A 72,089-nucleotide genomic window follows, 5' to 3' on the forward strand; every position below is an offset into this window, starting at 1 on the left:
ATTGGGTTAATGTCATCATTTTTATCCTCGTCACACATGGGTGATGTAACTCTGGACACCTGGGCGCTAGAGCTCTGACGTGACGGAGCTGGCCTCTGTCTGCACTCGTTCGTTTGACTATAAACTTCTGCTATCGTCTCGACCTGTGTGCCTGTCTCTGTTCCATCCTCCAATTCACTATCATAATCATTGCCGCGACGTTGCTCAAAGATCGCGTCCAAATCACCTTCCTCATCGGTGACCCTGTAGTCCTGTCCTGCTAAAAACGTGCCCATCTCATCTCCGCACCTATCCCCGTCAGTAAACTGCCCCTTATCCATTATGCAATTCTCTTTTGGTTTAACTTCGCTCGATAATAGTCGTGCCTTACTTCTCGTGATTATTCATAAAAAAACAAATTTATCTAAAATTCACAATAAAAATCATCTACTCCCAATATTTTTTCACATAGACATAAAATATCAACAACGCCGTTCCAACGCTAAAACTACAAACACAATTTGATGTGGTACAGAAACCGCACACAAATCCGACAAAGTGCGATGTGGTATGGACACCACATCCACGAAACACAAAAAACAATGAACAATAAAAATATATACACTGAAAACAAAAACTGTAATCATGCGCCGCTACTTAAAACTAAATGCGGAACTACCAGAAAAAACAAGTTGAGTATTAATCATTAAAAAAAAGTAGAGAAAAAAAATTGAATGTTCCTACTAAGAATCCTGTTTGCCTATCAGAGATTCACAGGAAAGATCCTGGCAGGGTCGCCATATTATGCGAGGTGCCGGGGCTAGCAGTGTATTTATCACTAAATTCTACTAGAATCCACATATGTAAATCATGCTCTAAGCCCCCCCTATTCTAACTCCGACTTTTGCTGTTGCACAAGGATAAAAAAATACGCAAACTGACTCTAATCAACCCTGCCAGTGGAGTAGAAGAGAGTTTGGCACCTGCAATAATTTAATTTGATAAATAAGTTAAATAAACAAAGGTTTCATTAGCATAGTGAGGAGTGATAGGGTTGCTCTATCGATTAACAGAATGAAAGTTCTGTCCAAAATAACAATATGATTTATTAAGACTAAACACAAATTAATAAACAAAAACACATGAATTCTAATTTATGATACATTAAATTGGCTCGAATTGGAGACTCATACAAACACTGTAAAGGTGAAGTTGTCCCTAAACTAGATCGTGAGGTTTAAGACGAAGTGGTATGTGGAGCCAATTCCTTGCCACTCAAATCTCAAGAGAGACACACCGCTAACCCAACAGTAATTGCTGCTACTCAAGACAGAACAAAGTTAGAAAAAGATGAACAAGCGCGCTCTGCTGCGCTCTGATTATCACCTAGGAAAATCCCTATCTGCCGGTGCTGCGGACATACGTTACCAAAACTGTCTTCTTGACTGCCAGAACACGATCTGGCGTACCGGAGCCGTTGGCTGGTTGCTTCTATGTCCTCGACCGAAAGGCGACTGCCGACTCTCTCAGAGCACCCGTACAGGCCGAACACACAACATTCCCGCCCCCACGACAGTGGCCGTGGTTACGTTCCAATCAGCAACTCGAAAACCGGCGGAAATTCCACTCCATTGCCGGAGCACTACCATTCCACCAATGGAGATTCTTGGCGCCAATTTCTGTGCTGATTTTGCTACGTCACGGAGCTATACCCTGAGCAAGCCAATCACAGTTACTATTTTGCAGAAAGCGCGGGAATTTTCCCGCCACAGCTGCCTGGGTACATAAGTCATTCCCACACCTCGCTGGTAGCCCGCCAGAAAGTGTTTTCGCTAAGCTTCTGCGAAGCAACGGAACCTCCAGCCCAGCCGCCACTTCCGGCCCCAAACGGGCGCGTCTCCTGACAATGTCGGCGTCTGGAAAGCATTCACTCGACCCCCCACACCTGTTGGCCTACCCTTTCAAAGTCAGAAGAGCCCGCCTGTCACTGGACCACCCGGGTGACGAGAGACGCTGCATGGGAAGTCCGCGTGTGAAGGAATAGCAACCCTCCACCGCATGCAACTAGAGAGGAGAATCGTAAGTTAGAAATATGAGAGGGGGCTCATGCCACCTCTCAAAATGTGTATATACCGTATTGTAAAGTTACTCTGGCTTAAACCATGTAAACTGTGTATGTATTGCATTGTACAGATAGTTATTTTTTATCTTATGGCACGACTAGAGATGATGACTGTGTGTCCTATGGTGAGGGATGTATAGATTGAGCAGTTTGATCACGACGAGGGTATGAGTAAGAACCTTTTAGTGGAAAATTATGTTCGCCATAAATACTGAAGTACTGTCGTCAAGAGGAGAGATTACGTGTACATAGATTGGCGTCAGACTCTAGCAGGAATAGTAATATTTAATTGTAGTTAGAGTCGCAAATATGATTTTGGCTTGCAATATTCTTGTGAGTCTGGTATGTATTTGATAATGGGGAGACAATTTTGCGGGTTCAACTGTGAATGCAATGTAGCGTTCTGTGCAATATAACGGCTGAAAGCACCAGAAAGAATAGGTGGATCGTGCTTCGATACCGGCTGCATAAGTAACTGGGCGTGTAAATTCGATAAGAGCAAATCAGTATGCTCCATCGTTTGTGCTGTATTATAAGGGTCTGTACATAGCGGAGGGAACGTTTGCGTATGTTGACGTCTGGAGGGGAAAGACGTTAGGAGTGCTGGGGTGAGTGCATTAGATGTTATTTTCGTAAGGAGGTTCTGTTAGAGTAGGAATTTCCGTGCATACAAGCTGGGACATGTAGAACGCTAGCGTTAACTATTTCTGGGAGGATATACAATTCCGGAGAGGTCGAGTTGGTTACTATTTTGTTAAAAAAAAAGCATGGTGAGGTAAGAATAAGATTGGGAATGTTGTTACATGATGAGCTGCGCGCCTACGTTTCACCGGGAGGTGCGTCGTGAGTAATGCTGTGGCGGGCAAACACTGCTGGACATGTCACGTATGTTCCGTTAGATGGAATCTTGCTGCGATTTTGTGCCATCCGCGGTAAAGACAATGCTAGCCTGAGACGTCTCGAGTATGGAGCTGCTGGAGTTCTGTGACGAGAGTATAAGGGGAGCTGCACAGATGCAACTTTCGCCTGCGTTCGGGGGCAGCTCGCTTCTGCGCTCACGCCCGATGATGTCAGCATGTGTGTTTAGGTGAACACGTATTTGGATAGCAATTTCTCAGAAATGAAGTATGAATGAGATGCCGCCGCTTTCGGCATATATATTAGATCTCTAAATCAAATGGTTCAAATGGTTCTGAGTACTATGGGACTTAACATCTGAGGTCATCAGTCCCCTAGACTTAGAACAATCTAAACCTAACGAACCTAAGGACGTCACACACATTCATGCCCGAGCCAGGATTCGAACCTGCGACTATAGCAGCAGCGCGGTTCCGGACTGAAGTGCCTAGAACCGCTTGGCCACAGCATCTGGCGATCTCTATACAGGGTGTTACAAAAAGATACGGCCAAACATTCAGTAAACATTCCTCACACACAAATAAAGAAAAGATGTTATGTGGACATGTGTCCGGAAACGCTTAATTTCCATGTTAGAGCTCATTTTTGTTTCGTCTGTATGTACTGTACTTCCTCGATTCACCGCCAGTTGGCCCCATTGAAGGAAGGTAATGTTGACTTCGGTGCTTGTGTTGACATGCGACTCTTTGCTCTACAGTACTAGGATCAAGTACATCAGTACGTAGCATCAACAGGTTAGTGTTCATCACGAACGTGGTTTTGCAGTCAGTGCAATTGATCGGCGTCTTAGGGAACACGAAACATTCCAGCCTATGACTCGCGACTGGGGAAGACCTAGAACGACGAGGACACCTACAATGGACGAGGCAATTCTTCGTGCAGTTGACGATAACCCTAATGTCAGCGTCACAGAAGTTGCTGCTGTACAAGGTAACGTTGACCACGTCACTGTATGGAGAGTGCTACGGGAGAACCAGTTTTTTCCGTAGCATGTACAGCGTGTGCAGGCATTATCAGTAGCTGATTGACCTCTACGGGTACACTTCTGCGAATGGTTCATCCAACAATGTGTCAATCCTCATTTCAGTCCAAATGTTCTCTTTACGGATGAGGCTTCATTCCAACGTGATCAAAATGTAAATTTTCACAATCAACATGTGGGCTGACGAGAATCCGCACGCAATTGTGCAATCACGTCATCAACACAGATTTTCTGTGAACGTTTGGCCAGGCATTGTTGCTGATGTCTTGATTGGGCCCCATGTTCTTCCACCTACGCTCAATGGAGCACGTTATCATGATTTCATACGGGATACTCTACCTGTGCTGTTAGAACATGTGCCTTTACAAGTACGATACAACATGTGGTTCATGCTCGAAGGAGCTCCTGCACATTTCAGTCTAAGTGTTCGTACGCTTCTCAACAACAGATTCGGTGACCGATGGATTGGTAGAGGCGGACCAATTCCATGGCCTACTCGCTCTCCTGACCTTCACCCTCTTGACTTTCATTTATGGGGGCATTTGAAAGCTCTTGTCTACGCAACCCCGGTACCAAATGTAGAGACTCTTCGTGCTCGTATTGTGGACGGCTGTGATACAATAAGCCATTCTCCAGGGCTGCATCAGCGCATCAGGGATTCCATGCAACGGAGGGTGGATGCATGTATCCTCGCTGACGGAGGACATTTTGAACATTTCCTGTAACAAAGTGTTTGAAGTCACGCTGGTAAGTTCTATTGCTGTGTGTTTCCATTCCATGATTAACGTGATTTGAAGAGTAGTAATAAAATGAGCTCTAACATGGAAAGTAAGCGTTTGCGGACACATGTCCACGTAACATATTTTCTTTCTTTGTGTGTGAGGAATGTTTCCTGAAAGTTTGGCCGTACCTTTTTGTAACACCCTGTATAAAATGTTCGAAAGTAAATTGAATGGACGCCTTCCTTATTCTCCCCAGCAACGTGGCGTAGCCTGAGTAATTTTAGCATAATTCTCGGCCCTACAGACCACAATCTGAGATTAGGACATAGAAGGGATGTCAGTACGATCTGATGGCAGTAATATGTACTATGTCAGTTCTACATCTACATCCATACTCCGCAAGCTACCTGACGGTGTGTGGCGGAGGGTACCCTGAGTTCCTCTATCGGTTCTCCCGCTTATTCCAGTCTCGTATTGTTCGTGGAAAGAAGGATTGTCTGTATGCTTCTGTTTGGGCTCTAATCTCTCTGATTTTATCCTCATGGTTACTTCGCGAGATATATGTAGGAGGGAGCAATATACTGCTGGACTCTTCGGTGAAGGTACGTTCTCGAAACTTTAACAAAAGCCCGTACCGAGCTACTGAGTGTCTCTCCTGCAGAGTCTTCCACTGGAGTTTATCTATCATCTCCGTAACGCTTTCGCGATTACTAAATGATCCTGTAACGAAGCGCGCTGCTCTCCGTTGGATCTTCTCTATCTCTTCTATCAACCCTATCTGGTACGGATCCCACACCGCTGAGCAGTATTCAAACAGTGGGCGAACAAGCGTACTGTAACCTACTTCATTTGTTTTCGAATTGCATTTCCTTAGGATTCTTCCAATGAATCTCAGTCTGGCATCTGCTTTACCGACGATCAACTTTATATGATCATTCCATTTTAAATCACTCCTAATGCGTACTCCCAGATAATTTATGGAATTAACTGCTTCCAGTCGCTGACCTGCTATTTTGTAGCTAAATGATAAGGGATCTTTCTTTCCATGCATTCGCAGCACATTACACTTGTCTACATTGAGATTCAATTGTCATTCCCTGCAGCATGCGTCACTTCGCTGCAGATCCTCCTTCGTGGTTGACACATGGTCTGCAAAATAAAGACTTTTGTTCAGGTCTGTTTTCCCGTCATTTCGCCCCACCATCTTGGATGAAGTCATTGCACTGTGCACGTTAGAACACGTTAGTACAGGTTATTGCACACTAGTGCAGGATAGTACACGTTAGCCCTTCAACATGGGTTAGTAAGGAGGCGTGGTGCTGTGTTGAGGATCGTGGTGGAGACTTTAACTATTTGATTCCACCCAGGTGGGTGTGACACTGGTGAAAATTGATTCCAAGTCCTAGGTTCAATGAAGTCGTATCACGTGACTAATGCAGCAATCAATAGGTGTGGAGAATTCTAGGGGTGGGAGGTGGGGGTGCTATGTCATGAATGAACACTGCACTGATAGTGGGAACATGTTGAGCTTCTCATTTAATAATTCAATGTTGAAACTTTAAATTGAATTATTGAACATGATTAATATTGAAATGGAATTAAGTACTTAGGTAATTGATTGGTTAGAAGTGCGATGTGGGTGTTAGTTTAGGTAGCATCTTTACAGAAGACTATATACGTATGGAGGTACAGCCGAGGGTGTTTGACGTAAGCGGTCTGATACCCACGGGACGGTGGCGTGGCGCGAGAGAGAGCGGACGATCTTGTGTCATCAACCGACGTCACGGTAGCGTCCTCTGGTGGCCACGATATGAACTAAGCCAGTTGGGCTCTGGAGCTCGTGGTGAACACACTGTAATTGGCCATCGAGAATACCGGTACTTGCGTCATCACCCCACGTCGCGGTGGCGTCCTCTGTTGGCACCGATATGAACTAAGCCACTTGGGCTCTGGAGCTCGTGGTGGATACATCGGGTGCACCCATCTTGAATGACTGTACTTGCGTCATCACCTGACGTCAGGAGAGCGCCCTTTGGTGGCACCGATATGAACTAAGCCAGTACGAGTCCAGTCCCAGTGGAGAACACACCTGCTATAAGTTCGTTAAATAATAAAGATGAGTCCTTTTTCCCGCCATTTTCTTTGCTTAGTAGAGATAACCGGTGTGTGACTCATTATTGTGTTGGAATTTGAACTTCGCGTCATTTTTCTGGGCGAGGGGGGACTGGAACTTTCCTGCCAAAATTCAAACTTCCCGCCAAAATCCGCAATATTGAATGACGTCATCGCCGCCATCTTTGATAATGGTACTTTGGGGCTGTAACCACCTAGCTCCAATTCTACTGTTTTCCGCATGGCGGTGTCACAATCGTGGTTTATGTGCACAACACCCTCTGACACCTGTAATGTTTGGTTCCGATTTGCAGTAAAGGCACGGACGCTGACACTAACACTGTAAAGAGCCGAACGGCTTTATGCTGAGTTCCACATTCTATCACCTGCATCGTTGATGTCTAGTGACATACTGTACTATTGACATCACATGTGGTATCATTTGTCAGAGGCACTTATCAGTGTACTGGATCTCATGCTATTGCGCAGCTATTCCAGCCCACAACGTTAATTTCCTCATTATTATCTATACCTTTCTACTGATTTGTATTACTGTAGCACAACAGGCGTCACAAGGCTGAGTGCATCCCGGTCGAGTCCTCCAAGGAAAAACCCCTGCCAGTACAGGGAATCGAACCTTTGTCCTACACACGGGATTCAGTCGAGCTGATCGCTCAGCAATGGAGGCTGATAGGTTATTGACCTACATAGGAAATTAACTGGTCCAATTATGGTACGCTGGGGAACATCTACAGTTAGTACATTCCACTTAGATCAAGTTTCAGTTACTGCTTGAAATTGTGGTTTTTTTCTATGTTCATTTATTTTTTTCTGTGTACTGCTTCTCAGATGAGAATAAAAGCAAATTTATGCCTTCCCAGAAATTAATAATGATTTTTAAGAAATTATCCCGGTACTAAAACTGTAGTAAATTTCAAATTTTTCATCCACAAGAAACAGTCATCATACATTTTGAACAAATTACTGGAAGGTCTCCATTTCCCTAAGTACTTTAATGGTCTTTAGATAACCCTTTTTGCACTAAGGGCAACGGTGCAAAAAGAAAAAAGGCTCTTGCTTCGTTACCCGGCCACTGGTGTACATAACGACGATCGAGGCACTGATTGTATTTTATTACCAGTGTCGAATCGCCGTTAATAACGCCGTCATTACCATGCAGCCATATAGGTTCTGATTCAGTTTCGAATCGTCGTAAAGCTGCGTTTGTGTTTATCGTCCGCACTAATCCGCGCCTCCGAGGTCGGCTCGCTTGTTAGCAACGCGCCTTCCTTCTAATTGGCTGTATTCAATTTACGAAGAGTGCATAAGGTATTAGGCCCCGTCCACGCTGAATAGCTAGTGCGGGGCCGCTTGATGGTACCACGTGGTGAGGCTGCGGCCTCGGCGGAGGCACGTCGGCGACAAATCATCCTGGTTGATTAATCGACGTCGGCCCTTTACAATGGACAGCCCTGTACACTGAGTACCTCATCCACACTCCTCACTTTCTTTTTCCATTGAATTTAACTCTAGCATCTGAGGATTAGAGTCCAATCTAAATTAGGGAGAGTGTAAGATTCAACGCGACTCGGGAAGGAATCACCTGCACAGTCTGTCATTAACGTTTGGTCCCTTCTCTGTTTCTATTGGTATGTGTCTTTTTTCACGTAGACATTTAACTTACAAAAGAAGTATCAATAAATGAAAAGTAGATCATTTTAACAAAAGTGTACTGAGGTGATGAAAGTCAGAGGGTACCTCCTAATACCATGTCGGTCCCCATTTTTCCCGGAGTAGTGTAGCAACTCGATATGTCGTGGACTCACGTTGCTGGAAGTCCCCTGCAGAAATACTGACCCACGCTGAATCTACAGCAGACCATAATTCCGAAAGTGTTGGCGGTGGAGAATTTTGTGCGAACTGACCCCTCGATGATGTCCTATAAATGTTCTATGGGATTCATCTCGGGCGATCTGGGTGGCCAGATTATTCGCTCGAATCGTCCAGAAAGTTCTAAAAACCAATCGTGAACAATTCTGGCCGGGTGACACTGTCATCCACAAAAATTCCATCGTTGTTTGCGAACACGAAGTCCGTGAATGGCTGCAAATGGTCTCATTTGGTTCAGCTAGACCATGGGACACAGTCCATTCCATGTAAACATAGTCCACATTATTATTGAGTCACTACCAGCTTGCACGATGCCTTGTTGATTACGTGAGTCCATGACTTCGTGGGAACTGCGCCACAATCGAACCCTACCATCACCTCTTACAAACTTTTATTGGGACTCATCTCACAAGGTCAAGATTTTCCAGCCGTCTAGGATCCAACCGATATGGTCGCGAGCCCAGGAAAGGGGCTGTAGGGGCTGTCGTGATGTAAGCAAAGGCAGTCACGTCTGTGGTCTGGTGCCACTGCCCATTAACGGCAGATTTCGCCGCACTGTTCTAAGGGATACGTTCGTCGTACGTCCCGCATTGATTTCTGCGGTTATTTCACGCATTGTTATTTATCTGTTAGCACTGACAATTCTACGCAAGCGCCGCTGCTTAATGGATCACCTGCGTACATCTCCGTTAATGCACTGGCCTTTTATACCTTGCCCGCGAAAGGCAAAGGTCCCGAGTTCGAGTCTCGGTCGGGCACAAAGTTTTAATCTGCCAGGAAGTTTCATATCAGCGCACACTCCGCTGCAGAGTGAAAATGTCATTCTGGAAACATCCCCCAGGCTGTGGCTAAGCCATGTCTCCGCTATATCCTTTCTTTCAGGAGTGCTAGTTCTGCAAGGTTCCCAGAAGAGCTTCTGTAAAGTTTGGAAGGTAGGAGACGAGATACTGGCAGAAGTAAAGGTGTGAGTACCGGGCGTGAGTCGTGCTTCGGTAGCTCAGATGGTAGAGCACTTGCCCGCGAAAGGCAAAGGTCCCGAGTTCGAGTCTCGGTCGGGCACACAGTTTTAATCTGCCAGGAAGTTTCATATCAGCGCACACTCCGCTGCAGAGTGAAAATCTCATTCTGGAAACATCCCCCAGGCTGTGGCTAAGCCATGTCTCCGCTATATCCTTTCTTTCAGGAGTGCTAGTTCTGCAAGGTTCGCAGGAGAGCTTCTGTAAAGTTTGGAAGGTAGGAGACGAGATACTGGCAGAAGTAAAGGTGTGAGTACCAGGCGTGAGGCGTGCTTCGGTAGCTCAGATGGTAGAGCACTTGCCCGCGAAAGGCAAAGGTCCCGAGTTCGATCTCGGTCGGGCACACAGTTTTAATCTGCCAGGAAGTTTCATATCAGCGCACACTCCGCTGCAGAGTGAAATTATCATTCGGGAATGTATGAAGTACTTAAGGAACATGGCTCAAGAGGGATTGCCGGAAGTAGTTTGGGTGCGGACGCGAATACTCTGCTTTCTGCCTCACGTCCTTTCTACATTTTTCTGGTGCAAATGCGCCCACACAACAAAATTCATGTACAGCTTGATTAAGTGTTAAGAGCTTCCACTGCTTCTATTAGATCTACTTCCATTCAGTAGTTACACTACTGGCCATTAAAACTGCTACACCACGAAGATGACGTACTATAGACGCGAAATTTATCCGACAGGAAGAAGATGCTGTGATATGCAAATCATTAGCTTATCAGAGCATTCATACAAGGTTGGCGCCGGTGGCGACACCAACAACGTGCTGACATGAGGGAAGTTTCCAACCGATTTCTCATGCAAATACAGCAGTTGACCGGCGTTGCCTCGTGAGACGTTGTTGTGATGTCTCGAGTAAGGAGGAGAAATGCGTACCATCACGTTTCCGACTTTGATAAAGGTCGGATTGTAGCCTATCGCGGTTGCGGTTTATCGTATCGCGACACTGCTGCTCGCGTTGGTCGAGATCCAATGACTGTTAGCAGAATATGGAATCGGTGGGTTCAGGAGGGTAATACGGAACGCCGTGTTGGATCCCAACGGCTTCGTATCACTAGCAGTCGAGATGACAGGCATCTTATCCGCATGGCTGTAATGGATCGTGCAGCCACGTCTCGATCCCTGAGTCAACAGATGGGGACGATTGCAAGCCAACAACCATCTGCACGAACAGTTCGACGACGTTTGCAGCAGTATGGACTATCAGCTCGGAGACCATGGCTGCGGTTACCCTTTACGCTGCATCACAGACAGGAGCACCTGCGATGGTGTTCTCAACGACGAACCTGGGTGCACGAATGGTAAAACGTCATTTTTTCGGATGAATCCAGGTTCTGTTTACAGCATCATGATGGTCACATCCGTGTTTGGCGACATCGTGGTGAACGCACATTAGAAGCATGTATTCGTCATCGCCATACTGACGTATCACCCGGCGTGATGGTATGGGGTGTCATTGGTTACATGTCTAGGTCACCTTTTGTTCGCTTTCACGGCACTTTGAACAGTGGACGTTACATTTCAGATGTATTACGACCCGTGGCTCTACCCTTCATTCGATCCCTGCGAAATCCTAAATTTCAGCAGGATAATGCACGACCGCATGTTGCAGATCCTGTACGGGCCTTTCTGGATACAGAAAATGTTCGACTGCTGCCCTGGCCAGCAGATTCTCCAGATCTCTCACCAATTGAAAACGTCTGGTCAACGGTGGCCGAGCAACTGGCTCGTCACAATACGCCAGTCACTACTCTTCATGAACTGTGGTATCGTGTTGAAGCTGCATGGGCAGCTGTACCTGTACACGCCATCCAAGCTCTGTTTGACTCAATGCCCAGGTGTATCAAGTCCGTTATCACGGCCAGAGGTGGTTGTTCTGGTTACTGTTTTCTCAGGATCTACGCACCCAAATTGCGAGAAAATTTAATCACATGTCAGTTGTAGTATAATATATTTGTCCAACGAATACTCGTTTATCATCTGCATTTCTTCTTGGTGTAGCAATTTTAATGGCCAGTAGTGTAGTTGTCCTAGATGACACTATTCTTCATGATCAAATTAGGAAAGCAACTAACAAAATAAACTTGCTCAAGATGATCTCACAAGAATTCTTCCTTGTACGAAGCCTTATAAGACCCATAAACAACTCGTCTGAAATCACGCTAACCGCCCTTGTTTGAATCAGTAAGTACCAGTTCTTCCTACGTGACCTCCGAGTGGCGACAACGCTGTAACGAACATCCAACCGACAATGCTCACCTGGTTCAAGATGCCGCAAAGGAGTCTGAGGGATTCTAACTACCTCGTGAAAGCTGGTGGAGGCTGAACATCACGGGGGCGGTTCAAAAGACGTGTGGTTACAGCTTGAAGAAATGCAAATTTCGTTCATCTGTTAACGCGTCTGTAGGATGAAGGAGCAAAATGTAGGACACGTTGTTATGTATTACCTATTTCAGGCATTTGACGGTGGTCTGAGAATTCGGAGCTTGGGGCTCTCGCTGGAATAAGCCGTGCCTCACAGGTACAGGCACACTAATAAGTCTAGCAGTGTGGCACAGCGTGTTGTAGAGTGGTCTACGACAGACAGAGGTAAAATATATGGGTGAAGTTGTGTGTCGTTTCCTTACGTTTCAGCTGCAGTTTACATAATTCCCAATGGTTTCTTCTGCACCGCAGTTTATGCATACAGGTCACACAAGGCCGAAATGATTTTAAATTGCGCTCAATTTGGAGTCTCTTTAAAGTCTTTGCAATAATCTCCATACTGTTAATTGCTTTCATCTTTCTTCTTTTCCCACAGCAGTTTAAAATTAATCGGTCGAACTGGTGGCCTTCACGTACTTTTTCTGATGGGTAAAAATTTCCATGGTCTTTTGATATTCATATATTTATCACTGGGTTCCATCCTTCAGAAGCGCTGTTACAGGTATGGCGTTCCTTTGCAGTCCCACATATCTCCATACGCTGGTCATCAAGCTCGTGGTCCAGAAATAATCGTGTACCTGATGATTTTGATTTTCAGACGCGCTCTCAATAGACAGCGAGCCACCATCAAATATTTCCAGGGGAGGATTTGCTAGAGCTGACTTGTGCAGCAACCATATCAAGATGGATTTTTGAAAAAGTCGAACCGTTCATGGTTTGATCTAAATAAAACTTGTTAAACCATACTTGTGGCCGATTGCTCTTTCAGTCGTAAAGCTGAACACATCCTTATGCAAAAATGTGTTTCTTCGTTTTCCTCATAGATAGGAACAAGGCTGCAACACAGAACTTGTTTCCGCAAACATTGATTGAAATGAAAATTGCAACTCAAAATCACTGTTTCAGAATAAACTTCTATCTCATTGAACTAGCACTTTGGTTGTAATGGTTAAATAAGAAGATCATATGTATCTCGCTTTTTGCTCGGCAGCAAAACACAGACTGCTGGGAAGGAATTTGTTTCCTCCCAAGAAGTTGTAGTATCGGAGCGTTGTTCAAAAAACTGTTCATACTATTTGTTCGAACATTTGAACATTCCATCCAGCTTGGTACGCATGATTTTTCCCTTTTCGCTGTACTCATAAACAAAAAGTCGCTGCCCTAATTCAAAATTAATTTATTTTCTTGAAAGAATGTTCTTCCAGAATTGATCGAATCCCCCATTCACTTTTCCTAATACGATGCAGTTACTGTTTCCCTCTTCTATGTGACGGTAAGGATGTTACTAAGCCAAAGCCGCGAATAGCCTTACTTCTTCAACGTAAAATGATGAAATTGTGCCATCGGTTTCTTTTGCACGCTTTTCGCCCCTGCAAAATGTTCTTGCACTTCATATGCTGCTTCATCTGGAATAGGAACATGACTACCTTCGCCTAAAACTGTGTCTTTTTAGTGGGTAGTCTTCCTTAGCATTTATTCTTTATTAGGTGACAAACCTCATTGCCCGGGTATTCATTTTGTGAGTTTTCTATTAGAAACCGGGTCGGAGCTGAATTATTGTTTTAGCGGAGATGTGGAAAAAATAGTTCAAATGGCTCTGAGCACTATGGATTTAACATCTGAGGTCATCAGGCCACTAGAACTTAGAACTACTTAAATCTAACTAACCTAAGGACATCACACACATCCATGCCAGAGGTAGGACTCGAACCTGCGACCGTAGCGGTCGCTCGGTTCCAGACTGAAGCGCCTAGAACCGCTCGGCCGCACCGGTCGGCCGAAATGTGGAACAGAAAGAAGTTATTTCGCAGTTATGGCGCTTGCAGATACGAGAAACGCCATACTACATACTTATGTGCGATAACATCCGCATCGGAAATGAAGATGTGCTTAAGCGTTTCAGCGGCTTTGTGGTACGCTCTATAATATTCGCCGACACAAACATTTTCGACGCTGGGGTGGAGCCGCCAAATATGTGAGCGTGAAGTCTCTTGACGTGGGAGCGGAGTGGTGAAGGGCGCGGCCGAGTCGGCTTAGGAGACAGGAGGGGGCGCGCGGCGCCGTGCACCTGCCAGCGGCAGTAAAACACGGCGCCCGTCCCTCTCCCCTCGCCACTCGGGCCAGAGTAAAAAACGGGACGGCGCGAGGGGGAGAACAGAAAAGCCGGCCGTAAAACCAGGCACAGCGCTCCGCTCCACAGCGCATGCGCGCGCGCGCCGTCAAAGAAACAATTATGATGCACACCGAATGGTAAGGCTCTCCCTCCCTCTCTCTCTCTCTCTCTCTCTCTCTCTCTCTCTGCGTGGCCTTGGGGAGACTGGATTCTTCCCGAAAAGCGGAAAGGAGTACCCGAAGAGATGTCGGCGAGGTGCGGTGGTGGAGTATAGGTCGCGACAGGCTCGGAGCGAGGGTGCAGGAGGAGATTGGGGGACAACAACAGGACGGCGGCAGCCTCTCCGCTCTAGCAAAAAAATGGTTAGTTTCGTGTGAAATTACATTTTCTGCACAAAGGGTACAATTAAGCGGGAGCATCCCTGTGCCGTCGCGGCCGGATCGCGGGCCGCGCTAATGCTGTTAGGACGGCTGCCACGGCGGGCGGTCCCCCGGTTCAATCTTTGTCGGGTGTCTCGATCTTCCGCCCTCGCGACGCCGCTCCGTGCGGCCACTGAGCCGGCAGAACATCCGCAGTGCCGCCTTCAAAGGACCCGCGCCTCCCTGCGGGTGTTCACTCGCGTGGCGCGCCGCCCTGCGACGCCCTTTCGCGTTTTCTGCCTCCTCCCACCTGCTTTCTTTTTATTCTCAGGGTGCCCCCTCCTCCTCCTAGTGCCCGGCTTTACGCTCGTTTTCTTTTCCACTTCCCTGGCACAGAAGCGGCGTCTCGGCCCGCTTTGGCGATTCGATTCGATTTCCTGGTCGGCTGAGTGTCGCGCGACACGAGATGCGGTCCCGACCTCCCTCACTTCGCTCGTCGTGTCCTTTCGAGCGGCTCTTGACGTACGCCGCGTTCTTTCCTCCACAAGTGTTCAGTGAACGGCCGTTATTGAGCGAAAGGGTTTTTTAGCCGTTGGTGGGAGCCAAACCCGAGCTAATGCTCTCAGCATTAGCAAAAAGAAGGTCACAACAGGCGAATGTAAGTACCAGACCGATTAAAGCTGTGTACCCGATCGGCACTTGTATCAAGGCCCTTCTCTCTCGTGGGCAACGCTTTTATCAAGTGAGCAATCCGGGCCCTATACGCAACCCGGATTAAGGTTTGAGTCCTCAAAATGTTTGAAATGGTTCTGAGCACTATGGGACTTAACATCTGAGATCATCAGTGCCCTAGAACTTAGAACTACTTAAACTGCTGTGTCTAGACAAGACAGTCTAGACACAAGGGAGGTAGCCGAAAGGGCACGCGTCAACTCAAGCCGTCTTGCATTAAGTCTGAAACAGGATACGTGATGAAAGCTATAAAGAAAAGAACGGAGCTTCTCGTATACTTAACTTTTATTCACTTCTGCGGTACATCGCTCTTGATAATACAAGTGAGACTCTCTCCAGATATGGTTAATGGCGCCTTGCTAGGTCGTAGCCATGGACTGAGCTGAAGGCTATTCTAACTGTCTCTCGGCAATTGAGAGAAAGGCTTCGTACGTGTAGTCGCTAGCAATGTCGTCCGTACAACTGGGGCGAGTGCTAGTCCGTCTCTCTAGACCTGCCGTGTGGTGGCGCTCGGTCTACGATCACACAGTGGCGACACGCGGGTCCGACATGTACTAATGGACCGCGGCCGATTTAAGCTACCACCTAGCAAGTGTGGTGTCTGGCGGTGACACCACATAAACCTAACTAACTAAAGGCCATCACACACATCCACGCCCGAGGCAGGACTCGAACCTGCGACCGTAGCGGTCGCGCGGTTCCTGACTGAAGCGCCTAGAACCGCTCGGCCGGCGTTTGAGTCCTCTTTTCTGCATACTTGCTATACTATCACAATGGGAAAAACTGGGTGAACGTTACGCCTCACAGTCGCTTAGCCACGGACATGTATTTGCAGGAAACTATATTAATTTTCCTTTTTTTATACTGCAAGCCATTCTGTTACAAAATTTCTTGTCCACTTCAAATTTGACCTTATATATGCAGTACTTTACAAGGAATTCTAATTCAAAAGTATGACAGCATAAGAGTACAGAATTTGCTGAGAGCTATTTGTATCCTTACTATACCCATAATCAAATGAAATTGAATGTAACTGTGTATTTTTAAGCGGCATTGAAAACCTGTCCGAGGTATGACGATGTTAAAACACTTCAGAATTTGAGTTGAGATCGAAAGTACCAAGATACAAAGAAACAAACTCTTCAAGACGGAAGCAAGATACATCCGTCATGAAATTGGAAATTTGTGGTAAGGACTATAGGACCAAACTGCTGATGTCATTGGTCCCTAGGCTTACGCACTACTTAATCTAACTTAAACAAACTTATGCTAAGGACAACACACACACACCCATGCCCGTGGGGGGACTCGTATCTCCGACGGGGGGAGCCGATCGAACCGCGACAAGACGCCTAAGACCGCACGGCTACCCCGCGCGGCCGTCCGTCATGGGAGTTAACAGTATAGTTGTCTATCAGGTCAAATTTTAGGCCATGTGCAGCAGCTGTACAAAAAGAACGCTTCACTGACGTGGACTACAGAATTAATAATTTAATGAAGGAACTTAGACAAAAAGTAAAATTTTTTCCAGGATATATTTTTATTTATTGATTCATTTGTTTAACCTGACAGGAACAGGGCCATGTTTTTCCCTTGTGCGTATAACCAGGTATTTTATACGTATTTCAGACCACATTCATTACGATAAGCATCCTGTAAGTTACACCTAAGGCAGAATTCAACAACTAGAAATCACCGCCGGCCAGGGTGGCCGAGCTGGCACGGTAGCTTAGCATGTTCGGTCAGAGAGCCGGTTGGCATCTGTAATAAAAAAACTGAGTGGAAGGATCAACAAACGGATGTCATGTGACGTCCGCAGGGGCGCTAGAGACTGGAACCGCGCGAATGCTACGGTTGCAGGTTCGAATCCTGCCTCGGGCATGGATGTTTGTGATGTCCTTAGGTTGGTTGGGTTTAAGTAGTTCTAAGTTCTAGCGGACTGATGACCTCAGAAGTTAAGTCCCATAGTGCTCAGAGCCTTTTTTTCTTTTCTTTTTTTAGAAATTACCATAGTGCATAAAAATTCCCTCCTTATATTCGTTCTTGTGAAGTATAATAATAAAGACAAATTACAGGCAGGTAGATTTAAACTATGAATGATGTCAGCAGTGGATGCGGAAGAGGCGGAAGAAGAGTAACGTGATAAAACGAAATTAATGTAGTAGGGGAAAAGAAAATGACGTGACTGAGTGGGAAACGAAAAGTAAAAGAGACGTAACTGGCGAAAGAAGGGAGTATTTGCTTTACTGTTTGAAAGAAGGTAAAACTGGCCATGTACGTTAATTTTTGGGAACATATTATGACGTTGACAGAAAGAAGAGCGTTAGCTACTTCTTAAAGGCAACAAGGATTAAACTGTGCCGAAAATGCAGGATAGCTCGTTCCTGAGGCGGACGACAACAAGAAAGAGGGAGTAAGCGGATATTTTCGTTTTATGAATGGACGCAGTTAGTAGGCTAGATAAGCAGACCTTGTTTTTCGAGTAAAGTGAGATGACAGGTATGAAATCTCTGATGGGAGGTAGTGGGTGCATGCGCATGACTCTCCGATGAAGCAGACGTAGCGTGTGGAAAGTATACGATTGCTATTTTTAATTTATGGCACTGAGATGTGGACTCTAAAACGAAAAAAATAATTCAAAAACTGTGAGTTGCTAAGCCAGCAATGGACAGATATATGCGCCTTGAGAGTGAGTAGGAGAGGCAAGAAGACAAAACCATTGGGCCACGTAATAGAGTGGAGTGGAATTTGTAACTGTGCCTGTAATGAGAATGTAACGCAAGTCAGCAGCATATACAGGATGATAAAGAAAAAGTTTTCTATAGTTTGAGAGGTGGTAGCACGGACCACAACAAGAAAAAATAATGCAGTAAATACGCGCACTAAGGTACGTAACTTAAGAATGAAACACCTCTTCTAGCGCAAGCTCTTTGCTGTTTCACGCGACCTACAGAATACAGTAAACAAATGAGTACACAAATGGGTATACATTAACTCTATTACTGTGAAACAGTAGTGCTTATAATAAAATGTGCTTGGAATTATGTACAGGGGCTCCACGATTGTTTCCATTTCAAGTACCATAACAGAAGATCGTGTCTGTCATTTGCCGTGGGGAATTATGGGCTTGCAGTATGCTGGTAAACGCAAAGATAAAAATACAATGTAAAAGCATTTCACAAACTTATCAAAACACAAATTGTTTCGAGCAGAAATAATGTATGTACTGATCATACAAGGTAGTCTTTCACGGCCGGTATTAACTTCACTTAATACTTCCGGGTTGATAGACCGTGGTCGATATGTAAAGATTTACCGTAACCAGAATGAGATTTACACTCTGCAGCGGAGTGTGCGCTGATATGAAACTTCCTGGCAAGTTAAAACTGTGTGCGCCGACCGAGACTTGAACTTGGGACCTTTGCCTTTCGCAAGCAAGTGCTCTACCAAGTGAGCTACCGAAGCAAGACTCACGCCCGGCCCTCACAGCTTCACTTCTGCCAGTATCTCGTCTCCTACCTTCCAAACTTTACAGAAGCTCTCCTGCGTACCATGCAGAACTAGCACTCCTGAAAGAAAGGATATTGCGGAGACATGGCTTAGCCACAGCCTGGGGGATGTTTCCAGAATGAGATTTTCACTCTGCAGCGGAGTGTGCGCTGATATGAAACTTCCTGGCAGGTTAAAACTGTGTGCGCCGACCGAGACTCGAACTCGGGACCTTTGCCTTTCGCGGGCAAGTGCTCTACCAAGTGAGCTACCGAAGCACGACTCACGCCCGGCCCTCACAGCTTCACTTCGGCCAGTATCTCGTCTCCTACCTTCCAAACTTTACAGAAGCTCTCCTGCGAACCATGCAGAACTAGCACTCCTGAAAGAAAGGATATTGCGGAGACATGGCTTAGCCACAGCCTGGGGGATGTTTCCAGAATGAGATTTTCACTCTGCAGCGGAGTGTGTGCTGATATGAAACTTCCTGGCAGATTAAAACTGTGTGCGCCGACCGAGACTCGAACTCGAGACCTTTGCCTTTCGCGGGCAAGTGCTCTACCAAGTGAGCTACCGAAGCACGACTCACGCCCGGCCCTCACAGCTTCACTTCGGCCAGTATCTCGTCTCCTACCTTCCAAACTTTACAGAAGCTCTCCTGCGAACCATGCAGAACTAGCACTCCTGAAAGAAAGGATATTGCGGAGACATGGCTTAGCCACAGCCTGGGGGATGTTTCCAGAATGAGATTTTCACTCTGCAGCGGAGTGTGTGCTGATATGAAACTTCCTGGCAGATTAAAACTGTGTGCGCCGACCGAGACTCGAACTCGGGACCTTTGCCTTTCGCGAGCAAGTGCTCTACCAAGTGAGCTACCGAAGCACGACTCACGCCCGGCCCTCACAGCTTCACTTCGGCCAGTATCTCGTCTCCTACCTTCCAAACTTTACAGAAGCTCTCCTGCGAACCATGCAGAACTAGCACTCCTGAAAAAAAGGATATTGCGGAGACATGGCTTAGCCACAGCCTGGGGGATGTTTCCAGAATGAGATTTTCACTCTGCAGTGGAGTGTGTGCTGATATGAAACTTCCTGGCAGATTAAAACTGTGTGCGCCGACCGAGACTCGAACTCGGGACCTTTGCCTTTCGCGGGCAAGTGCTCTACCAACTGAGCTACCGAAGCACGACTCACGCCCGGCCCTCACAGCTTCACTTCGGCCAGTATCTCATCTCCTACCTTCCAAACTTTACAGAAGCTCTCCTTCGAACCATGCAGAACTAGCACTCCTGAAAGAAAGGATATTGCGGAGACATGGCTTAGCCACAGCCTGGGGGATGTTTCCAGAATGAGATTTTCACTCTGCAGCGGAGTGTGTGCTGATATGAAACTTCCTGGCAGATTAAAACTGTGTGCGCCGACCGAGACTCGAACTCGGGACCTTTGCCTTTCGCGGGCAAGTGCTCTACCAAGTGAGCTACCGAAGCACGACTCACGCCCGGCCCTCACAGCTTCACTTCGGCCAGTATCTCGTCTCCTACCTTCCAAACATTACAGAAGTTCTCCTGCGAACCATGCAGAACTAACACTCCAGAAAGAAAGGATATTGCGGAGACATGGCTTAGCCACAGCCTGGGGGATGTTTCCAGAATGAGATTTTCACTCTGCAGCGGAGTGTGCGCTGATCTGAAACTTCCTGGCAGTTTAAAACTGTGTGCGCCGACCGAGACTCGAACTCGGGACCTTTGCCTTTCGCGGGCAAGTGCTCTACCAAGTGAGCTACCGAAGCACGACTCACGCCCGGCCCTCCCAGCTTCACTTCGGCCAGTATCTCGTCTCCTACCTTCCAAACTTTACAGAAGCTCTCCTGCGAACCATGCAGAACTAGCACTCCTGAAAGAAAGGATATTGCGGAGACATGGCTTAGCCACAGCCTGGGGGATGTTTCCAGAATGAGATTTTCACTCTGCAGCGTAGTGTGTGCTGATATGAAACTTCCTGGCAGATTAAAACTGAGTGCGCCGACCAAGACTCGAATTCGGGACCTTTGCCTTTCGCGGGCAAGTGCTCTACCAAATGAGTTACCGAAGCACGACTCACGCCCGGCCCTCACAGCTTCACTTCGGCCAGTATCTCGTCTCCTACCTTCCAAACTTTACAGAAGCTCTCCTGCGCACCATGCAGAACTAGCACTCCTGAAAGAAAGGATATTGCGGAGACATGGCTTAGCCACAACCTGAGGGATGTTTCCAGAATGAGATTTTCACTCTGCAGCGGAGTGTGCGCTGATATGAAACTTCCTGGCAGGTTAAAACTGTGTGCGCCGACCGAAACTCGAACTCGGGACCTTTGCCTTTCGCGGGCAAGTGCTCTACCAACTGAGCTACCGAAGCACGACTCACGCCCGGCCCTCACAGCTTCACTTCGGCCAGTATCTCGTCTCCTACCTTACAAACTTTACAGAAGCTCTCCTGCGAACCATGCAGAACTAGCACTCCTGAAAGAAAGGATATTGCGGAGACATGGCTTAGCCACAGCCTGGGGGATGTTTCCAGAATGAGATTTTCACTCTGCAGCGGAGTGTGTGCTGATATGTACCTTCCTGGCAGATTAAAACTGTGTGCGCCGACCGAGACTCGAACTCGGGACCGTTGCCGTTCGCGGGCAAGTGCTCTACCAAGTGAGCTACCGAAGCACGACTCACGCCCGGCCCTCACAGCTTCACTTCGGCCAGTATCTCGTCTCCTACCTTCCAAACTTTACAGAAGCTCTCCTGCGAACCATGCGGAACTAGCACTCCTGAAAGAAAGGATATTGCGGAGAAATGGCTTAGCCACAGCCTGGGGGATGTTTCCAGAATGAGATTTTCACTCTGCAGCGGAGTGTGCGCTTATATGAAACTTCCTGGCAGATTAAAACTGTGTGCGCCGACCGAGACTCGAACTCGGGACCTTTGCCTTTCGCGGGCAAGTGCTCTACCAAGTGAACTACCGAAGCACGACTCACGCCCGGCCCTCACAGCTTCACTTCGGCCAGTATCTCGTCTCCTACCTTCCAAACTTTACAGAAGCTCTCCTGCGAACCATGCAGAACTAGCACTCCTGAAAGAAAGGATATTGCGGAGACATGGCTTAGCCACAGCCTGGGGGATGTTTCCAGAATGAGATTTTCACTCTGCAGCGTAGTGTGTGCTGATATGAACTTCCTGGCAGATTAGAAACTGTGTGCGCCGACCGAGACTCGAACTCTGGACCTTTGCCTTTCGCGGGCAAGTGCTCTACCAAGTGAGCTACCGAAGCACGACTCACACCCGGCCCTCACAGCTTCACTTCGGCCAGTATCTCGTCTCCTACCTTACAAACTTTACAGAAGCTCTCCTGCGAACCATGCAGAACTAGCACTCCTGAAAGAAAGGATATTGCGGAGACATGGCTTAGCCACAGCCTGGGGGATGTTTCCAGAATGAGATTTTCACTCTGCAGCGGAGTGTGTGCTGATATGAACCTTCCTGGCAGATTAAAACTGTGTGCGCCGACCGAGACTCGAACTCGGGACCATTGCCGTTCGCGGGCAAGTGCTCTACCAACTGAGCTACCGAAGCACGACTCACGCCCGGCCCTCACAGCTTCACTTCGGCCAGTATCTCGTCTCCTACCTTCCAAACTTTACAGAAGCTCTCCTGCGAACCATGCGGAACTAGCACTCCTGAAAGAAAGGATATTGCGGAGAAATGGCTTAGCCACAGCCTGGGGGATGTTTCCAGAATGAGATTTTCACTCTGCAGCGGAGTGTGCGCTTATATGAAACTTCCTGGCAGATTAAAACTGTGTGCGCCGACCGAGACTCGAACTCGGGACCTTTGCCTTTCGCGGGCAAGTGCTCTACCAAGTGAGCTACCGAAGCACGACTCACGCCCGGCCCTCACAGCTTCACTTCGGCCAGTATCTCGTCTCCTACCTTCCAAACTTTACAGAAGCTCTCCTGCGAACCATGCAGAACTAGCACTCCTGAAAAAAAGGATATTGCGGAGACATGGCTTAGCCACAGCCTGGGGGATGTTTCCAGAATGAGATTTTCACTCTGCAGCGTAGTGTGTGCTGATATGAACTTCCTGGCAGATTAAAACTGTGTGCGCCGACCGAGACTCGAACTCGAGACCTTTGCCTTTCGCGGGCAAGTGCTCTACCAACTGAGCTACCGAAGCACGACTCACGCCCGGCCCTCACAGCTTCACTTCGGCCAGTATCTCGTCTCCTACCTTCCAAACTTTACAGAAGCTCTCCTGCGAACCATGCAGAACTAGCACTCCTGAAAAAAAGGATATTGCGGAGACATGGCTTAGCCACAGCCTGGGGGATGTTTCCAGAATGAGATTTTCACTCTGCAGTGGAGTGTGTGCTGATATGAAACTTCCTGGCAGATTAAAACTGTGTGCGCCGACCGAGACTCGAGCTCGGGACCTTTGCCTTTCGCGGGCAAGTGCTCTACCAAGTGAGCTACCGAAGCACGAATCACGCCCGGCCCTCACAGCTTCACTTCGGCCAGTATCTCGTATCCTACCTTCCAAACTTTACAGAAGCTCTCCTGCGAACCATGCGGAACTAGCACTCCTGAAAGAAAGGATATTGCGGAGACATAGCTTAGCCACAGCCTGGGGGATGTTTCCAGAATGAGATTTTCACTCTGCAGCGGAGTGTGCGCTGATATGAAACTTCCTGGCGGGTTAAAACTGTGTGCGCCGACCGAGACTCGAACTCGGGACCTTTGCCTTTCGCGGGCAAGTGCTCTACCCAGTGAGCTACCGAAGCACGACTCACGCCCGGCCCTCACAGCTTCACTTCGGCCAGTATCTCGTCTCCTACCTTCCAAACTTTACAGAAGCTCTCCTGCGAACCATGCAGAACTAGCACTCCAGAAAGAAAGGATATTGCGGAGACATGGCTTAGCCACAGCCTGGGGGATGTTTTCAGAATGAGATTTTCACTCTGCAGCGGAGTGTGTGCTGATATGAAACTTCCTGGCAGATTAAAACTGTGTGCGCCGACCGAGACTCGAACTCGGGACCTTTGCCTTTCGCGGGCAAGTGCTCTACCAACTGAGCTACCGAAGCACGACTCACGCCCGGCCCTCACAGCTTCACTTCGGCCAGTATCTCATCTCCTACCTTCCAAACTTTACAGAAGCTCTCCTTCGAACCATGCAGAACTAGCACTCCTGAAAGAAAGGATATTGCGGAGACATGGCTTAGCCACAGCCTGGGGGATGTTTCCAGAATGAGATTTTCACTCTGCAGCGGAGTGTGTGCTGATATGAAACTTCCTGGCAGATTAAAACTGTGTGCGCCGACCGAGACTCGAACTCGGGACCTTTGCCTTTCGCGGGCAAGTGCTCTACCAAGTGAGCTACCGAAGCACGACTCACGCCCGGCCCTCACAGCTTCACTTCGGCCAGTATCTCGTCTCCTACCTTCCAAACTTTACAGAAGTTCTCCTGCGAACCATGCAGAACTAACACTCCAGAAAGAAAGGATATTGCGGAGACATGGCTTAGCCACAGCCTGGGGGATGTTTCCAGAATGAGATTTTCACTCTGCAGCGTAGTGTGCGCTGATCTGAAACTTCCTGGCAGTTTAAAACTGTGTGCGCCGACCGAGACTCGAACTCGGGACCTTTGCCTTTCGCGGGCAAGTGCTCTACCAAGTGAGCTACCGAAGCACGACTCACGCCCGGCCCTCCCAGCTTCACTTCGGCCAGTATCTCGTCTCCTACCTTCCAAACTTTACAGAAGCTCTCCTGCGAACCATGCAGAACTAGCACTCCTGAAAGAAAGGATATTGCGGAGACATGGCTTAGCCACAGCCTGGGGGATGTTTCCAGAATGAGATTTTCACTCTGCAGCGTAGTGTGTGCTGATATGAAACTTCCTGGCAGATTAAAACTGAGTGCGCCGACCAAGACTCGAATTCGGGACCTTTGCCTTTCGCGGGCAAGTGCTCTACCAAATGAGTTACCGAAGCACGACTCACGCCCGGCCCTCACAGCTTCACTTCGGCCAGTATCTCGTCTCCTACCTTCCAAACTTTACAGAAGCTCTCCTGCGCACCATGCAGAACTAGCACTCCTGAAAGAAAGGATATTGCGGAGACATGGCTTAGCCACAACCTGAGGGATGTTTCCAGAATGAGATTTTCACTCTGCAGCGGAGTGTGCGCTGATATGAAACTTCCTGGCAGGTTAAAACTGTGTGCGCCGACCGAAACTCGAACTCGGGACTTTTGCCTTTCGCGGCCAAGTGCTCTACCAAGTGAGCTACCGAAGCACGACTCACGCCCGGCCCTCACAGCTTCACTTCGGCCAGTATCTCGTCTCCTACCTTACAAACTTTACAGAAGCTCTCCTGCGAACCATGCAGAACTAGCACTCCTGAAAGAAAGGATATTGCGGAGACATGGCTTAGCCACAGCCTGGGGGATGTTTCCAGAATGAGATTTTCACTCTGCAGCGTAGTGTGTGCTGATATGAACTTCCTGGCAGATTAAAACTGTGTGCGCCGACCGAGACTCGAACTCTGGACCTTTGCCTTTCGCGGGCAAGTGCTCTACCAAGTGAGCTACCGAAGCACGACTCACACCCGGCCCTCACAGCTTCACTTCGGCCAGTATCTCGTCTCCTACCTTCCAAACTTTACAGAAGCTCTCCTGCGAACCATGCAGAACTAGCACTCCTGAAAGAAAGGATATTGCGGAGACATGGCTTAGCCACAGCCTGGGGGATGTTTCCAGAATGAGATTTTCACTCTGCAGCGGAGTGTGTGCTGATATGAACCTTCCTGGCAGATTAAAACTGTGTGCGCCGACCGAGACTCGAACTCGGGACCATTGCCGTTCGCGGGCAAGTGCTCTACCAACTGAGCTACCGAAGCACGACTCACGCCCGGCCCTCACAGCTTCACTTCGGCCAGTATCTCGTCTCCTACCTTCCAAACTTTACAGAAGCTCTCCTGCGAACCATGCAGAACTAGCACTCCTGAAAGAAAGGATATTGCGGAGACATGGCTTAGCCACAGCCTGGGGGATGTTTCCAGAATGAGATTTTCACTCTGCAGCGGAGTGTGTGCTGATATGAAACTTCCTGGCAGATTAAAACTGTGTGCGCCGACCGAGACTCGAACTCGGGACCTTTGCCTTTCGCGAGCAAGTGCTCTACCAAGTGAGCTACCGAAGCACGACTCACGCCCGGCCCTCACAGCTTCACTTCGGCCAGTATCTCGTCTCCTACCTTCCAAACTTTACAGAAGCTCTCCTGCGAACCATGCAGAACTAGCACTCCTGAAAAAAAGGATATTGCGGAGACATAGCTTAGCCACAGCCTGGGGGATGTTTCCAGAATGAGATTTTCACTCTGCAGTGGAGTGTGTGCTGATATGATACTTCCTGGCAGATTAAAACTGTGTGCGCCGACCGAGACTCGAACTCGGGACCTTTGCCTTTCGCGGGCAAGTGCTCTACCAACTGAGCTACCGAAGCACGACTCACGCCCGGCCCTCACAGCTTCACTTCGGCCAGTATCTCATCTCCTACCTTCCAAACTTTACAGAAGCTCTCCTTCGAACCATGCAGAACTAGCACTCCTGAAAGAAAGGATATTGCGGAGACATGGCTTAGCCACAGCCTGGGGGATGTTTCCAGAATGAGATTTTCACTCTGCAGCGGAGTGTGTGCTGATATGAAACTTCCTGGCAGATTAAAACTGTGTGCGCCGACCGAGACTCGAACTCGGGACCTTTGCCTTTCGCGGGCAAGTGCTCTACCAAGTGAGCTACCGAAGCACGACTCACGCCCGGCCCTCACAGCTTCACTTCGGCCAGTATCTCGTCTCCTACCTTCCAAACATTACAGAAGTTCTCCTGCGAACCATGCAGAACTAACACTCCAGAAAGAAAGGATATTGCGGAGACATGGCTTAGCCACAGCCTGGGGGATGTTTCCAGAATGAGATTTTCACTCTGCAGCGGAGTGTGCGCTGATCTGAAACTTCCTGGCAGTTTAAAACTGTGTGCGCCGACCGAGACTCGAACTCGGGACCTTTGCCTTTCGCGGGCAAGTGCTCTACCAAGTGAGCTACCGAAGCACGACTCACGCCCGGCCCTCCCAGCTTCACTTCGGCCAGTATCTCGTCTCCTACCTTCCAAACTTTACAGAAGCTCTCCTGCGAACCATGCAGAACTAGCACTCCTGAAAGAAAGGATATTGCGGAGACATGGCTTAGCCACAGCCTGGGGGATGTTTCCAGAATGAGATTTTCACTCTGCAGCGTAGTGTGTGCTGATATGAAACTTCCTGGCAGATTAAAACTGAGTGCGCCGACCAAGACTCGAATTCGGGACCTTTGCCTTTCGCGGGCAAGTGCTCTACCAAATGAGTTACCGAAGCACGACTCACGCCCGGCCCTCACAGCTTCACTTCGGCCAGTATCTCGTCTCCTACCTTCCAAACTTTACAGAAGCTCTCCTGCGCACCATGCAGAACTAGCACTCCTGAAAGAAAGGATATTGCGGAGACATGGCTTAGCCACAACCTGAGGGATGTTTCCAGAATGAGATTTTCACTCTGCAGCGGAGTGTGCGCTGATATGAAACTTCCTGGCAGGTTAAAACTGTGTGCGCCGACCGAAACTCGAACTCGGGACCTTTGCCTTTCGCGGGCAAGTGCTCTACCAACTGAGCTACCGAAGCACGACTCACGCCCGGCCCTCACAGCTTCACTTCGGCCAGTATCTCGTCTCCTACCTTACAAACTTTACAGAAGCTCTCCTGCGAACCATGCAGAACTAGCACTCCTGAAAGAAAGGATATTGCGGAGACATGGCTTAGCCACAGCCTGGGGGATGTTTCCAGAATGAGATTTTCACTCTGCAGCGGAGTGTGTGCTGATATGAACCTTCCTGGCAGATTAAAACTGTGTGCGCCGACCGAGACTCGAACTCGGGACCGTTGCCGTTCGCGGGCAAGTGCTCTACCAAGTGAGCTACCGAAGCACGACTCACGCCCGGCCCTCACAGCTTCACTTCGGCCAGTATCTCGTCTCCTACCTTCCAAACTTTACAGAAGCTCTCCTGCGAACCATGCGGAACTAGCACTCCTGAAAGAAAGGATATTGCGGAGAAATGGCTTAGCCACAGCCTGGGGGATGTTTCCAGAATGAGATTTTCACTCTGCAGCGGAGTGTGCGCTTATATGAAACTTCCTGGCAGATTAAAACTGTGTGCGCCGACCGAGACTCGAACTCGGGACCTTTGCCTTTCGCGGGCAAGTGCTCTACCAAGTGAACTACCGAAGCACGACTCACGCCCGGCCCTCACAGCTTCACTTCGGCCAGTATCTCGTCTCCTACCTTCCAAACTTTACAGAAGCTCTCCTGCGAACCATGCAGAACTAGCACTCCTGAAAGAAAGGATATTGCGGAGACATGGCTTAGCCACAGCCTGGGGGATGTTTCCAGAATGAGATTTTCACTCTGCAGCGTAGTGTGTGCTGATATGAACTTCCTGGCAGATTAAAACTGTGTGCGCCGACCGAGACTCGAACTCTGGACCTTTGCCTTTCGCGGGCAAGTGCTCTACCAAGTGAGCTACCGAAGCACGACTCACACCCGGCCCTCACAGCTTCACTTCGGCCAGTATCTCGTCTCCTACCTTACAAACTTTACAGAAGCTCTCCTGCGAACCATGCAGAACTAGCACTCCTGAAAGAAAGGATATTGCGGAGACATGGCTTAGCCACAGCCTGGGGGATGTTTCCAGAATGAGATTTTCACTCTGCAGCGGAGTGTGTGCTGATATGAACCTTCCTGGCAGATTAAAACTGTGTGCGCCGACCGAGACTCGAACTCGGGACCATTGCCGTTCGCGGGCAAGTGCTCTACCAACTGAGCTACCGAAGCACGACTCACGCCCGGCCCTCACAGCTTCACTTCGGCCAGTATCTCGTCTCCTACCTTCCAAACTTTACAGAAGCTCTCCTGCGAACCATGCGGAACTAGCACTCCTGAAAGAAAGGATATTGCGGAGAAATGGCTTAGCCACAGCCTGGGGGATGTTTCCAGAATGAGATTTTCACTCTGCAGCGGAGTGTGCGCTTATATGAAACTTCCTGGCAGATTAAAACTGTGTGCGCCGACCGAGACTCGAACTCGGGACCTTTGCCTTTCGCGGGCAAGTGCTCTACCAAGTGAGCTACCGAAGCACGACTCACGCCCGGCCCTCACAGCTTCACTTCGGCCAGTATCTCGTCTCCTACCTTCCAAACTTTACAGAAGCTCTCCTGCGAACCATGCAGAACTAGCACTCCTGAAAAAAAGGATATTGCGGAGACATGGCTTAGCCACAGCCTGGGGGATGTTTCCAGAATGAGATTTTCACTCTGCAGCGTAGTGTGTGCTGATATGAACTTCCTGGCAGATTAAAACTGTGTGCGCCGACCGAGACTCGAACTCGAGACCTTTGCCTTTCGCGGGCAAGTGCTCTACCAAGTGAGCTACCGAAGCACGACTCACGCCCGGCCCTCACAGCTTCACTTCGGCCAGTATCTCGTCTCCTACCTTCCAAACTTTACAGAAGCTCTCCTGCGAACCATGCAGAACTAGCACTCCTGAAAGAAAGGATATTGCGGAGACATGGCTAAGCCACAGCCTGGGGGATGTTTCCAGAATGAGATTTTCACTCTGCAGCGGAGTGTGTGCTGATATGAAACTTCCTGGCAGATTAAAACTGTGTGCGCCGACCGAGACTCGAACTCGGGACCTTTGCCTTTCGCGAGCAAGTGCTCTACCAAGTGAGCTACCGAAGCACGACTCACGCCCGGCCCTCACAGCTTCACTTCGGCCAGTATCTCGTCTCCTACCTTCCAAACTTTACAGAAGCTCTCCTGCGAACCATGCAGAACTAGCACTCCTGAAAAAAAGGATATTGCGGAGACATGGCTTAGCCACAGCCTGGGGGATGTTTCCAGAATGAGATTTTCACTCTGCAGTGGAGTGTGTGCTGATATGAAACTTCCTGGCAGATTAAAACTGTGTGCGCCGACCGAGACTCGAGCTCGGGACCTTTGCCTTTCGCGGGCAAGTGCTCTACCAAGTGAGCTACCGAAGCACGAATCACGCCCGGCCCTCACAGCTTCACTTCGGCCAGTATCTCGTATCCTACCTTCCAAACTTTACAGAAGCTCTCCTGCGAACCATGCGGAACTAGCACTCCTGAAAGAAAGGATATTGCGGAGACATAGCTTAGCCACAGCCTGGGGGATGTTTCCAGAATGAGATTTTCACTCTGCAGCGGAGTGTGCGCTGATATGAAACTTCCTGGCGGGTTAAAACTGTGTGCGCCGACCGAGACTCGAACTCGGGACCTTTGCCTTTCGCGGGCAAGTGCTCTACCCAGTGAGCTACCGAAGCACGACTCACGCCCGGCCCTCACAGCTTCACTTCGGCCAGTATCTCGTCTCCTACCTTCCAAACTTTACAGAAGCTCTCCTGCGAACCATGCAGAACTAGCACTCCAGAAAGAAAGGATATTGCGGAGACATGGCTTAGCCACAGCCTGGGGGATGTTTTCAGAATGAGATTTTCACTCTGCAGCGGAGTGTGTGCTGATATGAAACTTCCTGGCAGATTAAAACTGTGTGCGCCGACCGAGACTCGAACTCGGGACCTTTGCCTTTCGCGGGCAAGTGCTCTACCAACTGAGCTACCGAAGCACGACTCACGCCCGGCCCTCACAGCTTCACTTCGGCCAGTATCTCATCTCCTACCTTCCAAACTTTACAGAAGCTCTCCTTCGAACCATGCAGAACTAGCACTCCTGAAAGAAAGGATATTGCGGAGACATGGCTTAGCCACAGCCTGGGGGATGTTTCCAGAATGAGATTTTCACTCTGCAGCGGAGTGTGTGCTGATATGAAACTTCCTGGCAGATTAAAACTGTGTGCGCCGACCGAGACTCGAACTCGGGACCTTTGCCTTTCGCGGGCAAGTGCTCTACCAAGTGAGCTACCGAAGCACGACTCACGCCCGGCCCTCACAGCTTCACTTCGGCCAGTATCTCGTCTCCTACCTTCCAAACTTTACAGAAGTTCTCCTGCGAACCATGCAGAACTAACACTCCAGAAAGAAAGGATATTGCGGAGACATGGCTTAGCCACAGCCTGGGGGATGTTTCCAGAATGAGATTTTCACTCTGCAGCGTAGTGTGCGCTGATCTGAAACTTCCTGGCAGTTTAAAACTGTGTGCGCCGACCGAGACTCGAACTCGGGACCTTTGCCTTTCGCGGGCAAGTGCTCTACCAAGTGAGCTACCGAAGCACGACTCACGCCCGGCCCTCCCAGCTTCACTTCGGCCAGTATCTCGTCTCCTACCTTCCAAACTTTACAGAAGCTCTCCTGCGAACCATGCAGAACTAGCACTCCTGAAAGAAAGGATATTGCGGAGACATGGCTTAGCCACAGCCTGGGGGATGTTTCCAGAATGAGATTTTCACTCTGCAGCGTAGTGTGTGCTGATATGAAACTTCCTGGCAGATTAAAACTGAGTGCGCCGACCAAGACTCGAATTCGGGACCTTTGCCTTTCGCGGGCAAGTGCTCTACCAAATGAGTTACCGAAGCACGACTCACGCCCGGCCCTCACAGCTTCACTTCGGCCAGTATCTCGTCTCCTACCTTCCAAACTTTACAGAAGCTCTCCTGCGCACCATGCAGAACTAGCACTCCTGAAAGAAAGGATATTGCGGAGACATGGCTTAGCCACAACCTGAGGGATGTTTCCAGAATGAGATTTTCACTCTGCAGCGGAGTGTGCGCTGATATGAAACTTCCTGGCAGGTTAAAACTGTGTGCGCCGACCGAAACTCGAACTCGGGACCTTTGCCTTTCGCGGGCAAGTGCTCTACCAAGTGAGCTACCGAAGCACGACTCACGCCCGGCCCTCACAGCTTCACTTCGGCCAGTATCTCGTCTCCTACCTTACAAACTTTACAGAAGCTCTCCTGCGAACCATGCAGAACTAGCACTCCTGAAAGAAAGGATATTGCGGAGACATGGCTTAGCCACAGCCTGGGGGATGTTTCCAGAATGAGATTTTCACTCTGCAGCGTAGTGTGTGCTGATATGAACTTCCTGGCAGATTAAAACTGTGTGCGCCGACCGAGACTCGAACTCTGGACCTTTGCCTTTCGCGGGCAAGTGCTCTACCAAGTGAGCTACCGAAGCACGACTCACACCCGGCCCTCACAGCTTCACTTCGGCCAGTATCTCGTCTCCTACCTTCCAAACTTTACAGAAGCTCTCCTGCGAACCATGCAGAACTAGCACTCCTGAAAGAAAGGATATTGCGGAGACATGGCTTAGCCACAGCCTGGGGGATGTTTCCAGAATGAGATTTTCACTCTGCAGCGGAGTGTGTGCTGATATGAACCTTCCTGGCAGATTAAAACTGTGTGCGCCGACCGAGACTCGAACTCGGGACCATTGCCGTTCGCGGGCAAGTGCTCTACCAACTGAGCTACCGAAGCACGACTCACGCCCGGCCCTCACAGCTTCACTTCGGCCAGTATCTCGTCTCCTACCTTCCAAACTTTACAGAAGCTCTCCTTCGAACCATGCGGAACTAGCACTCCTGAAAGAAAGGATATTGCGGAGAAATGGCTTAGCCACAGCCTGGGGGATGTTTCCAGAATGAGATTTTCACTCTGCAGCGGAGTGTGCGCTTATATGAAACTTCCTGGCAGATTAAAACTGTGTGCGCCGACCGAGACTCGAACTCGGGACCTTTGCCTTTCGCGGGCAAGTGCTCTACCAAGTGAGCTACCGAAGCACGACTCACGCCCGGCCCTCACAGCTTCACTTCGGCCAGTATCTCGTCTCCTACCTTCCAAACTTTACAGAAGCTCTCCTGCGAACCATGCAGAACTAGCACTCCTGAAAGAAAGGATATTGCGGAGACATGGCTTAGCCACAGCCTGGGGGATGTTTCCAGAATGAGATTTTCACTCTGCAGCGTAGTGTGTGCTGATATGAACTTCCTGGCAGATTAAAACTGTGTGCGCCGACCGAGACTCGAACTCTGGACCTTTGCCTTTCGCGGGCAAGTGCTCTACCAAGTGAGCTACCGAAGCACGACTCACACCCGGCCCTCACAGCTTCACTTCGGCCAGTATCTCGTCTTCTACCTTCCAAACTTTACAGAAGCTCTCCTGCGAACCATGCAGAACTAGCACTCCTGAAAGAAAGGATATTGCGGAGACAGAGCTTAGCCACAGCCTGGGGGATGTTTCCAGAATGAGATTTTCACTCTGCAGCGGAGTGTGCGCTGATATGAAACTTCCTGGCAGATTAAAACTGTGTGCGCCGACCGAGACTCGAACTCGGGACCTTTGCCTTTCGCAAGCAAGTGCTCTACCAAGTGAGCTAACGAAGCAAGACTCACGCCCGGCCCTCACAGCTTCACTTCTGCCAGTATCTCGTCTCCTACCTTCCAAACTTTACAGAAGCTCTCCTGCAAACCATGCAGAACTAGCACTCCTGAAAGAAAGGATATTGCGGAGACATGGCTTAGCCACAGCCTGGGGGATGTTTCCAGAATGAGATTTTCACTCTGCAGCGGAGTGTGCGCTGATATGAAACTTCCTGGCAGGTTAAAACTGTGTGCGCCGACCGAGACTCGAACTCGGGACCTTTGCCTTTCGCGGGCAAGTGCTCTACCAAGTGAGCTACCGAAACACGACTCACGCCCGGCCCCACAGCTTCACTTCGGCCAGTATCTCGTCTCCTACCTTCCAAACTTTACAGAAGCTCTCCTGCGAACCATGCAGAACTAGCACTCCTGAAAGAAAGGATATTGCGGAGACATGGCTTAGCCACAGCCTGGGGGATGTTTCCAGAATGAGATTTTCACTCTGCAGCGGAGTGTGTGCTGATATGAAACTTCCTGGCAGATTAAAACTGTGTGCGCCAACCGAGACTCGAACTCGGGACCATTGCCGTTCGCGGGCAAGTGCTCTACCAACTGAGCTACCGAAGCACGACTCACGCCCGACCCTCACAGCTTCACTTCGGCCAGTATCTCGTCTCCTACCTTCCAAACTTTACAGAAGCTCTCCTGCAAACCATGCAGAACTAGCACTCCTGAAAGAAAGGATATTGCGGAGACATGGCTTAGCCACAGCCTGGGGGATGTTTCCAGAATGAGATTTTCACTCTGCAGCGGAGTGTGTGCTGATATGAAACTTCCTGGCAGATTAAAACTGTGTGCGCCGACCGAGACTCGAACTCGGGACCTTTGCCTTTCGCGGGCAAGTGCTCTACCAAGTGAGCTACCGAAGCACGACTCACGCCCGGCCCTCACAGCTTCACTTCGGCCAGTATCTCGTCTCCTACCTTCCAAACTTTACAGAAGCTCTCCTGCGAACCATGCAGAACTAGCACTCCTGAAAGAAAGGATATTGCGGAGACATGGCTTAGCCACAGCCTGGGGGATGTTTCCAGAATGAGATTTTCACTCTGCAGCGTAGTGTGTGCTGATATGAAACTTCCTGGCAGATTAAAACTGTGTGCGCCGACCGAGACTCGAACTCGAGACCTTTGCCTTTCGCGGGCAAGTGCTCTACCATGTGAGCTACCGAAGCACGACTCACGCCCGGCCCTCCCAGCTTCACTTCGGCCAGTATCTCGTCTCCTACCTTACAAACTTTACAGAAGCTCTCCTGCGAACCATGCAGAACTAGCACTCCTGAAAGAAAGGATATTGCGGAGACATGGCTTAGCCACAGCCTGGGGGATGTTTCCAGAATGAGATTTTCACTCTGCAGCGGAGTGTGTGCTGATATGAAACTTCCTGGCAGATTAAAACTGTGTGCGCCGACCGAGACTCGAACTCGGGACCTTTGCCTTTCGCGGGCAAGTGCTCTACCAAGTGAGCTACCGAAGCACGACTCACGCCCGGCCCTCACAGCTTCACTTCGGCCAGTATCTCGTCTCCTACCTTCCAAACTTTACAGAAGCTCTCCTGAGAACCATGCTGAACTAGCACTCCTGAAAGAAAGGATATTGCGGAGACATGGCTTAGCCACAGCCTGGGGGATGTTTCCAGAATGAGATTTTCACTCTGCAGCGTAGTGTGCGCTGATATGAAACTTCCTGGCAGGTTAAAACTGTGTGCGCCGACCGAGACTCGAACTCGGGACCTTTGCCTTTCGCGGGCAAGTGCTCTACCAAGTGAGCTACCGAAGCAAGACTCACGCCCGGCCCTCACAGCTTCACTTCGGCCAGTATCTCGTCTCCTACCTTCCAAACTTTACAGAAGCTCTCCTGCGAACCATGCGGAACTAGCACTCCTGAAAGAAAGGATATTGCGGAGACATGGCTTAGCCACAGCCTGGGGGATGTTTCCAGAATGAGATTTTCACTCTGCAGCGGAGTGTGTGCTGATATGAAACTTCCTGGCAGATTAAAACTGTGTGCGCCGACCGAGACTCGAACTCGGGACCTTTGCCGTTCGCGGGCAAGTGCTCTACCAACTGAGCTACCGAAGCACGACTCACGCCCGGCCCTCACAGCTTCACTTCGGCCAGTATCTCGTCTCCTACCTTCCAAACTTTACAGAAGCTCTCCTGCGAACCATGCGGAACTAGCACTCCTGAAAGAAAGGATATTGCGGAGAAATGGCTTAGCCACAGCCTGGGGGATGTTTCCAGAATGAGATTTTCACTCTGCAGCGGAGTGTGTGCTGATATGAAACTTCCTGGCAGGTTAAAACTGTGTGCGCCGACCGAGACTCGAACTCGGGACCTTTGCCTTTTGCGGGCAAGTGCTCTACCAAGTGAGCTACCGAAGCACGACTCACGCCCGGCCCTCACAGCTTCACTTCGGCCAGTATCTCGTCTCCTACCTTCCAAACTTTACAGAATCTCTCCTGCGAACCATGCAGAACTAGCACTCCTGAAAGAAAGGATATTGTGGAGACATGGCTTAGCCACAGCCTGGGGGATGTTTCCAGAATGAGATTTTCACTCTGCAGCGGAGTGTGTGCTGATATGAAACTTCCTGGCAGATTAAAACTGTGTGCGCCGACCGAGACTCGAGCTCGCGACCTTTGCTTTTCGCGGGCAAGTGCTCTATCAACTGAGCTACCGAAGCACGACTCACGCCCGGCCCTCACAGCTTCACTTCTGCCAGTATTTCGTCTCCCACCTTCCAAACTGCCCGCGAAAGGCAAAGGTCCCGAGTTCGAGTCTCGGTTGGCGCATACAGTTTTAATCTTCCAGGAAGTTTCATATCAGCGCACACTCCGCTGCAGAGTGAAAATCTCATTCTGGAAACATCCCCCAGGCTGTTGCTAAGCCATGTCTCCGCAATATCCTTTCTTTCAGGAGTGCTAGTTCTGCATGGTTCGCAAGAGAGCTTCTGTAATGTTTGGAAGGTAGGAGACGAGATACTGGCAGAAGTGAAGCTGTGAGGGCCGGGCGTGAGTCGTGCTTCGGTAGCTCAGTTGGTAGAGCACTTGCCAGCGAAAGGCAAAGGTCCCGAGTTCGAGTCTCGGTCGGCGCACACAGTTTTAATCTGACAGGAAGTTTCATTTACCGTAACTTTTGTTTCCGCCTGCGAGAGACATTCTCAGAGATGAAACGATCGACCTCGATGTGTCTGTAATCGAACGTGTGGACGGGACGATGGGTTTAGTGATACAGGGCAGGCACGCATACTGATTGTTAACTTCATGATGAGTCTAGGTAGTACACCAGACAAAAAGGATGAATTATAAGAACCTAGGAGTACACGGCTACTAAAATTTGTGAACCTCATACGCTCGGCCTTTAAAAAGTTTGGTTATTCCAATGAGACAGTTAGAGCTCTTCGCCCTAAGGAGAGAGTCATGATCAACGGCGACAACGGCCGCACAACTGGAAAGCTTTAGTATTAGTAAAATTACAGAACGCGCTGGGAAAGTGATGGCACTTATGGAATTGAGAATATTTTCAGAACAACCAGGAAGATAAAAAAATGTTTAGGAATGGCAATAGATATACTATGTCCTTTGACTACGCCGGGTGTATATAAAATTCCTTGTAGTTGTGGACTAGCGTATATTGGCGCAACGAAAAGAAGTGTTAACACCTGCTTAGCTGAAATTAAAAGGAATGGTCGTCTGTGACATACAAACATATCGGTCGTAGCGGAACACGTGTACCAAGAGGGTAATCATGAAATACAATTCAGTGACGCGAGAGTCATGTCGAAACCAGCGCACTAGCATTCGCGTGTATGGAGAGAAAATTGAGATTTATAAACACCGTAATAATTTTAACAGAAAAGAGGAAGGTGTCAAATTAGATAAAATATGGATGTCGATCGATTACTTTCAATTCTAGAATGTTGTCACCACCATAGATACTACCGGCGTCACGTGATGGACGATGGTGCCCTTTATACTGCCTATTTATTAGGCACTCTCTCGAGTTCTGATTGCAGTTCTCCGCTTCACCTCTGAGGATGCCTCTAGCAGCCGGAAACGAAACATTAGAGGAAATCATACATCGACCACGACCTGTCGACCCGGAAGTTTTAAGTGAAGGCTGTGAGTCCACTGCACTTATCCACAACTGGGAACACGGTGTACAGTAACAACACAAACAGACGTTTAACGCATGGAGTACCGTAACCACGGACAATAACAGAGGAATGTCTCTCTCTCTCTCTCTCTTTTTTTTTTTTTTTTTTTTTTTTTTTGTTTGCATCCTAAACGTCTATCTTGAGACTGGAAACTCTGAACTGCATAACAAAATGGGCCAAACATGATGCAGCTATTCACCCTAGAAAATATACATAAAAACAACTCGTTAGAAAACAGACTGATGTGTCTTACGCCGTGCCACACGCCAATGGTTGCCATAGGGACGGACATTCACTAGTACCGCCATAGCCAGTAAAACGATGTACGTCACCATAGCATCCATTGACCTCTGGGACAGCGTACTCTTTGCTTGGTTAAATGTATCGTAAGGGGCTAGGCATTGTCAATAAGCTCAAAATGAAATGGTTCTATCTAATACACCAAAGGGTACAGCTTTTTCTATTCTGGCCGCTGCTATCGGATTTTTAAGTCTTTTTAATGTGTTTGCAAATGTTTTAAAGATATTTGTACATTTCAGTCAACTGTGTATTATGACTGCATGTATAGTATGATTTTTCTGATTAGTATATACGCTATTTATGAATATTATCGCTTATTGGTTTATTCTACCGATCATGTGTGTAACGGTGGCCGAAGCTATCCCTGGCTATGCAGCTGTTGTTGACTCGTGTTTTTTGGTACGTACAGCAGCTCCGCGTAGCGACTCCACGCGTCATAGAGGATAAACACATCATTTTATTTCGTAGCTATGTTGCTTGTATATTAGTCTGTAAGGCGCATGGCCGTATCGTACTTGCCCCCCTCCCCCCCTTTTCTTTCTTCGATAGGGCCTGCATCAAGAACTACGTTGAAATGCAACATTTTACAAGAAGTCAGTTCCAGTAGCTGCAATAAAAAGTTTATTATCTTGTCTCCAGATATTTCTGCACAACAAGCTTGTCTGTTTCGATTTTCAATGCTATTTTCAAGAGCACCTGCAGGTGTTGTAAATAGGGAAACTGATTTACATCTTACGTGTGATCAAGAACGTAGTTTTACAAATTACATTTCTACTTACGTCTAGGTGGAGAATACGATCATATGGCATCCAGGAACTATGAGTTTTCTGTTGTGAAATTATGTTATTATAATCACGTAGCTGTATAATATGAAATTTTTTCGTCATAATAATGATTTGACAGCTGTTTGCCTGTGTCCTTAGATGCTATTTTTTAACCGATTTTTTGCCGTTGGAAATAGGGGATGGTGTATTTGTTGCATAGATATTATATGGTTAAATTTTTTGTGTGTTTTACCTGTGATTTCGTGTGTTTATCCTTTCTCGCGGTCTAAAATTTCAATACAACTTTTTGAGTAGGGCGTGTACTTGAGGTCAGTTTGTTCATTGAGTAAGGAATTGGAGATATACACTGAAACAAAAAATTTTCCAAAGAACAAGCAAATAAATATTGCGTTGCAGCTACTTGAATTCACTTCTTCCAAAACTGCCCCATTTTGTTACACATTTCAGAGCTTCTTGTCTTAAGATCATAGTTTAGTCTGAAACCGATAACTAACGCTCTTTGTTGCTCTTTCTGCAAAGTTGTAGATGCAAGTGAGACTTTTCCAAAAGAAACAGCCAATTAAGCTAATACAACAAAAATAAAAGGAGGGGCGAACGTCTTACAAGTAGCGGCCCTTCGCTAGTTGATTAATTTACTTTTCAAACGCCTCGCATTAGAAATAGTCATAAGAGGAAAACCGGAACAAAGTAACTGACTCACGCCGAAAGATAACTCGAATACTCTTCCTGGGGTACCCGCGTGGCATCGTTAAGCGTTACGTACGATGGAGCTCTCGTCCGATCTTACTCGGACGACGTGGACACTAAATTAGGGCGAGGCTGGAAGCGAGCCTCTACTTATTGCCAGGCACTAAATGACGCTGATGGGCCTCCGGTCACCGGTAAGTGAAGACGACCCACAGAATCTGGGCCACAAGAGAACGAGTTTCTGTCAACGACCACCGTCTATCTTTATTTATCCGAACGACTATTGGCTGGGGCGTAATTACTACTTTTCCATTAATTTATCTGCTTGTACTTCTTCTCTCCGCTGGCAGTATGCTCCATCTCATCTGGTCCTTACCAAGTGCCTGGTGATAAAGGAAAGGCGCAGCTGGGAAGTAACTTGCCCAACTAGGATGTAAAATACAGCGTACATCAACTGCATACAAAATTGTTCCATCATACACGAAGCGTTTCCGATATCACTGGCAATGTCTGTAGTTTATCGGTTGGTTTTAAAATGTTACATAACAAACTCTTCCTTAACGATCTTAATGGGATTTCGAATGTCTGCATTGACGATAATGTGAAAAGTTTGACTTTACCAGCGTTGATTAACAGTTTGGAGTCCGCAACTCATGCTGTAGTGCCTAGCATTGCTGGTTCTAGATCGCGCTTCGATTCCTGGCCAGAGGGCAGATTTTCTTCGTTCGGGGCTGGGTGTTGCCCCAATCGTTTTGCCTCATCTTCATCGGGGAACAAGGTATCGAAGAGGCGTCAAATGAAAGACTTCTACCATGCGGCCGAAAAATCCCAGACGGGGTCTCCCGACCATTAAATTCCAAAAGATCATTTCATTTCAACAACGTGGAATTTAGTAAGTCGCACTGCGTACTAACCTTCCTATCAAGGCAAAGTATAGAATTTCAATCACGTTTTGGGTCATGCTTACTTTGACATATTCGAAGATTTCCAAGAAAGACGTAGATTTATTTCCGTACTAGCTGAGTACCCGGCTTTGCCCGGGTATGTGTTTATTCCAATTCTTTTAGTCCTTCTCCTCCTTCCCTTCTCCTTCTCCCATTCTCTATCCGTCTGATACTCTACCCTCTCTCTGTCCATCTGCTACGTACTACTCTCTCTTCCATCTGCTCCCTATTTGTCCATTCTCTGCTTTCCCCTTCTAACTCCATCTCCTCACCTCACCCTCAGAGCTTCTATCTTCTCCTCCACACACTCTCTGTCCAACACTTTTCTCCCTCTCTCTCTGACCACTTCCCTTTCTCCATTTTCTCTTGCAGCTCACTCTATCTGTCTCCTCCTTTCCCCCTCTCTCTGCTCATTTCCTCCTCGTCCCTCTGTCTCCCTCCTCTTTTCTTTTTTAGTTCATCTCCAACTTAACCCAATTTCTGTCCATCTCTTCCTCTTTCCTTCCTCTTCATTTCCCTCTCTCTTTTTCACTATCCGTCTGCTGCTCTTCCCTATCTGTTTACAACTTCTCCTTCACCCTCTCTATTTGTCCATCTCCTCCTTCCCCTTCTCTCTCCATGTTATCATCTCCACCCCAATAGAAGACTGCTGGTTCTTACTCCCACAGTATTCATTTCCAGATAAGAATGAACTCGCAATTGCTTTCCAAGTAGTGAGTAACATATGTACCAAGTTCAGCTGAAATCGATCCAGGGGTTTAGGAGGAGCTTTTGCAGACGTACGCAAGTGTCACATATATTTAACGTATTTCACATGTGTCTGTACACGTGTTTCACCCGTATCACCAGCAAATGTCGCCCTGCTGTTTAGTTTCCACGCAGCTCAATGTTTATGATGTCATAGATCTTGAACTAAGTTTCGTACAATCATATAATTTTCTATGTACATTCAGCGTCTTATGTAGATACTGTCTGCGAATTATGTAGCGAATAGAGTTAGTAGCAAAGAAGTAATAAACGCCATGCATAATGTGGCATTTTTACTTCACGAACAGTGAAAATGTAATAAGCAATGAACTGTCTTCCTTTCACAGTTTAGTGGAGGTTAACAGTGACAAAAATTTCATGAATATTTCAAATTATGTGTAAATTTCGTTGCAAGTCACAAAGTGCTCTCATTCTCAAATGCTGGATCAATAAATTCTGGGTAATTCTCAATACTCTGACCACTGGAAATTAGCGTAGTTAATGGATTACTTTCCTGTATAATACAGGTACGAAAATCAAATGATGGTTGGGTATTAATAACCGGGAGACTTCGCCTGCAGTTGTTTAGCTGCCTAGTGCAAGTCTTTCTATTTGACGCAACTGCCGAACTTGCAACGTCGGTGAAGACGAGATCAGATAATAGAAGAACACAAACTCCCACTGCTTGAGCTAGGAAAATTTATACAAGACGGCTGGGAGACTTTGGCTATTCAAAATAAAATGTCAAATCAAAAAGACCTGCAGCCGTCTATATTTCTAATTTTATTTTATTTTTGCTACCAGTTTGGGCGTTTCAGTCTGCCATCTTCAGGTTCCCTGACCGACATCTAGGGAGAACATGACAATCGAAATAGGAGCCAGTATACGGTCGCTGGCATCCGACTCCCTATTTTAACAACGCGATCACTTCACGCATCAGTTGTATAAAATTGATAATATTGTCGCAGAAGAAGCGAGTAGCACATTCGCCGTAGTATAGTGGTTATGATACTGGATTGTTGTGAACTGAAACATTTTAATTTCTATTTTCGGTTCGAGTACATTCTAGAAGTATCCACCAATGGCAAGAATCATTGTACTGGAATGTTCTGTAGCTGTATATATACCGTACGTGTTTTGGCCGGAGGCAGTTCGCTCCGCGCCCTTGTATGTGCAAGTGCTGAATAAACCTTCGTTAAGTGAAGTTAGTGTTCGTCATTCAACTACTTACACCTTCCTCTACGTGAAATTATTCTGGTGGAGGCGCTGGGTATTGGAACTTGTGATAGCACACTTTATCAACGACACAGTGGCTCCCATCAGACCACGACAGAGCCGCCGTTTACGTGGCGAGAAACCCGAGTTCGAGCCATATTCAACAGATCGCAATCTATCGGAGACAGAAGAAGAAGAGGACGTCATGATGACAGCAACTGTGTGCCACCACATGAGACACGCTTCCGGGTTCTTTGGTGACGATGGCCAAGATCCAAACAAGTGGCTGAAGGTATATGAGCGCATAGCCAAATTTAACAAATGGAATGACACCGTGTGTTTGGCTAACGTATTTTTCTACTTGGAGGGCACTGCCAAGCAATGGAACGAGAACAACGAGGAGAAGTTCACAAGCTAGGAAGTATTCCAGGTGCGCAAGTATTTCGGCGACGCACAAAGACAGAAGTGGAAGGCTGAAGATAAATTAAGTGCAGGGCACAGCGTCCAGGAGAAACGACTGCATCCTACATTCAAGACGTCTTGGAACTGTGTAAAATAGTGGATCCTCGAATGAAGGGTGTTGCCGAGGACATGTATCAAGCCCTTCTCCTGAAGGAGGTTTCGACAGCAGACGACTTCATAAAATACTTGGGCACCTTGTGCCAAACGAAGGTGTGCGGCCAGACCCAGAAAAAGTGAGAACTATAACGGAATTTCCTAATCCCAAAACGCCGCTGTGGCCGAACGGTTCTAGGCGCTTCAGTCCGGTACAGCGCTGCTACTACAGTCGTAGGTCCGAATCCTGCCTCAGGCATGGATGTGTGTGATGCCCTTAGGTTAGTTAGGTTTAAGTAGTTCTAACTCTACGGGACTGATGACGTCAGATGTTAAGTCCCATACTGCTTGGAGCCATTTGAACCAGTTGAATCTATTCCTAAAAGTATCAGAGATGTGAGAAGCTTCCTCGGATTGTGTTCTTATTACCGTCGTTTTATCAAAGACTTTAGTACCAAAGCCAGTCCACTCTAAGAGTTGTTAAAAGCCGATGTTAAATTTATCTGGGGTGGTGCTCAACAAGATTCTTTCGATGTCCTGCGAAAAGCTCTGACGACTGACCCTGTACTTAGTCTGTATGATGAGAGAACACCTACAGAACAACACACAGTTGCCTGTGGGTATGGGATCGATGCTGTTCTGGTGCTGATTTCGGATGGAAAAGAGAAGGTTATAGCCTATGCTTCTAGGACACTTACGAAAGCCGAGAGAAACTACTCAACTACAGAAAGAGAATGTCTTGCTGTGATCTTCGCCATGAGCAAATTTCGACAATATCTCTATGGATAGCCATTCACAGTTGTTACAGTCCATCATTCACTTTGTTGGTTGACAGGTCTTAAGGACCCAACAGGACGACTCGCCAGGTGGGCACTACGTCTTCAAGAGTATGACATTACCATAGTGTACGAAAGTGGAAGAAAACACCAAGATGCCGATTGTCTCTCAACAAACCCTGGGCTAGACCATTAAGACTTTGATGAAGATAGTGACTGTCTCGTTGCACCCCAGAATCTCTCTGCTGAGCAGAGAAGGACGCCAAGATATCTCAAATTATGCTTGCCTTAGATCGGTCCGAGGATGTGAAAGGACAATTTAGGGTAGTTAATGGATTACTTTCCAAGAAAAACTTTGATCCGCTTGGAAAGATTCCTAAACACATGTGCTTAGATGTTCTATAGAAATTTTATGGCACACCTGAGGCCGGACATTTACAATAGGTTACGCAAGAGATTTTTCTGGTCAGGTTTATTTAGGAGTGTTCGTCACTATGTGTCGCACTGTCAAGAGTGCCAGAGGAGAAAGGCAATTCCTCAGAAACCACTTGGCCGACTCATACCAATTCCATCACCCAAAACGCCTTTCCAGAGAGTTGGGATTGACCTCCTCGGACGATTTCCAACGTCCGCTAGTGGCAATAGGTGGATTATTGTTTGCACTGATTACTGACGCGCTATGCCATTACAAAAGCGTGAAAACAGCCGAAGCAGTAGAGGTGGCCGAATTCATCGTGGAAGACACTGTATTAAAACACGGTGCCCCAAGGTCGTTTATTACGGATCGAGGGAAAGATTTTCAGTCGAGTCTTGTGATAGAGGTAAACCGTCGTTGCAACATTACCTGTCACATGACGACTGCCTACCATCCGCAAACTAACGGGCTTACTGAACGCCTTAATAAGACCTTGGCCGACTTGCTATCAATGTTCATGAATGTTGAGCAAAGCAACTAGGATGAGGTGCTACCTTTCGTGACGTTTGCCTACAACACCGTCAAACAAGACACCACAGGATTTACGCCATTTTCCCCGGTGCATGGGCGACGACGACGATGGACACTGTGTTTCCGTTACATCCTGATGACGTGGACGACGACTGCATCGGACAGGTGTTAACCAGAGCTGAGGAAGCTCGGCTGTTAGCTCGACTCCACATGATACAGGCTCAATAAAACGATCGGCGAAGGTATGACGCAAGTCACCGCCTTGTTGTCTACCAACCTGGTGACCTCGTCTGGATCTCCACTCGTGTTCGGAAGGTTGGCCTCTCTGAGAAGCTCCTCAGGCGCTACTTTGGATATAGTTGTCTGATGTTACTTATGAAGTTGAAGATTTCGACCCCTACACAAGCCGACGAAAGATCAGGGATACGGTCCACGTCCTTCGAATGAAATCCTATAAGGATCCTGCAACCCAGGGTAAATTCGAAGCTCCAGCGACAGGCAACAAGCGGAAAGGTACCGAAAAACGAAGCGGCAAGGGAAGCTCTAAGAAGATCACCGCCAGGACGAACATCAGTCATCGGGAGTCGGAGTATGCAGGACCCAAGACTCGTTCCCGGACTAGGAGGACGTAACACCGAGACGCTGTTCTCTTAAGGAGGGAGCAATATCGCAGAAGCCGAGTAACGTAGTCGCCGTAGTATTGTTGTTATGATACTGGATTGTTGCATGGAGGGTCGTGAACTGAAACATCTTAATTTCTATATTCGGTTCGAGTACATTCTAGAAGTATCCACAAATGGCAAAAATCTTTGTACTGGAATGTTCTGTAGCCGTATATATACCGTATATGTTCTGGCCGGAGGCAGTTCGCTCCGCGCTCTTGTGTGTGGAAATGTTGAATAAACCTTCGTTAAGTGATGTTAGTGTTCGTCATTCAACTACTTACACCTTCCTCTACGTGACAATATAGACGGTTGACATTGTTTTTACAGTACGCTTGTTCGCCCACTCCTTGAATACTGCTCAGCGGTGTGGGATCCGTACCAGATAGGGTTGATAGAAGAGATAGAGAAGATCCAACGGAGAGCAGCGCGCTTCGTTACAGGATCATTTAGTAATCGCGAAAGCGTAACGGAGATGATAAACTCCAGTGGAAGACTCTGCAGGACAGACGCTCAGTAGCTCGGTACGGGCTTTTGTTAAAGTTTCGAGAACATACCTTCACCGAAGAGTCCAGCAGTATATTGCTACCTCCTACGTATATCTCGCGAAGAGACTATGAGGATAAAATCAGAGAGATTAGAGCCCACACAGAAGCATACAGACAATCCTTCTTTCCACGAACAATACGAGACTGGAATAGAAGGGAGAACCGATAGAGCTACTCAGGGTACCCTCCGCCACACACCGTCAGGTGGCTTGCGGAGTGTGGATGTAGATGTAGATGTAGATGTAGATTTGACATTTTCATTTCTGTCGGACTCGGAAATCGAATATGATGAGATTTGACTCTCTTGCGATCTTACTTGTGATTATCACCCTATGAGACGTTAAGCCTACGTAATTCGGGGACTCGGCTGTTATGTGTGCTGTCTACATACCACACCTACGAGTAACATCAAAATGCTATACGGGTGAATGCAATGTTCGTTATATTTGATTTCAAGTAATTCAGCAGTCTCTGCGGCACGGGCACCTGCCTTGCAACAGAAACACTGTCGCAACCAGTCAACAAATTAGATATGCAAATAACTGACGGTATCTCTAATTCTAGGGTAGTCGAGACAGGATTAGCTATAGCACAATCGAGGTTATAATTGCAATACAAGCTTGCACCGGACATACTAATTTTTTTTGGATCAAAGTTCTACATGAATCAATGAAAATGACTAATAAGCAGTTGCTGTCGTACGGCTGTCATTTCTCTGAACATCAACAGCAAACAGTGGCTCATTAGAAGCTTAATCGAATCTATATTTGCCACCAACATATTGCAGGATACCTGGAAACTAATTGTAAAACTGCTTGGAAAGCACAATTAGATTTTGTAATCTGCGCATCTCGCTAACATACAGTAAGCAAGTGCAAGGCTCACAGGTAAACACAATTAATAAAGGAACCCAAATTTCATAGCAAATCCTGCTAACTGCAAACTGCTCGGATAACGGACAGCGCTAAATGTGAAATTCGAAACTTACTTAGAACTAAAGAAAGGTGCGTCACAATGCAGAAGCCACCACTAATGAAAACGGTCGAGATCGCGGCAGAGACAGTCTGCCACTGTCGTCTTATGGATCAGGAGAGACCCGGACGGCTTCCCTACGGCAATTTCCCAAACATATACATATACCTCTGAAACTTTTTGAAAAGTTCAGCATGAAGAAAAGAACTCCCATCCATTGCCGCTGTGATCAGGGAAAATTTCGCTTCCCTTATATGTGTATGAAGATGGTATCTGTTCTTTCGGACATGTCTTCATACATATATATAGTTAAGGCTCAGTGGCTATTTGACCATCTTCTTCTGTGCGGATGCCCAAACAGTGCCCTAACTCTTATGAGAATCGGCAGTAAAGCCGCGAGTAATGAGTATGATGGGCAGGGGCACTGTGAATATAGTGCAGGACAATAAGTTGCGACTATGGGTCTCACGGGAGGCGTGCCAGAGATATTGGGGGAGCCCGTGGTCTAGTGGAAATCGTCGCGAATTCTAAACATATGCCGGCACGGCAGCTCAGAGTGTTCGGCCAGAGAGTTGGTTGGCCTCTGTAATAAAAAACTGAGTGGAAGGATAATAAAAGAACTTGAACGGATGTCATGTGACGTCCGCAACGACCAAACACAACGACCAACAACGAACAAGGTGCAAAAAAAAAAAAAAAAAAAGAAAAGAAAAAAGATGGATAGAGTGTCTGCCATGTAAGCAGGAGATCGCGGGTTCGAGTCCCGGTTAGGGCACACATTTTCAACTGTCCCCGTTGACTTATATCAACGCCTGTATGCAGCTAAGAGTATTCATTTCATTCGCTTCCTTTTCCAAAATACAGGGGAACCCTGTACAGATTGCCAATTCCTGGCTCACTGAAAACGTTTTAAAATACAGAAGTTTAGTTATGGCTCCTAGCCAAGTTCCACTCATTGGTCGACCTCTTCACCCCAAATCATGGTATCAGACAAGATTCATATGATTGGATAATAAGATTTTGGAGCGAATGCAATAAACTGTCGCATGGTGGGCTAACAGCGCCGGGTCGGCGTCTTCTGCGATCTGCGCGCAGGAAGGTGTATTCGTCATCCACAGCTGTACTCTGGGGGCTTATCAGCACAGCTGTCAAAGAATAAAATCGCATTCACAGCCGAAGCAGTCGGCCGGTGGCTTACTGCAAACTCTTCTGCGAAAATCAGTGCCCACCAGCCCTACTTTCTTTCACCAGAGCCTTTGTAACAGACCTCTACTAAGCAAGCCAGAGCTGTTAGGTGGCCACCTGGGCCACTCTCTTCTCACCAGGAAAAACAGAAATCTTTGTGCATACCAGCCCAGCGTTGTGATTCCTCAAACGTAGCCAAAAAAGAGCAATTAAAAAGATTAAACAACACTTAGAGATATGTGACGGCAACGTCACACCAAAGCCCCGCGACCTGAAGGCAGCTACGTTAACAGCTAGACCACGAGCTGCAGACAATACAGGCGCAAGTAGATCTGCATTATCGGGGAATTTCAATAGACTGCGTTGTGGCTCTATTCGAGAACGGGCTACGTACGTTTCCCGCGCTGTTCAGCCTATTAATTCGCTTCGGAGACTCATCTCAAGCTTAGACTGTCACTGAATATCCACATTACGGCAAGAAGGATTCTCAGCAAGGGACGATGCATCCTGAATCGCTGCACCCCCACATCGACATCATTTGAGCATTCAGCTGCTATTGTGAGACACGAAATATTGATGGCTTAACTCTCGGTGGTCGCCCAGCGTCAACAACACCAGAAAATGAACGGACCACCGAAATCAATGGAACAAAAGTATTCACTGAAGTCTTTCAGGCTACTGGACCTACTTTTCAACCAAGACAGTGCGCTACCGTCTACACGGATCAGGTTGGTGCCTAGATGTCCACTGAAAGGTGGAAAAGGGAATACCTGTAATGGATTCTGTAGCAACGACAACAGGTTCTTCTCAACGATGAGGACATAATTTTTCTGATGCCTAATAGTAGTGGTGGAAGGTAGTGGTGGACGGATGTGGCCAGATACTAACATGCAGTCTCACAGAGGAGGATCAGTCGTCTTTTGATATAGTACCGGGTACGGGAGTGTGTTGTACCTGGATGGGAACACTCGGTGTTTCCTCACCGGTGCTCCAATCAAGTGGTCGATTTTAGGATTTCATGAAGGAACGCCAACTAGAGACCGGCACAAGCAGTTTCTAGCATTTTCTACTATTTTGTTGATGCGAGACATGAAGTTGTATTTGGAGCAACGGTTGCAAATATTAAGAATTCTGTAAAATATATTTAAGGGGACAATGCATGTGAAATTCGTTGCAAGTTGACATTTTCTGTTTTCTACTCCATAATGTACTTTGAACTTCCCTAAACATTTTGGTATGTAACACATTAAAATCAGACAGTTGTGAGACCTTCAAATAATATTTTGAATACTGACATGTGACAGTCAAATTTCGCAGCTACGCATATACTGCCACAGTTTAGCAGTCATGTCTTGGGAACTAGACATTGTATAGAAGTCTGTTCAAATGGTTCAAATGGCTCTTAGCACTATGGGACTTAACATCTGAGGTTATCAGTCCCCTAGAACTTAGAACTACTTAGGACATCACACACATCCATGACCGAGGCAGGATTCGAACCTGCGACCGTAGCAGTCGCGCGGTTCCGGACTGAAGCGCCTAGAACCACTCGGCCACAGCGGCCGCCTCTAGAAGTCTGTGAATTGCTTTGCTTTGTGCCTCTGCTACGTCTCAGAAGTTTGCATTACGAATAAACAAATCAGTCCTCTGACTCTGATACTAATTTTCGTTGAAAGTAGTGTGATTATCGGCTATTTTTGTAGTAAGCTAACTTCTATTGCTTTTTATACGTATATAAAATGACTAAGCGTAAAAGTAACTTCGAAAAACGTTAATTTGCGGGTAACAGATATGGAGCACTTTCTTTCATCGAGTATTAACCGATGAAAAGCCATGTCATGCTTTGTGTCCACCTCCATCAAACACTTGCTGAATTTTCTGGCACCCTGCATGAAGTTACACGTAAACATTCTCTTCCTTTGGCAGTAACGGAGGCAAATGTTGAGCTACTAAAGAAGTGTTTACATGGGAAGACCCAGAATGTGAATGAGTCCTTCAATAATGTTGTGTGTTGCCGTGTGCCTAAAAATGTATTTGTTGGCCTTATGACTCTAAAGTTAGCAATGTCTGATGCTGTAATAACTTTTAATGGTGGGAACTATGAAAGACTTAAGGTTCTGGAGAAGTTAGGGGTAAGATTTCGATAGAACACAGCTAAAGGAGTGCGGGAACTGGATGAGATTCATGTACATGAAGCAGAGTTAGCCGCTCAGCAAATGACAAAAGAAACAAGAAGGAAAAGGAGGAGACAAGCACTGGGCTGTTGTGACACTGAAGAAGACACAGACTATGGGCCAGGGCAATTCTAGTGCATAAAAGACGCGTAGATGTAAGTCTGTATAAGAAATTGTAATTAAATAATTTTAAACCTCAATATCTACATTTTTTGCAATAAATGACCCGTTTTCTAAAAAATTACTGATGGTAGAGACATGAAAATTTTCAAATCATGCCAAGTGTGAGATTCAACACATATGGAACTAGAATAATTAAAATATCCTAATTTCTTTTGTTTTTATGTTCATTTATTTACAAAATTCTGTCAAAAATTGAGTGTTTAAAAATATATAACATGCCCCACAATACAATTTTAGTAATAATTCTAGTTCAGTGTGTCTAGAAAGGTGCATTCAATAATTATTGAAAATTGTAAGGTGATGTTTTAAAAAGTTCCAACATAATGGATCGTAAAATTCGATAATTTAACATTGGCAGCATAGGACATACAATGTCCTGTTAAGCTATTTGGAGAACACTTAATTGTTCAGTTGCATGGTTTTACAGTGACTAAAATTGTTTACATTTTTAAAACCAGTTAAATCACAGGTGAAAGATTGCGCCACACTTCATAGGCCGAGTACCATCTTATGCCTCGAAACAGAAGAAAGTCTTGTACTATGTAATATGATATATTAGCTAATGAACTGAGTTTCTTTAATGTCTTATCAATTTTCCCTGTCTTGAAAATGTAAATTCCTGTTAACTGCTAATAGCTTCTATTTCAAAACGTTTTTACCTTGTAACTAGTTTTTGATAAACTTCTTCATTTCGTTTTAATTACTAATTATGGGTGGGTAGTAGAGTAATAAAGTGAAACGTAGACTACGAAATACAGTACTGACAAGAGTTTTTTCGATTGCAGTATTTTAAAATTTGAGTAAAATGTTGGTTCCTAGGTACTGTAAATTGCAATGTAGCTTGCGAATTTTTTATGCGAAACCACTACTAAAGGCTTTTTTAAATAAAACAAATGCTAATAACATTCTACATTTTTATTCTTGATGCCCTCTGCCGGTAGAGGGCTCCGAACTGTAGCGTGCAACATGGTGGAGTGTAAAGTAATTATGTCATTGTGTGAGAAACATGGTACTGCAACTGAGTTTCGAAATGGAAGAGGTCGTCTGCCTCTCCTCCAGCTCGACAAAATCAGACCATACACTAGCGCTGTGACAGCTGCAACAATCCGGCTCCTAGCGTTCGCTATCGTCTATTATCCTTCCTTGATACAGTCCCGACTAGGCCCCTATCTGATTTTCATGTTTCCAAAACTTAAAGAACACATTCGAGGATTTCATTTTGACAGTGATGAAGCGATGCAAGCCGAGGTGGGTTTGCCAATCCGACATGAAAGTCAAACATTCTACAGTGACGGTATTAACAAACTGGTATCTAGTTGGGAGAAGTGTGTTTGTCACCAGGTTGACTATGTTGAGAAATAAATATATAGACAAGAAGAATAAAGACGAAGAATGTTAATAAAGTTAGTTTCATTTAAAAAATCCTTAAGAAGTTTCACATAAGATATCCGGAGGCATAGCTTTTCAGCACGCCCTCGCACTATCGGATTGCTTATCACATTTGGTAAAAAGTCATTGTTCCAGAGCAAATTACGTAATTTAATTAAAATACTGTAGCACATATAAAATGAATGCGGTCTACTCAAAGTGGAATTAGAAAATAAATTATATTTCTATTGTAGGCATTCGTTGAGGCGTAAATTTGGGAAGTCTTGCAAGTTACAGCACTCTCTCCTACTGATTTCAGACGCCTCTGATAGCTATTTGGCCGGCCGCGGTGGCCGATCGGTTATAGGCGCTTGAGTTCGAAACCACGTGGATGCTACGGTCGCAGGTTCGAATCCTGCCTCGGGCATGGATGTGTGTGATGTCCTTAGGTTAGTTAGGTTTAATTAGTTCTAAGTCTAGGGGACTGATGACCTTAGATGTTAAATCGAATAGTGCTTAGAGCCATTTAAACCATTTTTATAGCTATTTTAGCGCTGTGCAGTATCGGGTACAAGATCCTCCAATGTATTATCCAGCCATAGAGTCAACATTTCGGGGTTTGGTTAGTCTTTCATGGATGATAATGCAGGGGTTCACTGCCCCCATTTGGAGGACATCTTCCTCCATAAGACACGAATTGACTGAATACAAATGAGCTGTAGCATTCCTTGGCATGAACCTCGTTAAGCATGCCTGGGTCCAGGCTATACTTGCAATACATCGTCGCGGCGACCTGCGTCAGGCACAGGTTGGTCGCCCCGTAGAAGAGCGGTAGCCTCAGCAGCAACGTGCTGAGGGCGTGCCAAGGAGGATCGAAGGTGTATGGGGCGCAAAAAAATTGTTTTTCCTGTTAACCGCATTTTTATTTCATATATATACCAATTTGTGCAGTTTAATCTAGGCAGCCTTCATTTTGCTACTAAAATCTGGGAATTACACCGCGTCATATTAGGTTGGTGCATGCGTTCGTAGCGTTTTTGTTTTGCATGATGTCATTCCGTTTGCCATGGGTTCATTTATCGATTGTTACTTTTTAGTTCTAGTTCACTATTGCTATTTGAGTTTACATATTGTACTTCTGTTATCTGGAGGTAGAGAGTGGAGCTGTGGACGCTAGAAAATGATGTGCCAAGTGGAGAAATCGGAACATTTACGACGTACTTGTATCCTTATGTTTGTGTTCAGTAGAGCAGTGACAGCAACGGAGGCAACCAGAAAAGTTTTCGCCGTGTGTGGGGATAATTCCGTTGGGCAGAACGCGGCAAGAAAATAGTTTTTTCGTTCTAAGGAGGATCTTTTTGACGTTAGTGACTGTCCACGTCCAGGAAGACCTTCAAGGTCTGACAAAGATCGTTTAAAAGCATTATTCCACAGTGATTCTTGTCAGTGGAGAACTGCCAAAATGTGATGAACTGTGATCATTCCACGACGTGCGTCATCTGCATGCAGTGGGGAAGGTTCAGAAGTCGGGTTGTAAGACGTGTATATTTCTATTGTCTATTGTCAAACCACAATTTATGAAAGATGTTTATATTTTGTTAATAGGATTAAGTAGGAATAATTAAATTTGTCATGTTGGAAATAATTGTGGTAGCAGGGAATGTTTGCACCAAAGTATTGTTGGCAGGAGAGGCAGCACATTGATATAATTTTAGAAAGAGCGGGAGAGACCGCGTATGGATACATTTTAACAAAAGAGGAGGAAAGACCGCGCATTGATACATCTTGTAATGGTAGCAGGGATTGTCAGCACGAAAAAGCATTGTTGCCGGCCGAAGTGGCCGTGCGGTTAAAGGCGCTGCAGTCTGGACCGCAAGACCGCTACGGTCGCAGGTTCGAATCCTGCCTCGGGCATGGATGTTTGTGATGTCCTTAGGTTAGTTAGGTTTAACTAGTTCTAAGTTCTAGGGGACTAATGACCTCAGCAGTTGAGTCCCATAGTGCTCAGAGCCATTTGAACCATTTGAACCAAAAAGCATTGTTGGTGGGAGAGACCGCACTTGACAAGTGAAGCGAGTCGGTAGCAGGTCTGAAGCGAGAGGTTGAGAGGAGCGGTGTGCCTGCCAGCCACCAGCTATGATTTACAAGAGATTGTAAACGGATGTACAGAGACATAAGCGAACTATTATCATAAGAGGAACTAATATCATTGAATTATTTTTTTGAGAAACTCAAGACTACTGAAGGTATGTTTGCGCAAAGCTAGTTGTAAGATTATTGTAAAAAGTAAGTCCCATTTGAACGTTTGTAAAACCATTTCATTCAGAAAATAATTAATTTTGATTCTTGTCAGTGGAGAACTGCCAAACTGTGTTGAACTGTGATCATTCGACGACCGTGCGACATCTGCATGCAGTGGGGAAGGTTCAGAAGTCGGGTGTAGGGGTACCGCAAGCTCTAGGCCAAAACCACAAAAATCAGTATGTGGCCAAATATGCACGTCTGCTTGTCGTCATCATTTGGCTTTTGAACAACACTGACTATTCCTGTCCTGTATCGTTACTAGTACGAAAGATAGTGTCTTTATGCTAACAAAAGGAAAAGGAAGAAATGATTGAGCCCAAACAAAGCAGCAACTCCCCATGCAAAGATCTACCCGCATCCACAAAAGATAATGTTATACATCTGTTGGAACAGCTACGGTGTGGTGCACTACGAGTTGCTTTCCCCAGGTGGAACCATCACTGCTGACATTTACTGTCTACAACTGAGACGTCTTACACACGCAGTCCAAGAACAACGACCAGGACGACCGCCTGAAGCGATACTAGTCCACAATGACGCCCGACTCCACCCACCTTTTTCACCTGACATTGCACACTTGCATTTTCACCTTTTCCGCTCTCTATCGAACAACGTTCAAGGAGCTTTCTTTCCGGATGAAAATGCGCTGCGAGCAGGGCTCGACGAATTCTTCACCTCAAAACCACGTCATTTCTACAGTCGCGGTATCGAAAAGTTACCCCAGCGTTGGCAGACACTTGTGATGAGTAAAATCTCTGTTACGTATATCTGTTGTATTTATTAAATTTATGGAAAACGCTACGAGCTTATGCACCAACCGGAAAAACGCTACGAACTCATACACCAACCCACTATTACTATATTACTAAACGGATGAAGGTTGCCTATCTAGCGACTTCCAGGAACAGCAAAAATTAACAACCAAATTTAAAAATTTTAAATGCTACCATAAACCACTCATTAAAAGGTATAATCTTGCGTTAAAGGTTCAATACAATAAGACAAGTTTTACAGTTAGAAAATATTTATATGTCAGGCGGCAGCCCAGCTCACGGCTCACAAATTACCCAGAATTTATTCGTCCAGTATTAGAGAAGATAGCAACTTCCAACAACCTTTTCACACAATTTGAAACATTTTAGAAACTTTTTCTCTTTAACACACCCCACAAAATGATGAAACGAGAAAAGTTTATCGCTTACTACATTTTCGCTGTACATGCTTTGAAACTCCAGCATCAGACACGACATTGTAATTTAGTACTTCTTCACAGCTAATTCTATTCAGAACACTTTTTGCAAAGAGTATCCACATACCCCATTGAAAACACCTGCAAAATTATATCATTGTGCGAGACATAGTTCAGGAGATGTAACGTCACAAACATCAGTGTGCCACAAAAACCTTCGCATAAAACAGACCACCAATCACCCACACTGTACTCGTCCAATGTCCGGTAGTCAGCGCACCCTTAGAGACGTGCAGCAAACTTTAAACATAATTTAAAACTTTCTCTACAATTTTTCTCGCTTACATGATTAACGTCAAATGTTTACCACAGTAGCTCATTTGTAGTGTAAACTGACGTTTGAAGCTGTTTTGTACGTGGGGTTTCGATTCTTTAAAGAATCGGGAGTTCACTCGTAAAATAATAAAATGCAAAACACTAAAATATGCAATTATTCTGCTGCGTTGCAGTGGTCTTCCTCAGAGCTTGGAGTGGGGTTGCGTCAACAGGCAGTATTTTGGGCCTGGTGGCGACGTATGTGCCTGGAAACGTTTCCATATTTATACAAGTCAATGGATGCACCACTACTGGCACAGACAACGACCTGGAAACTATTGAGTTACCTCGTTACATTTGTAAGTAGGCTGTTTAGGTTTTTATGTTGGTAACGTCACCTAGCGCTCTGTATGAAAATCACTGGCTGTGCTGTGTGCAGTCTGTGGCTGGTTGGCATTGTTGGAATATTCGCCATTGTAGTGTTGGGCAGTTGGCTGTTAACAGCGCGTAGCGTTGCGCAGTTGGAGGTGAGCCGCCAACAGTGGTGGATGTGGGGAGTCAGATGGCGGAGTTTTGAGAGCGGATGATCTGGACGTGTGTCCACCAGAGAGAGTAAATTTGTAAGATTGGATGTCATGAACTGATATATATATATATATATATATATATATATATATATATATATATATATATATATATATATATATATAATGGCTTTTGAACACTATTAAGGTAAATACATTGTTTGTTCTCTATCAAAATCTTCCATTTTCTGACTATGCCTATCAGTAGTTAGTGCCTTCAGTAGTTAGAATCTTTTATTTAGCTGGCAGTATTGGCGATCGCTGTATTGCAGTAGTTCGAGTAACGAAGATTTTTGTGAGGTAAGTGATTCATGAAACGTATAGGTTATTGTTAGTCAGGTCCATTCTTTTGTAGGGATTTTTGGAAGTCAGATTGCGTTGCGCTAAAAATATTGTGTGTCAGTTTAGTGTTGATCAGAGTAGCTAAAGAGCGAAATGTATGAGTACGTTCAGTTCTGCTCAGCTGTTTCAAAATCAAATAACGTAAGAGGTTTATCAGCACAATAATTCATCAATTTTTTCTAAGGGTACGTTTTACATTCTGAGAACCGGTTGTTGTTATATAGAGGAGATTTAAAGCTGTTTAATCTGAAGTTGAAAAGATAATTCACGCGCTACATGCATTTCTAATGCCTGCTCGTAAAGCGTAAGGAGAAGTGCACGACAGAAGGGTGTGAGCCTGACCCAGATCGAACCCGTGCGAGGGAGTAGCGAGCGTGGCTGTGGCCCATCGGCCAGAATGAGTGTGATTTTTCGGTCGTTTCCCGCGCACGTTTCAGCAAATGCTGGGCTGGTCCCGATTTACCGCCTTATTTCTAACGGTGTCATAACACCACCGACGTCCGATTTCTTAGATTTTAGTGGCGCTAAAGGACCTTTAGTCGGAGTTATGGCTCTGGCTCTGAGCACTATGGGACTCAACTGCTGAGGTCATTAGTCCCCTAGAACTTAGAACTAGTTAAACCTAACTAACCTAAGGACATCACAAACATCCATGCCCGAGGCAGGATTCGAACCTGCGACCGTAGCGGTCTTGCGGTTCCAGACTGCAGCGCCTTTAACCGCACGGCCACTTCGGCCGGCTAGTCGGAGTTATAAGAGAGAGACGGTCTGTGTGACAAACTATCCGTGGATTATTCCACTTGTTCCAGCTAAACTAGTTCATGCTCTGCGGGAGGCTGCTGCAAAACTGTCAAAACTTCGTATATTTCAGGAAATTTGTCAATCTAAGTATGTTGTAAGATGACACGAAAGAGCACGCACAAGGACTTAATGAGGTACACACCTGATGCGGAGGCCTACGGATTTGTATCAAAATTTTTTTTAGTCTTTTCTTTTGAAATAACACTAAAATTATTGAAACTTCCTTGCAGATTTTTTTTTTTTCATTTTGTTCACTGTTGTTCGTTGCATCTGTTCGGGGCGGACGTCGTAAGACATCCGTTTAAGTTCGTTGTTGATCGATTAGCTCAGTTTTTTTTTATTACAGAGGGCTGTTAACCCTCTGACCGAACACGCTGAGCTACCGTGCCGGCTGCATATTAAAACTGTGTGCCCGCCCGAGACTCGAACTCGGGACCTTTGCCTTTCGCGGGTAAGTGCTCTACCAACTGAACTACCGAAGCACGACTCACGTCCTGTACTCACAGCTTTACTTCTGCCAGTATCTCGTCTCCTACCTTCCTAACTTTACAGAAGCTCTCCTGCGAACCTAGCAGAACTGGAGGAGAGCTTCTGTAAAGTTAAGAAGGTAGGAGACGAGATACTGGCAGAAGTAAAGCTGTGAGCACCGGGCGTGAGTCGTGCTTCGGTAGCTCAGATGGTCGCAACCATAACACCACCAGTACCAGTCGGACACATCAAGCACCCTCTGGCGCACATTTCTGATTTCATCGTCGACTTCAGTTACGCTCACACACACTTACCGACCACGCGTTCTCCTCAACCTAAAGATTTTTACACCCCACTGCTTCGTTCCATATCCAGCAACAATATCGTCCAAGCGGAAGCCCACGGTTTGGCGTCTTATCCACCAGCCTTTTCTTCACTCCAACGTCCTGGCAACATGGTACCAAGTCGCAAATGAAAAATTCGCCACAAATCATCGCCTTCACGCCATCGGACTAATGGACTCTCCACTTTGTTCCATTTGCCACCTCGTGGATGACGATGTCCGTCAACTGACTTGTGCTGCCACCAGTGACGTCTGGAAACTGGCCCGACAGTTCGCTGCCTGTTACCTCCGCGTTCCGCCGGACTCGATTGACCCATGGACTTTTATCCATCCTGAGAATACTTATTTCCCCGCCGCCAAAAATCATGCGATTGTATGGGTCAAGGGATGGACTATCACCTACATGTATAATGATGGCGACAAATCACGCCTTGATTTCTGGCAGTACTTACAAACCGCCCACAGTGAAGTCGAACACCGACCGCGCTACCGCGCCTTCTTCGCCAATTACCTACATGCGATCTTTACGTCACCCCCGCTCAGTTGGATGGTGCCACACGCCGACAACACTCCCGCCCCCCCTGCTGACATCTGAGACTCCCCGCGATACTTTCTATATTGTAACCCACAGTGGAGTAGGCGCATGGACATGCGCCTCCTTTCCTTTATGCACTATACCAGAACACAATGGTTTTTCCCTCACTCCACTGTATATTGCTTCACACCTCTTGCTTACATCAGTATTATTCTTTTTTTCTTACACCTTGTTCATAAAAACAAAAAAATTGCTCGCCTGGCACGAGTATAATGTCTTGTGTTATTTTCGCCGGAAGGATGGCATTTCTGTTGTATTTAAGTTTGTACCAATAAAGATCTTTTGTTAATTTACCCTGTTCCTGGTAAAAAAAATCTGAATAATGAAATAAAAATAAATATAAAAGCTACTTTGAGGGAGTGATTCAGGGACGGGAGGGGGGAGTCATCGCGGCCAGGCCTCGGGTTCCGACCCCTGCCCGCCTTGTCTCCACCTACTCATAACTGAACACTCTTGTAACTACTTAAATTAAAAAAATAATAGTAATAATAAAAAATGGGTAGCGTCAAAAAAAAAAAAAGATGGTAGAGCACTTGCCCGCGAAAGGCAAAGGTCCCGAGTTCGAGTCTCGGTCGGGCACACAGTTTTAATCTGCCAGGAAGTTTCATATCAGCGTACACTCCGCTGCAGAGTGAAAATCTCATTCTGGACTAAAATGATTGTTCTTTGCTTTTTCATAGTTTCATAAGACTTCTTCTGTCGTTCCCTGCTTCCCTTAAATCAAAGTCTACATAAGTTCACAGATATTCCGGTGCTTCGAATCACATTACAGGCAGCTATATTTCTGGCAGCTAATTCCATCTCTGTGTCCACTAGGGTCTCATACACAGGTGACTATAGACATCTTCTTAGGAAATAATCAAAGGGGATTCAGGTCAAGTGACCTCGCAGGTCATGGAATACGACCTCCCCTGCCAAGGCAGGGACCAGGAAATACACCACTGAGATGGTTGCGGACATCCACACTGAAGCTAGGCGGTACACCGTCATGATATATCCATATCCCCTCTTGAACAGCCAAGGGTACTTTCTCCAACAACTCAGGTAGAACCTTTTGCACGAACTTCAGGCACAGGTGGCCATTCAGAGGGGCAGATAGAAGATATAGACCAATGAGACTGTCGCCTACAATGCCGGCCCAGATATTCACAGAAAACGTAGGTGATTGTTCGACTCTACAAACATCGCTATTCCTGCTGTTCGAAATACCATCACGATCAAATGAGGCCTCGTCAATAAACAGAATAATTTGGAGGAAACCTGGTCGATCAATCCATTGTTGGAGCAACCACTGATACAGTGCGACTCCTGGTGCAAAATCAGTCACATGCATTGCAGGGACTCGTTGTGGGTGTTATGGGTGTAATTGTTGTTCGTGGAGTACTCGCCACAGGCTAGTTTGTGTAGCGCCCATTTCACGTACAATACGAAGAGTACTTTTAGTTAGTTCCGCTCAACACTTTCCGGCACCTCCTCTTCAAAATTGGGTGTGCGAGTGATCCTGATGTCAAAAAATGATTCACATGGCTCTGAGCACTGTGGGACTTAACATCTGAGGTCATCAGTCCCCCAGAACTTAGAACTACATAAACCTAACTAACTTAAGGACATCACACACACCCATGCCCGAGGCAGGATTCGAACCTGCGACCGTAGCAGTCGCGCGGTTCCTGACTGAAGCACCTAGAACCGCTGGGCCACCGCAGCCGGCGATCCTCATGTCGCCAGGTCCCTCGTTTCTTCTGTACAATGGAATGTTCTGCCGCATTCGTTGATCGAAAGATATAGACACTTGTCGTGGGGGATGATGCCTGTTGGGAAACTGTTCCCTGTAGAGTCTTTCAGCAGCGAGAGCATTGCAACCTACTTCCCCACACACAAGGTGCATGTCAGTGAGTTCTGCGAAAGTGTTTTGGTCTTTCTGTCTGTCGTTGATTCATAGCACATTCTGTAATGGGCCGGCCGGTGGGGCCGTGCGGTTCTAGGCGCTTCAGTCTGGAACCGCGTGCCCGCTACGGTCGCAGGTTCGAATCCTGCCTCGGGCATGGATGTGTGTGATGTCCATAGGTTAGTTAGGTTTAAGTAGTTCTAAGTTCTATGGGACTGATGACCATAGGTGTTAAGTCCCATAGTGCTCAGAGGCATTTGAACCATCTGTCATGGGACAACGTAAATACGATACAACAGAACCACCTTACGTACAATTGAAGTAAACAAAACCAGCATCATGACTTCCTAGTAATCAGGCTCGTCTTACTTGTTTCCTTGCAGGAAATAAAGAATGTACATGTAAATAAACAGCACAGTACGCGGAAACCTGCATGCGTGTTAGTTGTAAATAAGGCAGAAAACAGTAGTACTGGACAAAGTGGTTGACACCTTTACTTCCATATCTCCTTAAGCGGGCTTCCCAAACTCAAATTATTCATTGGACCATTCTCTATGTCCTGTCACATTTTTGCCCGCTGTTACGTAAACAGCCTGCATGTGTAGATAATGCTGTATAAGAAGTAAATTTTCCAAAAATCTTCTTCAGCCAATGGAAAGCAAAAATAGTTACTTCCTTAGAATGTAGGGGTAACTTTGTGGCAACACACAAACCTGCAGAAGCAACAATTCAAATTGTAGAGTACAAGTCTTATTAATGAAATTAGGACAGTCATGAACAGTCTGGTAAAAAACACAAAGTTTTGTGTCGTTTTATTACTTTGTTTCTAAATGTAAGATACATTAATTCAGAATACTGTGTTCAGTGTGTCACGACATTGTTGTTTCACATATAACTGAAGTTGTAACTAAGTGCCCAACAGTTACTAATTACATTGCTTAGAGTTTTTTATGTTAAATGTGAGTTTTTTTTTTCCTTCCCTACACGTACGATTCCACTGAACAGATGGGTAAATATGTCAGTAAAACCTTTGTTTTGTTACCTTCCTTAATGCCGTTTACTTTTTTACACCTTTACTTTGTTTCGATGAGGATAAGCCTATAATTATTCGAATTTTAAGAAAATTAGAAAAAGCTTTGTGGCAAATATTTTTCTGTGTATAGAAAAAGCAAAACTCATAGGAAATTGCCAATTTGTAACAAAGCTATAACGATGTGTCACAAAGAAACAAAAGGTTAGCTCATCCTTGTGACAGATGAATTGAAGTCTCCCTTCTCTGTCTTAGATTTCATGTCGAAATGTCATCTTGACCTGGACGTTACAATTAATATTCCATATTCTGAATACGTCATCGGATATAAAAGCTTTTTGTTGTTGTTGCTGTGATCTTCAGTCAGAATCTCTCCTTGCTACTCTATGTACCACATCCATCTGTATCTGATTTGTATCTGTTTACTGTATTTATCTCTTGATCTCACTGTACAATTTTTACCCCTCACACTTCCCTCCAGTTCTAAATCGGTGATCCACGATGTCTCAGAATGTGTACTATCAATCGATCCCTTCCTGTAGTCGGGTTCCACCACAAATTATATTCAGTACCTACTCATCAGCTACGTGATGTACCCATTTAATCTTCAGCGTTCTTCAGTAGCAGAACATTCAAAAACCTTCTATTCTCGTCTTGTCTCAACTGTTTATCACCCCGTGTTTCACTTTGACACATGGCTACACTTCATACAAATACTTTCAGAAAAGACTTCCTGTTACTTAAATCTATATTCGATCTCGACAAATTTTTCTTATTCGGAAATGTTTTCCTTGTCACCGCCTGTCTACATTTTGTATTCTCTCTAGATCGGCCATCAGCAGTTATTTTGCTGCAGAAATAGCGAAACTCATACTACTTTAGGTGTCTCGTTTCCTAATCTAATTCCTATAGCATCTCCGGATTTAATTCGTCTACATTCCATTATTCTTGTTTTGCTTTGGTTGATAGTCATCTTATATCCTCCTTTCAGCACACTGTCGATTCCATTCAACTGCTCCTCCAATCTCTTTGCTGCTGAATTACAGTTCATCGGCGAACCTCAAAAGTTTTTATTTCTTCTACCTGAACTTCAATGGGAACTTTATTTATGTCAAAATTGAAGGATATATATATACAGGGTGTTACAAAAAGGTACGGCCAAACTTTCAGGAAACATTCCTCACACACAAATAAAGAAAAGATGTTATGTGGACATGTGTCCGGAAACGCTTAATTTCCATGTTAGAGCTCATTTTAGTTTCTTCCACCTACGCTCAATGGAGCACGTTATCATGATTTCATATGGGATGCTCTACCTGTACTGATAGAACATGTGCCTTTACAAGTACGACCCAACATGTAGTTCATGCACAATGGAGCTCCTGCACATTTCAGTCGAAGTGTTCGTACGTTTCTCAACAACAGTTTCGGTGACCGATGGATTGGTAGAGGCGGACCAATTCCATGGCCTCCACGCTCTCCTGACCTCAACCCTCTTGACTTTCATTTATGGAGGCATTTGAAAGCTCTTGTCTACGCAACCCCGGTACCAAATGTAGAGACTCTTCGTGCTCGTATTGTGGACGGCCATTCTCCAGGGCTGCATCAGCGCATCAGGGATTCCATGCGACGGAGGGTGGATGCATGTATCCTCGCTAACGGAGGACATTTTGAACATTTCCTGTAACAAAGTGTTTGAAGTCACGCTGATACGTTCTGTTGCTGTGTGTTTCCATTCCATGATTAATGTGATTTGAAGAGAAATAATAAAATGAGCTCTAACATGGAAAGTAAGCGTTTGCGGACACATGTCCACATAATATATTTTCTTTCTTTGTGTGTGAGGAATGTTTCCTGAAAGTTTGGCCGTACCATTTTGTAAGACCACTGTTTTACATGTACGTGTGTTATGTTAAAAAAGTGGTAAAAGTTTCCCAAAGCTGACCAGTTTTACGGTATTTCTTTGTAATGTAAATTAGATTTAAAAAGCTATTTAAAATCTACTGTCTAGGGATTTCGCGGTTAACGGTACGATACGTAACACCTGATGCAAGCAGAGTGCCGCTGGAACGGGGAGGCTGGCCCAGTAACGCGACCGCGGCCTGCTCGTGAGGACGACCACCTCCTGTTCGTGTGGAGCGGCTGGGCTGCTGGGCGCACAAGGTCAACAGTTGACAGAGCCAGCCGACACGCCCCCGCTCTCCTCACTCACCCGCCCCACACATGCACACACACACACACACACACACACACACACACACACACACTGAAAGCGACTTCCGGGCGGAGAGCCGGCGTCAAAGCGCTCGCCGCTCCCACAGCCTCCCTACAGTCTCACACCGACACACAGACAGACAACGCCTATCCTTCATCCAGACAGATTTCTGTGCTGCACTCGGCTCTCCAATCTGTAAGTCGTACATCAAGCTACGGCGTCACACGTATTTCTTTCTCACTTTCCCTTTCGTTCTACCAGTCGACGCTAAGGCGGGAAACAGAACACGAAATCCGCTGCTGTGTTGCAGGATCAGAGATCACGTTGCCACACCAGAGTTGGCAATGCAAGTCGATATTACAGCCATTAACGGGGCCTCGCTGCAGTCCCACCGACGCATGGTAGGTATTCCTGAAGACCATCCTCCTCTATTAGCTCTGCAGCGCTCTCCCTTTGAAGTCAATATAGTGAGGTCAATATAGTGTCGAGGTAACAGGCAGGAGCTCTGCCCAGTTCGTGACCTCATCTGAAGGAGCCAACACCATAGTATAGGACCAACGTGGTAGTTGAAGTTTCTGATGGGCTTATTCATTTAAATGTGGAAAATTGAACTGCAAGAGAACAGTTGGTTAATCTGTAAGTTAAGTGATGCTTTGATAGTCAATAACAATTGTAAATTATCAATCACAGTTAGCTAAATCTTTTATTCATTTATATAATAAAGAAACTTCTACAGAACGTTCAGAGAAAATATGACTGGATACCAACCACCCAACTTGCGCTTCAGAAGACCGTATGGAACCCTAGAAACGAATACCAAAAACAATTGTGACATTCTGGAAAAAGCCCTCAACACGGACCCTCCCCCCCCCCCCCCATGGAGTAACTGATCACAGAAACGAGTAAGTACAATCCAGATAGTGAACCTCCAACTCTAAAAGAAGTTAAAGAAATAATCAAGTCACTCAAGAATCGTAGAGCACCAGGAGAAGACGGCATCATCGCGGAAATCTGGAAATTATAAGAGCCAGAACTCACCAAAGACATCTACAAGATCTTGGAAGATATCTGGGAAGCCATGAAAATTCCTGAGGACTGTAAAACTGCCCTCATACACCCACTGCACTAAAAAGGTGACAAGACTGACCCGAACAACTACAGAGAAATATCCCTACTACCGCTCACATAAAAGATCCTCTCTAAAGCTTTACTAAACAGACTAGAATGCCAGACCGACCACTTGATTAGGGAATACCAAACAGGCTTCCGTAAAGGGCGGTCTTGGGTGGAACAAATTTGGAACCTGAAAATGATTTTCAAACGCAAACAGAATCTGATCATTACCTTTGTCGACTTCTAAAAGGCGTACAACTCTATCGACGGAAAACTCTGTTCAAAATTCTAGCTGAATACAAAGTAGACAACAAAACACGGACAATCACAGAGAGAACTTTGACCAACACGATCTCCAAAGTAAAGTTGTGTGGGGAACTATCAGAGCCCTTTGAAATTCGCACAGGTGTTCGACAAGGCGATGACCTCACACCGCTCCTTTTCAATCTAGTGTTAGACAAGGTAATAAAAGAATGGGAAATACTACAACAGGGGATAAACTTAGGAAACCTACAGATTAACTGCTTGCTTTTGCAGGCGATTTGGCGATTGTCACGAAAAGTATAAACGAAACAAAAGAAGCTATTGGAAAACTACACGAAATCGCTTCCAAAACTGGACTGCAGATCTCTTACGAAAAGACACAGTTTATTAGCACAAAGAAACTAACATCCCTGAACACAAAGTACGGCACGATTTACAAAACGGCAAACTTCAAATACATCGGTAAAACACAACAAATGAGCGGACATAACAGAGACTAAAGCGAAGAAGGAAAAACTAAACTGGACAAGGCATACAAAGTAGCATGGAATCATTACAACAAGAAGTATATCTCACAAAAAGCCAAATGACGCCACTACGACACGGTGGTGCTCCCCGAAGCACTGTACGCAGCAGAGATCACACTAATCCTAGGGCATACACGTATCAGACAAATAGAAAAAGTGGAAAGGAAAATACTTAGGAAAATATTTGGTGCAACTAACAGCAATTTAATATGGATTAAGAAACCTACAGAGGAACTATACAAACACACATAGACAATCACAGAAAAGATTAGAAAACGCAGACTACAATTCAATGGACACCTATACAGAATGCCATCACACATACTGACCAAACAGATCTTTGACTGGGTAACCCCTAGAAACAACAAATGGGTAGCAGAGGTTAAAAATGATCTGAACCAACTCAACATCACATCATACACAATAAACGACACAATAAAATTCAGAAACATCATTAAGAAAAGTAAACTACATGAGATACAGTAAGACAAACGAACAGGCGTAAAATGGACCAAAGACCGCAAACAAGCTCACAGGCGGAAGATGAAAGAAATATGGGCCACCAAAAAGGAAACCAAGATGATGCCGAAGACACGAAGCCGACGGGAAGTATTGAAAGGTCTCTGTTGAATTCCTTTCATGTTAATTTTTTTAAAACTGTTGTCATTTACGGCATACAATCCACTTATAAATTTACTGTGGTGTTTCGGACTATCTGGGAGGAGACTGAGCAGTGGAACGTGTTACTTTTACACATAATCAAGAACGATCTGTCACACTACTACACTTTAAAACACAGTTTATATGTAATTCATGTCACACAGTCTCATACAGAACCTACATCCGCTTTCTTTTATATACTGTAGATACTGTCATCCCCCTTCCCTTCTGTGTGAAAGGATGAATGAGCAAATGTATTTCTAGTTGCATGCTTGATGGTAGCAGAAAAGCCTGTCTGCTACAGAACAGTAGGACCAACGTCGGTACAGGTAGCTACGCTTTCTAAAATGGCTCTGAGCACTATGGGACTTAACATCTATGATCATCAGTCCCCTAGAACTTAGAACTACTTAAACCTAACTAACCTAAGGACAGCACACAACACCCAGTCATCACGAGGCAGAAAAAATCCCTGACCCCGCCGGGAATCGAAACCGGGAGCTTTCTAAAAGCAAAGAGGTTTCTATTCTTAGTATGGCCCTGTCCGTCCCTTGTCATGTTGGTATAGGAAGCTGCCTCTCTGGTCACTTCCGTTTTGTATCTGGAAGCACCCTTGGTAGGGGCCCACGGCAGTCTGTCCGCGGCGAGCGTCTGAAGTGCTAAGATCTCTGCCTAAGCGCGTCTCTGCTAAGTCCGTAGGACAATGGATTTCTTAAGTTCAGCCAAACTGAAAATTTAATAACCTTTATTTCAGGTTTAGATCTAAAATATCTAATGTTATCTTAAATTGCAACGCATTGTAATTCGAGTGTGAAGTTCAGAATATCTTCCAGTAGTTGCTTTGTCACTACTTTGTGAGGAAAGTGGAACCACGTGTGGATGATCAGTAACTCTAACTAAGATCATCAATCTTAAATGCGAATGTGCGTGAGATTATAACGTCTCGCCCTGACAGTATTTTTCAATATAGCAACTTTTCTTTATGTTCAACCCACGTGGGGTGTACTTTGTGAGACCAGTACCACGTTCTTACACAATTGTTTGACCCATCAGGTTAATAGAAAGATGATAGTAACCAGTTCCAGGTTTTTCTTTTGTTAATTTGTGTTTCGATGTAATTTATTTGAATTATCAAAATTACTGTGGAGTTACACTCTTTGTGTAAACCAAGTTGACCACATGAAGCATGTGGTGTAATCATCAAAGTAGCCCTCAGCTATTCTTTTCGGGAAGATTTCACACAGAGTTAGTATGAATTTAGTATACCAGTGTGTGGTAATTTCATGACGGACAGGATTGTGCTACGACCGTAACTTCTTTGGGTGAAAATTGAATCGGTTGTTTGTGGTTAATTTCCTCTTCCATATGTTTCAACGTTCTTCGTGTGTTATTTCATGAATGCAGTGTTGTGTGCAGTTTCCCAATCTTGGCTCCATATTTGATGTGTTCCGTGAGATTACAAACTCACATTTTCACAATCCTAAATGAGGCACCAGTTTTGTTATGAATCAAGTTTAATATGCTGAAATTTTAACGGAACAATGATCAATGTTAAAATAAATGTTCAAATATAAACTGATTTATTTCTTTTTATTTAAATTGTCTTTTTATATACATATCACCAGTTATCGTAAGATGACTACTAAAAGATTATAATTAATGTTAGTCTGGTTGGGAATTTGCTAAGCTAGACTGGATACCTGGTGAAACAGTTGCTCAGTAATGCAAGGTTAACTTCCCCAGATAGCTCACAGCTTTTAACCCGCTTTAATGGTCTTGAATATCAGCACCGCTTTCACAACAAATTAATGCATCAACAGTACAGTGTGGACAGAGGACCGGAAACAGAAACACAGCGATCGAATGAGGGACGTTTAGGCAGCAAGGAAGGCAGTCCAACTGCGCTCTTTAAGGGCAAAACACCAATAATAATAATAATAATAAAGTGAACTAATATTTCATGTATTCTGGTTTAATGTGCCACCTCACCGAGTAATCAAAGAACCCACAGTTGTGGCCAGACGACTCTAGCTTCGTCTGTTCGCAACACGTGACATGCCAGACACAGAACCTTTGAAAATCCATTATGCAGACGACCTAGAATTAATCTTCCAGAGTAAAGGTCTTATGTGCTGTAAACATGTATTGTCAAGTCATGTGATAAAACTGAGTGCAGGCCTCAGACTAGCCCAAACGATATTGAGGTTACTGCGTTCCATCCAAGTAATAAAGAAGCCCAAATGAATATACATATGACTTTTGATGGAATCGAAGTACCGGATAACTAGAATCCATTACATCTAGCAATCAATCTGAATCGATTCTTGAAATTCAAACAACAATGCATCAAATTATCTGACAAGGGGATCCTGCCATAGGTCGCTCTCTCATACAGTCGAAACTTGGCATGGAGGAAGAGGTGGGAAAATGAAGTGGGCATCTGGTTCGGCTTTTGTGTCAACTCTCAACAATTTTCGAAAAAATAACGGTCAATCTTTCGACGCGACTGTATCAGTTCACTAGCTCATCGTAAAAACAACATCGTAGAGCAGTTTCGAAATTTCGCGTCCAAATCCAATCTTATGTTTGTTTTTTGTTTCTATAAATATCAAAGATTATAGAGAAACAGGTCAGAAAGGAACTACTTGTTGAAAATAATAAATTTTCGGTATGTGGTACCCCACAAATTGCTAATTCTCGTCGAAAACCATATTGCATTATCACCATGCTGATTTGTGATTAATACGATTGTAGTAAAAGGAGTTTTCTATCTATGGTGCTATGATATTATTTCCGAGAGCAAAATAAATAAATAGATTGTTGCGGTTATTTAAAAAGCAAGTATTTATGTAAGAATACAGAGAGGTGACAAAAGTCACAGGGAGGTGATATGCACATATACAGATGGCGATAGTATCGTGTACACTGAGTAAAAAAAGGACAGTGCATTGGTGGACCTGTCCTATGTACTCAAGAGAATCGTGCGAAAAGGTTTCCCATGTGATTATGGTCGCACGAAGGGAATTCAGAGAATTTGAACGCGTAATGGTATTAGGAGCTAAATGGATGGCATATTTCATTTCAGAAATCTTTAGGGAACTCAGTACTCCGAGATTCATGGTGTCAAGTGTGCCGGGAGCACCAACATTCAGGCATTACCTCTCACCACGGACAACGCAGTGGCCGACGGCCTTCACTTAACGACCGAGGGTAGCGGCGTTTGCGTAGTTTGTCAGTGCTGACAGACAATCGACATTGCGCGAAATAACCGCAGAAATCAACGTGGGACCTACGACGAACATATCCGTTAGAACAGTACGGCGAAATTTGGCGTTAATGGAGTACGGCAGCAGTCGACCGACGAGAGTGCCTTGCTAACAGCAGGACATCACCTGGAACGCCTCTCTGGAGCTCGTGATCATTTCTGCTGCATTCTAGACGACTGGAGAACCGTAATCTGGTCAGATGAGTCCCGCTTTCAGTTGGTAAGAATAGGGTTCAAAAATGGTTCAAATGGCTCTGAGCACTATGGGTCTTAACTTCTGAGGTCATAAGTCCCCTAGAACTTAGAACTACTTAAACCTAACTAACCTAAGGACATCACACACATCCATGCCCGAGACAGGATTCGAACCTGCGACCGTAGCGGTCGCGCGGTTCCAGACAAGAATAGGGTTCGAGTGTTGCGCAGACCCCATGAAGCTATGGACCCAAGTTGTCAACAACGCACTTCGCAAGCTGGTGGTGGCTCCATAATGGTTTGGGTTGTGTATACATGGAATAGACCAGGGCCCCTGGACGTTCGGCTGCTTGATGACCATTTGCAGCCTTTCATGGACGTCATGTTCCCAAACAACGAGGGAATTTTTATGAATGACAATGCCCATGTCACTGGGCCACAGTTATTCCGACTGGTTTGAAGTACATTCTGGACATTTCGAGCGAGTGATCTGGCAATCAAGATGGTTCGACGTGAATCCCACAGAGCTTTTATGGGACGTAATCGACAGATCTGTTAGCGCACTAAATCCTGCACCGGCAATGCCATCGGAATTATGAACATCTGTAGACGCAGCATGGCTCATTATTTCCGGAGGGGAATTTCCAAGACTTGCGTTCATGCTACGTCGAGTTGCTGCACTACGCCGGGCAAAAGGAGGCCCGACACGATATTAGGAGGTACCCCATGACTTTTGACATGTCAGTGTAAACAAAATCTATTCCACTGGAATCAATCATGTCCATACAGCGATGTGCACTTATTCAGACGAGACCACCACCCGAATATTAGAAAAGAATACATCACAGCGAATTCTAGTTCAAGAAATCAGAAGGAATTCTGACTTCCAAAGTAAGACGAAACCTGATTACTTTCGACAGGAAATATTGAATACGACGCTAGTAGAAACACTTCAGAACTGTGAATGAATGACTCGTAAGGTGCTGCCTTCGATCTTATTTCAGAACAGGAAGTATATCAAATTAAATCAAGTAACAAGATAAGCATGTTAGAAAATAAAGATTATAGAAGTGGCAATTATTTAAGAAAAATACAAACACAGTCAGCTAAAAATGTTGCACGTAGTAAAAAATCAGAAGAAAAGTTTGTGATCGAAGTCGAAAATAAAGAAACTTATTCTATACTTCCTGGATGACTGCTATTCGCGACCACGTCGCAGCTTGTAAAACTAGTGCCATGTCTAGCTTACGACGGAGTCAAAAGACTCTGTAAACTGAAGCAGCAAATCAGCAAGGAGATATGAAGATGGTAATTGTTGACCGAAACGTAGTTTGACGATCTAACAAGTTCGTCATTATAGGTGGAAATAAAGAAACCCATTCTGTAAAATAACGTTCCAAATCTAACGAGGCAGCTATTAAAGAGAAACTGTAAGTTCAAATCAATCGATTGTAGAAACATGGCGTGATATGATGAACTAAACAAAACTGCTGGGAGAAGTGTGAGTGAATGTGATGAGAGAAAATGTAATTTTGATTAGAAAACATATAAAAAATAAAATAATGAGTGAAATAAAACAGGAAAGTATCACATTTCATCTGCACATTGTCTAACAAAGAAGAGAGAGAAAATTGCAGCAGATTTCCAAGATTTATGTTTAGTGTTGTACAGCCCAAGACATGAATCACAGGGAGGTAAGGCTGTTAATGGAAGTAATGATATTCAGCAAACAATTATAGTTGAATTTTATGGAGTCATTTGAGATATGAAGAATGAAAGGTGCTTGGAGACGATCATGTTTCAACAGAAATGATTAACACTGGAAGAAACATGTTTCGAAAGGGACATGTAAAACAGTCGTTAGCGACATTGGCGATACAAGTATTAACAGAATATGGAGAAAGCCAGTTCACCGCACCTGCAGCAATGCTGCAATATTTTTCCTTTGTAAGTGTGGAGACAAGCAAGACATAAAAAAACTCTTGACCTGTCAATATAATTTTGACAATGAGTAAGATAATAAGGAAATTTCTTTCATCTAGTAAAAATTCATTGTATAGTCAACCAAGGGCACAATCTGTCTTTGGAAGCGAGTAATTGTGTATAGACAGTTTACCCATTCCAGGAATTGAGAATCTCGACGGTTTTTGCCTGTTTTCGACATTGATAATGGCAAGATATCGATCTCGGGGATTCCAAGACTTTCGAAAATATTTTAATTTCAAGTGTAAGGTCGGATAAAAAAATTAAAAGGAACATTTTTTGGTTTGAAGTGATTACAAATTAACAATTTCCTGATTCTTTTGCTTTACTCGTACTGTGAAACCTTGCTTATTGCCAAATTTCGTGATCCTAGGTCAGCGCCGGCCGCGGTGGTCTCGCGGTTCTAGGCGCGCAGTCTGGAACCGTGCGACTGCTACGGTCGCA

The 72,089-nt window shown here is 45.8% G+C and overlaps 4 non-coding genes across 4 annotated transcripts; all 4 read right to left on the minus strand.

Moving 5' to 3' along the window:
* Window positions 1-19,971: 19,971 nt before the first annotated feature.
* Trnas-cga (transfer RNA serine (anticodon CGA)) lies at window positions 19,972-20,045 on the minus strand. The gene has a single exon. It is a non-coding gene; the product is annotated as a tRNA-Ser (tRNA).
* A 3,851-nt stretch (window positions 20,046-23,896) lies between these two features.
* On the minus strand, window positions 23,897-23,970 carry Trnas-cga (transfer RNA serine (anticodon CGA)). The gene has a single exon. It is a non-coding gene; the product is annotated as a tRNA-Ser (tRNA).
* Window positions 23,971-26,311: 2,341 nt separating this feature from the next.
* On the minus strand, window positions 26,312-26,385 carry Trnas-cga (transfer RNA serine (anticodon CGA)). The gene has a single exon. It is a non-coding gene; the product is annotated as a tRNA-Ser (tRNA).
* Window positions 26,386-30,537: 4,152 nt separating this feature from the next.
* Trnas-cga (transfer RNA serine (anticodon CGA)) lies at window positions 30,538-30,611 on the minus strand. Its single transcript has one exon. It is a non-coding gene; the product is annotated as a tRNA-Ser (tRNA).
* Between the last annotated feature and the right edge of the window lie 41,478 nt (window positions 30,612-72,089).

This window comes from Schistocerca nitens, chromosome 4 (assembly GCF_023898315.1).
Source record: "Schistocerca nitens isolate TAMUIC-IGC-003100 chromosome 4, iqSchNite1.1, whole genome shotgun sequence".
In the NCBI taxonomy this organism is placed as follows: domain Eukaryota; kingdom Metazoa; phylum Arthropoda; class Insecta; order Orthoptera; family Acrididae; genus Schistocerca; species Schistocerca nitens.